General features: G+C 39.9%; 2 protein-coding genes across 3 annotated transcripts; one reads left to right on the forward strand and one right to left on the reverse strand.

The window, feature by feature from the left end:
• Positions 1 to 2,904: 2,904 nt before the first annotated feature.
• dnmt3bb.1 (DNA (cytosine-5-)-methyltransferase 3 beta, duplicate b.1) lies at positions 2,905 to 46,135 on the reverse strand. 2 transcript variants are annotated; one of them, XM_072696399.1, is made up of 22 exons: positions 45,849 to 46,135; positions 37,594 to 37,696; positions 25,083 to 25,233; positions 24,848 to 24,930; positions 23,047 to 23,190; positions 20,632 to 20,751; positions 19,781 to 19,939; positions 19,522 to 19,629; positions 16,444 to 16,585; positions 12,955 to 13,107; positions 12,483 to 12,527; positions 12,299 to 12,378; positions 11,811 to 11,923; positions 10,634 to 10,817; positions 10,364 to 10,448; positions 9,792 to 9,937; positions 8,265 to 8,355; positions 7,449 to 7,597; positions 6,563 to 6,648; positions 6,322 to 6,391; positions 6,032 to 6,150; positions 2,905 to 5,515 (listed from the first exon to the last, which is right to left on the reverse strand). In XM_072696399.1, the coding sequence occupies exons 2-22, from the start codon at positions 37,651 to 37,653 to the stop codon at positions 5,374 to 5,376; spliced, it is 2,430 nt and encodes an 809-aa protein (XP_072552500.1). In that variant the 5' UTR covers positions 37,654 to 37,696; positions 45,849 to 46,135; the 3' UTR covers positions 2,905 to 5,373. The 2 variants fall into 2 exon arrangements, with proteins under 2 accessions (XP_072552500.1, XP_072552499.1); XM_072696398.1 differs by lacking the exon at positions 45,849 to 46,135 and adding an exon at positions 45,523 to 45,652.
• Positions 46,136 to 48,195: 2,060 nt separating this feature from the next.
• On the forward strand, positions 48,196 to 56,769 carry commd7 (COMM domain containing 7). The gene is made up of 9 exons (XM_072696432.1): positions 48,196 to 48,331; positions 51,888 to 51,941; positions 52,099 to 52,201; positions 52,593 to 52,649; positions 53,489 to 53,526; positions 53,629 to 53,719; positions 54,532 to 54,581; positions 55,175 to 55,223; positions 55,528 to 56,769. Exons 1-9 carry the CDS (start codon positions 48,248 to 48,250, stop codon positions 55,602 to 55,604), a joined length of 603 nt encoding a protein of 200 aa, XP_072552533.1. The 5' UTR covers positions 48,196 to 48,247; the 3' UTR covers positions 55,605 to 56,769.
• Positions 56,770 to 72,089: the final 15,320 nt, after the last annotated feature.

Below are 72,089 nucleotides of genomic sequence, written 5' to 3' on the forward strand. Positions count from 1 at the left end.
GAACAATCAGCCAAAACTCCCTGGAGGACTGCACTGTGCGCGCACACGTGATTTTCCTCAACTCGGTAAAGTGTATGGGAAAAGTGTGTAGTCCACCTAACCTCGAGCACAGTAACGTATCTCCGTTTTTAAAGTGCATTTTGTAACCATACTTTTGTCCGTCGTGCAAAACTGTATTTAATTACGATAAATTCCGTAACTTACCACCGCACACCCGCACGAGCTGCCCGCTAATTGTGTTCAGTTTCAGCGCAGCGTAGCGTAGCCCCGCCCCCTCGCTCGGCCCGTACCTCGATATGATTGGTCAATGTTCGGATGAACGGAAACTATTGAAATTTGGCCGAACAATAAACAAACGAGGAATCGGGCTCCTATGTTTTTACCAGTGGTGTCGGACATTTTTACGAGTTGAGCGCATATAGACGCCGTATAAAGTCGTATAAGTTGTCAATAAAAGGAAGGAAGGATCATTGTGTTTTATTTAGCAGCAATAGTCTGAACTCATTGTGTTAGCTAGCTATGCTAGCTAACCAAATGACCTGCACACATCCACACGAAACCGGATACGTTAGCTAGTTAGTTAGCTAGCTAGCTACATGCTACTGGTTCTACTTATTTGTTATTTATTACTCTCGGTTCACATAGTGCTCTTTATTTTAATAATTCCAACTATAATTCCATCTCTTTTGACGACAGAAAACCAGAAGTTTTTTTTTTGTTTTTTTTTAAAGGCATTTCCGAAGGCGTTAATGGGGGCCGACCATAACATTAGCTATATACGGGAACTTCCAGTGAGGACTTGCTGCCAGCATTTGCGTGGCATCTCTCTTATGGATTAAAGTTTTAATATAATAATAATAAATTACGAGGTTACACTTATAAACTATAAAAAGTAGGTCTTAAATGTGTTCTCAACAACCTGTTAGCTAGTTATTCTATGCCAATTTATGTGCAGTCCTAAACATGTCTAACCAGCCTCAGACAACGACCTGACCGTGACACTTAACACGCTAAAATTCGTTTATTATTATTTTGTAAAGTTTTATTTGATGTTTATCAGCTAAAATATTCACCACAGTGTTCACAACATATAAAATAAAGCTCCTTCCTCTTCTCACTCATCGCGTTTTCAGTAGCCTGGCCTGCTACGTGAGCTCGTTCAAGCCAGTTATGGCTGACTAGCGATGCCCAGCTCAACCCAACCCACATTATTAACTATGAAAAAAAGAAGCCCCCCCAAACAGGTTCACACAGACCCCCTCGAAATAAAGCACGAATCAAAATATTAAATGATATTTACAATTTCTAGCTATGTTAGGTTAAATGTGTATTGTAATAAAATGTTCCAGTTAAAAATAAAATAAATAAAAATACCACCCAGCCCACGTGAGACGCCACCCTGTTCTGGGGGGCAGTTTACAGTTTAGCCAGTTTAGCCAGATAACTTAGCTCTTAGCTCAGAGTTTGGCCAGTCCAGTAAAAGAGCAGAGGGATACTGAACAGTCCGCCCCCTTGGACTTGACTTATCAGGCTAACCGAGGAATCCTGGCTCAATGTAAAAGCAGTCCCTGATGAAACACTCTTTATAACATCAGCATGACTGGGAAGGGCAAAACAGCTATAGGGAGAAGAGGTGATTATAAATCTGTTCGTTTCTGAAAGGGAACTTGGAGCAATGAACAGCTGGAAATCTGTGCGTTGTTTACCTATGGGATATGCTGGTTATTATCAGCTTGACCAAGCTAGACAACCAAGATAACCAAACTTCACCATGCTGGTCGACCAGCATGGCCAAGCATGACCATGATCAAATGCAACATACACTAGGCTGATTAAGGGCTGGTTACCCAGCTAGTTTACCACCATAGGATTTGTTTTTTGCCTGGATGACCAGCTTTTTAACCACCTTAACAATCAAAGACCAACCTTCCAGCAAAAGCTGGTAAACCATTAATATAAACGTCTGATATAAAAAATCTGTATACACCACAGGTTCCCAACCATGGTCCCGAAACTGTGTTTCTCTATCTCAAACACACTCGCGGGGTTGGGAACCACTGGTGTGCAATAATTTAGGAAGATAATATTCATACTATTATTATTATTCTGTTGTATATTGTTGTTTACATAATGGTGATAAACTATCCTGATTTAAATTCAGTTAAAAAGTAGCTTGTTTTTTCCCCTGATGATATTACAATTCCCATAAAATTATCAAATGGACTAGCTTCTAATATTACAAAATAATTTAACCCCAGCTTTCTTTACCAGACACATTAGGGAACCCCGGTATTAATTTCACAACCCCTGAGCCCCCACTGCCCCAGAAAGTAAGAACTCACAACTGGAGCAGTGGGCAGACACCTCAGCAACCAAAGAGCAAATAGGGATTTGCTCAAGGGCGCCTCAGCTATGAATATCGAAACAGGAGAAAGCCTTGTTCCTTTACTTCTGCTACCCCCACTGCTGGTTTTGGGGATCAAACAGGCACCCTTTTGATCCTAAGATCACTTTTCTCACCGTTCTGGATTAATTAAATAATCGTTTTGAATCAGGGCCATAGTACAGGGTCAACCATGCAACAGAGGTCTTGGAGCAAAGATGGCTAAGTGACACAAGTAGACAAAAAATGGGGTACATGGAAGAATGATAATTTACATAATATCAACAATTATTTCAGTTATAGATATTAGATAATATCCACTATTACCCCGTAGCCAGCATAAACCAAAACAAAAGTTACTATGGGTCTCCTTAGTGTTCCAGAACCTGATTTCTTCAAATTGCTTTGGGATAGTGTCTGCAAAATGGAATAAAACAGAACTAAAGTAGATGTTTGATTACAGAGAAAACACTCAACACAGTTCTACAGTTAGGTAATATCTTCTTTATTGGTGTTGTCAACGCCACTAACATCTTTTTGTTACAATGTTTTAATAGTGTACATGTCTGCAGAGAAAATAACGTATACAAAAAGAGTACAAAAGTATAAAAATAAAGTCAGTTTTTTTTCCAAAAACGTTCCCAAACATATAGGTTTTCAGCATTAATGTGTTTGTTATGAAATGACAAACATATTACAAATGTTCATGCATCATATAAAAAAAAACAGTAACAATGTAAAATGTTAGGATTATGAAAAATATTAAAAACACAGCACACTAAAATATAAAGTCTACAGATATGTTAAAAGTAGGCAGTACTTTGTGCTATTTTACATACATTTTCAGCTATAAGCAAGTACGTTCTTTAAGTAATGAAAAAATATATAAGTGACTAAAACTACTATCTTATATGACATACACTAAAACAAGGAAAAGTCAGCATACTGTCTTAAAGAGGTTAATATCATTTTCAAGCTTTAAATCTAGACAGTATTTTTTTTTTTCTGAAGTGTGGGTATGTATATAGGTGGATTTGCATGTAAGAATGCCTATTTTTGAGCAAGCAAGCTAAAGGCTGTAGTCTGGCTGCTGGTAAATCAGTTAGAAAAAAAATAATCTTCAGTTGTAAACAGTAAGTGTGCATCAAATCCAAACATTACTGGCTGATTATTAAAACAATAAGAGCAGTAAAAATGCAGCAAGCTAGGAGTCTTCAAAACTATAAAACACCAGAATAAAGAAGCTCAGGTCTTCTTTTGTTCAAAATTAGTCTTTTTTTTTGTTACAAAATACAGTTCCAGTACAGGTGCATAAGAAGACCCTGAAAGCCAGCTGAAATGTAAACATGTTGAATCATGTTGATAAAAACAGTACGCAGGTGATGGCTACTTTCAATTCACTTGGCAAAAATGATATTTGCCAAGTGAAGTCACCTTGAATGTAGTATAAATATCTAATATTATAGGATATATCTATAATATTGGTGAACTAATTCATACCAGATCAATATCTGATATTTTAAGATTATTGAACTTACTTCTAGACTTAATTTAAACTGTATTATTGAGAGAACGTTTCACTCCTTTGGCAAGTTTTGCCTCTTTTTTTTTTTAAGACATAATGCTTAAATAAAATGGAATAAAACACCAAGTCAAAACGTCTAGAAGTAAGTTAAATAATTACATAATATTCGTTTAACAATCTAACAATCTCAAGAGGAGTAAGATTAGATATTTATACCAGATTAAGATGATTCTGTGGTGTGTTCACTAAAAATCATTTGTCAAGGCAGAGTGTAAGTCAAGTATAAAAAATAGTGTAAAACGACTTTGCTGTCCTCATGATATTTAGTGATACTGCTATATAAACCAAGATAATGTGCTCATTGGAAAAGAATAGGCACCTTAACATCCAACAACAAGTGTCTTTGTCATGGGGCATCAAATGAAATGTTCTGAAATCAGACTGTTGCATTGTTGTCTATTCGTATCAGTTGAGTCAAGAACTCAAGAAATCTGCATTTTAAGTCGACTGTTTAGACTGAAATGTTCCGGAGTAAAAACATTCAGCATTCCTAAAGCTTGAATTCTTTTAAAAACAACATCTTTGCAGCTGTATTTTTTTGTGTGGGCTCACAGCTTAGCACAACTTAGCTTGTTGCATTGATTCATTCATTTCAAGTATTTCCTCAAGAACAGACCTACAGTACAAGGACATTACAAAAAAGCTTTGTGAAGGACACACAATCCACAATGCTTCCCTTTTCGTAACACACAGAACAACTTCCCAACAGTGTTCCACTGAAATTAAACTGAGAGCACTGGTGGTTGCTCAGCATGTTTTAAAAAGTTGACAAAACTACATCTAGACCTAAATGTAGAGTTTAAATTAAGGCTCAAAGTCAGCATGATCTGATCTTTGGCATGCCTACCTTGATTGCTCAAATTCACCTGTTTGTTTTTAATGGACACCACTGACATTTTGGCAAATGTGGCAAATGTTTCATTTGTTTTATTTGCAAAAAGAGAGGTTGAGGTCCCTTAAATGGGTCTTTTCATTTAAAACGTTAAGCAATGAAACATAATGTTATTTCCCAAAATGTCATGTCCATGAAGACGAGATCTTCAAGCAGAGGTTTTGACCATAAAGGCATAAAAGGCACCATTAAGAAGAAAAAGGTCCCTGAAGATGAAGTACTGAAGCATGTTACCAGCTTTAAGTTGTACACTCTATGGCCTGAAACCTTCAGCAGGGCTTTTGAAAAAAACAAACAAATAAAAACCAACACTTGAGACTCATGGGTTCAGAGCTACAGCACCACCTGTTGGACTAAAGCTTAAAAATCTGCTTTAAAATCAGGAGCTGAAACGGCGACTGAACCTCAAGTGCTCCTCAGTGTTTTCTGAGACCTGAGTGGTGCTCTGTTGCTGTGGGGGATGTTAAAGCAGTATGACTTCGGGCTGAGTGGAACTGGTGGATATTTGTGTGGTTATTCACAGGCAAAGTAGTCCTTCAGCGGAGCAAAGAGGTGCCGGATCACTGGCACACTCCAGGAGCGACCAAGAAGTTTCTGCCTGGCACCACGGCCCATGTTGGACACGTCCGTATAGTGGACAGGAAATCCAAAGATCCTAAAAGACAAAGAGAGACTGTTGAAAGTAATGTTCAATATTCCAGACACAGATGTTACATGGCCATACAAAAATGCATATACTGAAAAATACCAGCCTATATTCTACAAGGCTAGTTATTGCAGTTCTTATTCATAAAAATGGACAAAATGTACAAGCAATATTTAGACCTGAGGCTGCTACTACACCTGAGTTTTGCTGTGCGAGGTGCTTTTGTTCTTCTTTATATTTCAACACTTCTTTCCACACAAGCAACAATCCTTACAAGTGGGACCAATGCCTCATTATTTAGTGCATGTTGCAATGTTTAACCATTTCAAGATTTTCTAAATGCTTTTTAAAGGTTCAGGTTTGCTCAGTAGGCCTGATTTATTGCTTGCTTCATTTGTTAATGGTACAGTAGGTAGGCCTCCTGCACTGACGTATACATATGAAATCAGTGAGTTAATAGGTGATTTAACTTTTATAGCTGGTGTTAAAATAAAGAAAGCTGTGTTTCTCCAACTTTGCGCTCACCTTTCCAGCTCCGTGCACCACAGGATGTCCTCTTTGCCATTCATGATGACGGGGAAGTGCTGGTCTTTTCCCTGCTTGATGGAGTTGGAGCGGGTTGTGATGGTACGCACCTTGCCAAACTGTGAGACAAAACATGACGAGGCTTACTTCACATGGTGTGCAAGTCCAAATGAAATAAATAGCCAATCATGCAACGATGAGTATCAGGAACCAGTAAGCACACATTAGAGGGTAGGCTGCATATCTACAGTAAGATGGTGTGCTGAAAGATGTTGAAAGGAAAATGTTACCTTGGCGACACGGCCGTGCTCCAAACAGTCCTGTAGCTCAAGCTTATCCATCCCAGAGGCGCAGAGAGGCCTGCAACACAGGAGTACCTTCTTATCTGTCTAGCTTTACATAGATGCAAGTAGACATATATTTCAAGTAGACATCAGGTAGATTAGTCTGAGCCCTTTGTCCAAGCAAACTTTGAATGCTAAATTAAAACTGGCATAATGAAAAGTAACTAAGATGGCAAATATACAGTACCTTTTCATTCCTGGCAGGTTGCCCCAGAAATATCTTGCTCTGTGGGCAGCTGACACTTCAATGGCATCTATCATCACTGGGTTACACTGTAACACATATGCACACACACACAAACATTGAGATTTTATATAAAGAAATGCAACAGTGAAACCACACACCTGTAAAACATTTACCTTACAGTAAACAATTGGCAGCACAGTGCTGCTTATTTACAATATTTACACACATATTTACACTGCTTATTTCCAAATACTATTTATTCCCAATTACAGGGCATTGTTCTGATCATAATACACTTACAGAAGTGAACTGTTATAGTAGGATATGGTTTATATACGTGATGCTGCAGTAATTCTCATTTTATAATAAAAAAATACTATATTATATAATACACAAATTACTGTAGATACCTTACTGCTGACCAAAGTTTCAGGGAAATATTTAATTTAACCTCTTAAAAAGCCTTTGGCCTATGCCAGTGGGCTAAAAGTGTTATTACAAACCTTTATTACCAGAGAAAAGCCCCAACAGTTTGTACAGACGTGTGTAATAAGCCTTGGAGTGGTGGGGTTAATTATAGCTATCTATAAACCAATTTGAACAGCATTCAGCTGTTTAGGAAGACACTATAGCGGTTTCATGCACGTATGCTACTCTTTAAGATCACAAAACTGACTGTAACCCAACATCTATTTTAATATAACACTAGTTATAACACAAGTATGAACTGAAATGCAAAACTACATCAATGTATAATAAATCCTGTAAAATGCATTCAAATATATCTTTAAGTAAAAGTATCAAGCATAATTCTCCTATGCCAGGTGAAAGGGTCATTGTCACACTGTAGAAGCTGGTTATGGAAGCTTTGGAGAAAAACACAGACCTCGAGGAAGCGGGAGATGTCTCGTTTATCATTGACGCCCATTGCAACCACATTTTCAAACATCCAGAAGAAGGGTCGATCTTCTCCTTCCTTTGGCTTTGCTTCACTCAGCAGACGATAGAACTCAAAGAACAGACGCCCCGTCCCCTCTACACACAGGAGAAAACCGCCAGGGAAAAGAAGTAAGCTTCAGCTGGTAATGACAACTGTAATGAATGGTTTAGCTGGTACCTAGAACCGTCTCAAGTGCACAATAAAAGAGGTTCACAGGCAGCATTTGAGAACTGCAGTTTAACTAATGTATTCAATAAAACATTTACATTACCTTCAGTCCATATGTTGTCTAAACAGAAATCTAACGACTATATGGCTAATACGTTTCTATCATTTCAATTTTTGTGTTTTTGTATATATAATTGGGAATTATATATACAAAAGGAATACTTAAGTTAATCACTAGCATTGATGAAAGAAATGAAGTGAAAGTGAAATGAAGGAGCTGATTGAAACATACACTTGTAGCATGACAACAAGAGCCTCTTAAAAGTACCACACTAATCAATCAAAATTCAATGATCAATTCTGAGGAATTCTTTTTATACATCATATAGCTGTAAAAATACATTATACTGAGTGACCACAGCAGGCTTAAGTGTTGAATGTGATCAGTCACACATCATAATCTGTGGCAGGCACTCTTATTGGGTAGAGCAGGGTTGATTGGCACATTTACTCTGCCTCTTATATTTCCAAATACTTAAAATCCAAAAACCAAATCAAGAAAACAGTACAGAGATGAGAGTCATGTGGTCTCACCATAAAGGCCCTTCCTGGCTGGGTTGACTATTGAGAGATCATTACAGGGGCTTCCGCCAATCACTAAGTCGAACGGTCCCCACTCAGCAATCTGTGGAAAAACAACAGCACCACCTAGTGTTAATATGAGTATAGCACACGCTCACCATCTCCATCCTGCACTCAGCTCGAATTGGCTCTGCTGATGTGCACACTGTTGCACAGATCAAATCTTTTTCAATAAATTACCATAAATAATTGCAATACACAATATTTTTAAACTGGTATAATGATCATTTAACTGTTCAGTAATAATAGCTTGGGGCACCAACCTACAATGTCAGGCCTGTGTCACTTTTGCATGAAAACATATACAGTACACAAACACACACACAAACGGCACATGGCCTATGAGAACCGCCTGATATCAGAGTCACATCTGTCCATGTGGGTAAAAGAGAGTGTATGCAGCTGGACCCCATTCAGCCTCTTTTAAAGCTTTCTTTTCCTCAGCCTCCCACCCCCAGGCCCTGATCCAGCCCCCCTTCTCCTCTCTTCTGTCTCAGAGCCTTTTCATCCCTCCCATTCTGAACTCCCATCACAATCCAGCCTCCAGCATACAATCACAATGGGGTGAGTGGGTGACCGAGCAAATGAATCAATGAACATACGAAAGGGTGCATGGTTGAGTGAAAGAGTGAACGCGTAAAGGGGGGATTTGTGATCGCTTTGTGCTCCGGCATTTGGACTTCAGCAAGCAGTGGGCATATGTGTGTGTGTGTGTGCGCGCGCATGTTTGATGGTGGGTAAGAAAAAGGGGATACAGAAATTGGGAGCACAACAAGAGAAGCAGTGAGACGGTTTTAGAAAGGCTAAGATCTGCTCTGGTCGGCTAATTATGCTTATCAGGAGCTACAAAAATATGCAGCTCTAAATGCATTCTTTATTGTTCATAAAAAAATAATGTCATTCATTTCCATTTATATACTTTATCTATATACAGATGCTACATCAAACTCCATTATTTCACAAAAGCTAGAAAGTTTTTATCCCATTTATTTGTGGCCTAAAGAATGCATCATGTCACAAAATTAAATACTATTTTTTATATAAATATTACTATTATTACTATTACTAATATAACTATTTTTATCCAAGAAATGTATGCTTGTTGGATTATGTAAACATCTTGATTCATAAAAACACTTACAGAAGCTTATCTGGTCAAAAGGTTCAACACACAATTAATAAAAGGTAATTTTACAGAAGACTCAATAATGGAAAGGGCAAGATCCTAATTAACAAACAATATATATATTGAGTAGTCCTACCATCTGAAAAAACAAATAATGGCCCAGTTTGAAGTGTCTGTGTTTGTGTGTGCCTGTGTGAAAGAGCGAGACACTGCATAACTGCAGCTCTGATTGTTTGACAGTTAACAAGTTAGAAACCCTAAGAGGATTGGTGTAGAATTCCTTTTCAGAATGAGTCGGACTGTTCCCAGCTGACTGAGAATAGTGCCAGAGGGATCCCGGCTTCTCCACTTACATTTTTACGGGTGATGTTTCGAACGTCATGCACATATTTGATTCTTCCTTCATGTCGGACAACTCCCACGGAGATGGAGTCCTCACACACCTCTGAGGCAATGTACACATCCACCTTAAAGCCCAAATCCTTCAGCACCAGATAACCTGCAACACAGCAGCCAAGCAATAATGTACGAGTGTATTTATGAATAGGACATCGTTGGATGAGAATGTGTATGGACGAATGGATGGATAGAAACATACTGTATGGATAATGGATAGACATATAGATGGATAAATGAGACATGTATGTATGGATGGATTTGTAGGACATTTGGATGAATGTGGCTGAATGTGACGTGTATGTATGGACGGATGTATGGACATGCATATGGATAAAAATGAGACATGGACGGATGGATGAGACGTGTATGGACTGTTGATGGATAGGAAGGCACGTGGGAGTATAGATGGATGGATGGTACTTGTGTATGAAAGGAATACATGGATTTCTAGATAGATAGATATAAACATACATTTAACCCATACACGCATAAACATACACCCACACCCACACACACACACACACACCTGTGGCGATGCCATCAAATAGTGAGAGAACTCTAATCGGACGTCTTTGCTCTGCTGGGACTGCTGGGTAAATTTTTGGGCATTCCTGAAAAAACAAACAATCAAAAAATTATCAAAAACTGCAGTAGTAAAACATGGTGATGATGACCAGTCTCAGTCTCCTTTCAGAAACCGAGTCCAGCCACTACTCCTACCGTGCACATTTTAGTGTTTTCCCTCCTTTAACACCCAATTCAACTCAAGAGCAGGGAAAAGTTCTGTAGGACTCACAAACTCCTGTCCGTTGTCATTGACGAAGAACTCCTGAAGTTTGAGGCTCCAGTCATGCCGTCTCTTCAGCACTCCGTAAGGCTGCATTGGCTGGCACATGTAACACAACCAAGGGTCTAAATCCCGCGCACTGTTCGATGCTCCAGCACCCACCAGCAGGTCCAAACAGTCCACACAGAAACACCTGACGAGAGAGAGAAGGAGGGTGGCATTGAGAATACAGCAGTGAAAAGTATGATCAAATGTTTTGCAAATGTTTAGTGAATCTGTAATGTGAATTTAGTTTCCAGGGACTACTGCTGTGCGCAAATTCCTGAAGATGTCTTCACATGCTTGCTCCATAAGACACCACTGAGGAGTCTCATTTACTGTCTATGGCATATAACCTATATGGACAAAAGTACTGTATGCTCTTTCATTGTTTTTTCCGAAATTAAGTGTATTAAAAAAGACTGTCTCTACTGTCTATAGAAGTGTACAGCATTGCTGTGAGGATTTAATTGCATTCAGCAACAAATGCATTGGTGAGGTCAGGATGTTGGATGATCACCACCCACCTCATCCCCAATTCCCCAGGTCATCCTTATAGTATTGGATGGAGCACCATTATGCCAGAGAACACAGTTCCACTGCTCCACAGCTCAACGCTGGGGGGCTTTACATCCTTCTAGCCTACGCCTGACATTAGCCGTGGTGCTAATACATGTTTATCAGCTGTTTGTGCCCATTTGCACATCTGAGTCAGCAACAAGAGCAGCTGAAAGTAGCTGAATGCATTCATTATTTAATAACAGCAGCATCTGTGAGTGTGGGGTCATTTTCTGAGGTCACCTTTATATTTACATCTGTCATAATCAACTGTTCCATTGCTCCACAGCTCAATGCTGGGTGGTTTCTTACCCCTCTAGCCCACACCTGGCTCAAGAGAGTCCTATTCTATTGCCAATATTTCTCAATACTACGCTAGTCCAAAAACACTTCTCAAAGTGCATCTTCTAGTCAAGAAACTCAATAAAAATGCTGCACAATTTCTTGGAATAACATCTTTTTACATTTGACTTCCATTGAAAGTTTTTTTTTTTCTTTATGTAAAATTGCCATTTTGGAGATACGGTTTGTGTGTAACAGCAACAACATTTATACATGTATAAGTGCGCATGCATGTGTAGTGTTTAACCTGCAGCAGTTGACGTTCCCACACAGCAACACCTCTCTGCCTCCGCAGCACACTGTGCAATATGACTGGTAGCCATCGTCATCATACATGTAGGAGATCTCTAGATATATATCCTAAGACACACACACACACACCCCGAACAGTTAATGTCACAGTAAATGATTTACCACATGACAGCTCTTAAAATGACAGCCAGCGCATATAAATTAAAGCAGCCATAAATTGGATGGGAACTGGATGAGCTCTAGGCTACACATAATTTTTCCCTTCTCAGATCTTCAGTGACATGATCCAGTTTATTCATTTATTATCATACATAACAGGGTAATATAATCTAAAGCTTGATTTTGTCGCCGAGTTATTTCGGTCATCAGATCAGGTGTTCAGATCGGTTAGCGGCAGGACTGTTGTTAGCTCTTGTTTGTGCTTGTCTGGGAGTACAGACTGTCAGGGAATCGAATGCTGGCTTAGTTTGAGGAGGCTGTTACCTTGCATGCTTGGCAAAGGCCTCCTTCAAACAGCGGATGAAAGGTTGCTGCTCTCGTCTTCCCACAAGAGAGGCAGAACTCTGAAAGACAGGGAGTAAGCAAAAGTTAGAGAGAGATTACTACGCATTAGGTTTGTACTCTGTGATTAAACTGAAGACAAGTATCTCATTTGGCAATACCGTACCTTCTATACTTCTGTGATTCTTCAAAACTTCATGAACCATTTGTTCTGGAATAGAGGAAATGAACATCCTCAAGTCAAAAAACATTTAAAACTGAACAAAGAAAGCTTCCTCTGTATCGTATCAAACCTTAGAACCTTAGAAAAGGGGATCCTTTAACATGATCTGAATTGAATAAAAAGTTACTGTTAAATGTGTACCATACTGTGTGTTCCTCCTGTTCATATTGCCACTGTCACACAAAAAATGTCTTCAAAATAGCAATTTTCAGCATTTTTTTCATTAAAAAAAAATTCTCCTCAATTTACCCACTCACTCCACTCACCAGGAGTCCCACATCACTTGCAGATGTTTCCACAAAAAAAAAATGATAAAAGAGGTACGCTCTGAAGAGACAAAGGGGCGTAATATAATGATTGTTATTATGTAAATTGAATATACTGCCGCCTGTTCATGCTCTGTGTGAACTCTGACCTCTACTGTAGATGTCCTCAGTGGCAGTCTTGGCCTTGCAGAGACTGAGGCGGGCTCTCTTGGCGGACGGTGCAAGCTCTGGGGGGTTGGACTCCAGCAGCTGGGCCTGCAGCATCCCACTCTCTGGAGCAGCCGGAAACAAACAGCACTCAGCTACAAAAGACAAGCACACGCACACACACGTGCACACATACACACACACACACACACACACACAGACACACAATTTCATAACAAAGCATGAGAAATGCACACAAAGGAATGCACACACTCAATGGGCTGGATTTGGACACTGAATTACCTCCATGTCATTGTAGTCAATGAAGCTGAAACCTACTATCTGTGCACTGAAGCCGAACACCCTTTTAACTGGGCAGTGTGAGGTTTAGCACTGAAGCTGAACACCAGTTTAACTGGGCAGTGTGAGGTTTAGCACTGAAGCTGAACACCCTTTTAACTGGGCAGTGTGAGGTTTAGCACTGAAGCTGAACACCAGTTTAACTGGGCAGTGTGAGGTTTAGCACTCAAGCTGAACACCAGTTTAACTGGGCAGTGTGAGGTTTAGCACTGAAGCTGAACACCAGTTTAACTGGGCAGTGTGAGGTTTAGCACTGAAGCTGAACACCCTTTTAACTGGGCAGTGTGAGGTTTAGCACTGAAGCTGAACACCAGTTTAACTGGGCAGTGTGAGGTTTAGCACTCAAGCTGAACACCAGTTTAACTGGGCAGTGTGAGGTTTAGCACTGAAGCTGAACACCCTTTTAACTGGGCAGTGTGAGGTTTAGCACTGAAGCTGAACACCAGTTTAACTGGGCAGTGTGAGGTTTAGCACTCAAGCTGAACACCAGTTTAACTGGGCAGTGTGAAGTTTAGCACTGAAGTTGAACACCAGTTTAACTGGGCAGTGTGAGGTTTAGCACTCAAGCTGAACACCAGTTTAACTGGGCAGTGTGAGGTTTAGCACTGAAGCTGAACACCGGTTTAAAGGGCTTATTTCTTTAAAGAGCTAAAACTGGCTCTTCTACATGATTGATAAAGGAATCATTTGCATTCTAAACTTTCTTGAATAAATTCCATCACCATTTGCTTTCACACACTCTCAGAAAAGGTCCCAAACTATCACTGAGGCGGTACCTTGCTTGTCACTAAAGTGGTACTGTTAAGGGTACCATCTTCTGTGCAATTATTCTTGTCTTAACTAGACATTTTATTCAATGTTTCTGTTCAAAACCAATAACATCACAAAAAACAATGTAACAAAAGGTACCAGAATGCACCTTCCTCCAGGGAAAGTAAGTGTACCTTTTAACAAGCCCCACCTTAAAAAACGGACCACCCTCAAGACCACATTGTACTTTGTGTATATGTACCTTAGTGAACAAAAAACAGACTTGCACAGTACATGTACTTGTCAGGTGTGTGACAAGCCCCACCCAAACTCGACCCCTCAAGGCACTCCTCATGAAGACAGCATCCAAACATCTACAGGCAATCTCAACACTATCTAATCTCACATAATCAGGCCACATCTTGAAAGGAGCCACAGTGTTACAGCAGTAACACTAAAGTAAAGTGTATGAATTTAGGCATTGGGGTCAGACGTACAGATGTCCCATATTTAAGTAGAGAAAAAAGTACTGTAGTTAGATAACCTGGTAATAGTAAGAGTTTAAAAATACACACTCCTAAATTAAAAAAAAATTACATTTCAGACGCAGTTATTATTTTTATTATTATTATTATTATGATTGAGCTATAAATGAACAAAGCCATGGCACTGAGTGCAAATATACATACAATGTCTAATACAAAGTCTATACTTTTAATATTTCCATTTCTAAAAATAAAGATTATTGCAATGAAGCTCAGCTCAGTTTGCCTTTCACACAAGCCAAAGGTTTACAGAATTCCAATTTGCCAATAATAGTGCATTTGCGCAATGGGTCTGTTTAGACGATGTGGTGAGTAAAAAGTACAGTTTTAGGTAAAAAAGTTAAGGGAGTAGAAGTAAACCTAAAATAAACCCTTTAAACAGCCTATGGCCCGCTGGTGGGCTGAAACTGTTATTACAAACTTCTGTTACCAAAGAATAGCTCGACCAGTTTCAACAGAAGTCCTTGTAGCTACTAAATAATACACCTTAGTGTTTCCTAAGCCTTTCTGCATTAAGGGGTAAAGTTACAGACATACTTAAATAAAGTACAGCCACTTAAAAAGATACTTAACAAAGTACTGCTACTTCTCTTTACATTATTTCCCACCCCTGATTTTAGAGTGGGGCACAGCTGCATCACCACCTAACTTGTCTTCACTAGTTTGCAGATCTAGCTGTCTGTTCAAGGTCAGAGTGAGAGTTTAATGGCTTTTTTCCCCACAGTGATAGCACCCCAGCTCAAAAAGCAGACCGAGCGAGTGTGTGTGAAGTACGATCGGAACAAATTACTTCCTGGTAACAATACAATTACTTTTAATTACTAAGAACTTCAAAGGAATGTGAATTGAGCCATTGAGGGAGCCAGCAGTTTTTTTTTCAGTGAGTGTAATCTCATACTTCAGAGGTGAATCATGAGTGGCAAGCACTAAATAAACAGGGTTTTTTCTCTCTTGTTTGCGTTTCCTCATCTGCTCAATTTGTGCAGCTGTTACTGCAAAAGAACACCTCCTGTGGTTTCTTAGGAAAAGTGGATAGATTTCTTGGACAGAAGTTTACACTCAAATTTACTGTAAAGGGTCCAGAGAAATTCTGTCAAAGGTGTGAATTCTAAACGTTCAGTTTATACCCCATCTGTGTATGAAAGAAGAGATTATTCTCTGTTACAGTTGCTTATACAAACTTGTTTTGCAGACACAAAAAACATCTATATTTGTTTGGTGTCGACAAAACTGAACGAACTGTAATTATGTAATTACTACAGCTGTGAAATGCATACAGTACTTCATGCAGTATACATTATTTCATTAGGTTAACCACAACTCACTGCATTTGTCACATTGAAAAAAGCAGTGCATTTTGTTACCTAAGCTTTATGTGAGTGTTTTTTTTTTTTTTTTTTTTTACTTTCAAATAATTTAATAACATTATTGGTATTATGAGAATGCGCTGAGAGAATTCGCATGAACTTGAAAATGAAACTGAATGATGTAAAAAGACACCCCATGTTCTTCACATTTAATGATTAAGATTGGCACTGCTAACCCTTTTATTTTAGTATCTAATGTACGCATTTACAAAGCAGATGCTTGATGCTCGCCAAATTTGCATTCACAACAGGCCTCTGAGCACTGCAGTTAGTAGTTCATGTGTAAGTATCCTAATTTTCTTATAGAAGTGAGTAACACAAGAGGCTTATTTAAAAAAAAAAATTGTTCAGTTAGTGGCGCCAGGACAGGAATGAGTCTGTACAGCAAAATGACAATAAAACTTGACATGTAAGGAAAAACTGTAGCTGGGCTTCACCGAGATTGATGATTTGACACAGTAACTCTTACCGGAGTTCTCTTTGGGTTTTAAGCCCTCCTTGCCCTTGGGCTGGAAGCCTCCATGGGCCCAGTCCAGCATGGGCTTAACCTGATCCTCCACATGGTCTGTTTCACACGGTGGAAACGTCTTCTCTGCACGTATACTGGCCATCTGCAAAAATAACTAATATGAAAACAAGGAAACAACAAAACAAGGAGGCATCTTATCTTATGTTTAGCAAAAAGCTAAGTTTTACGAAGTTGTACGAAGACACCTGAACACAGAAAGTTTGGCAGCATTTCTTAAAGTAATTACATTCAACAAGTCTGTTCCTTAAAGCATGACTGCTCTTTGGAGAGGCCTCAGGTGTTATAAAATGGATCTAAAAAAAATACTACAACATGTGAGAGAGCCTGCTCATGCGACCTGCTCATTTAAAGCAACATTATGGAAAATTGGCTTTTCTTGCTCCTGGGCTCCCCCTAGAGTCGTGGAATTCATGCTTTGAACATCCATTTAAGGACATGTTTTTCTGGACAGGCAGGGGATGAAGAATCGTCACTGAAAGCATGAGCAAAATGCTACACAGTGTTGATTTAATATTCAGCCTTGTACATACAAGTTGTAAAGAAATATCTACATGCTTTAAAGGAACCCAGCTGATGTTTTTACAGGTGGTGTTGTATATCTCTGCCACTCTAGACCACTTCTTGGTGATGCTTTCTTACATAAGAACACTTTGTCTTCCTACAAAAATCAAATAAAACTTTAATGTTCAGTTTGGTTTTCCCATGTCAATAACGCAAGTTATGATGTCTGTTGTCAAAAACTAAAAGGAAAGCGGTGACTTAATATACGATATGACTTAACCACATATTGACAGGACAAGATCAGGCAACTCCAGTTTAGCAGGACTACAAGGCACACACGTCATGACTCCATAATTGGTTCCACAGATCTTTTCAAGAATTGGTGACACATACAAGATGCATAATATTCAGAAAATGCTATCAAACATCTATCTTCTGTGGTGTAAGGTAGATAACAGTCTAACATTAGACAATACAGCCCTGCAACATGTACGTTTTCATTCAACTTGCTATTTCATTGTGTTACATGAATGGGTGTGTTTTCCCCAACCTTAAAAGCTACGTTATGCAGCACCTTTTTTTTTTTTTTTTTTTTTTTTTACCTTAGAATGATTTTGAGCAGCTTCAAAATCATTTTAGATGACAGGACAATAGCATCTTTATTGTTGCCAGTCTTGGCTTAGCAGGAAATTTCTTTGGACAGTTCTCAAAAACTGTGTAATTCTGGCCAACTTCTGGCCATACACCTGGCCGTGTAATTTTCCTCCTACTCCCCTAGTCATATAATAGCTCCCACTCTTCTGGTAACTGAAGTACACTGACGGTGTGCTTCTGTGCTGATGTTAATTCCAGATGAGGGGTTTGGAACTTTGCAGTTTCTGAATCAGCACGGTGTTAGAGACAGTTATGCACTATGAGTCTCAGCACGCAGTGACCTCACTCTGTAACTGTATGTGGAGTTTCTGTGGTTCCTGCATGCTTCCACTTTTCAATCAAATCACTCACAGTTGATGGTGGAATATCTAGAAGGAAAGAAATGTCACCAACTGACTTGCTGTAACGGTGGCATCCTGACAGTTCCACGCTGGAATTCAGCCTAGATGCCTATAACCACCCATTCTTTCACTAATGTTTATAAAGGCAGACTGCATGATTGGATGCTTAATTTGATACACCTCTGCCAATTACTATATTAGTAATGTCTGAATTCACTGTTTAAGACGTGTGCCCCAATACTTTGTAACTTTGCTCAGCAAAGATTTTTTTAATACTTAAATGTACCATATAAACTACAAGCTACAAGCACAAAGTAGTGCATACATACTGACAGTAACTAAAGACAGAGTGAGATTTTCAGCGATTATTACTGTTTTGCTTGTCAGTGATATGACTGATGTGAGCTAGTGGATCATTGCCATTACAATGGCTGTTCACAAAACACAGTTCTTCTTTGGTATTCAGCATACTCCGTCTAGTGGATCTCAGTTTCTGCTGTTATTAATGCAGTTTTGGCTGAATTCAAATGCTACTTACTAATATTTAAACTTTTTAACCATACAGGACCTATTTGGAAGTTACTGTTTTTCTCACTCTAATCAATAGACAAAATAAATATTGCTTCATTACTGATTACAATGGACCACTACGGCAGTATGGGTGTAACAATTTAATAACCTATTAAACCTAAAAGGTGTTTGGATATTTAAAACTATACTGAGTGAACAATCAAGACTTGGTATGTATTCCAGGAAAGTTAAGATGGCAGGGAGGGGTAGGGCTCATGAACACCCATGGTCTAGTGTTTGGGCTTTTCACAAATCACTTATCAATCAAACATTCTTGTAGGTTATGATTATAGAGATTTGTGGTGTCAGAGGGCGGTGTGGCAAGTGTTGAAAAGGTTTTACAGGAAAGCTATTATTTTTCTAAGCCAAACCAGTCTGTGAAATGTACAAGTGAATCTCTAGATTTATTCTGACATAGAACATATGGAACAAGAAGAAGGACTAAACTGACATGAAATACAGATGACAGGCTTGTGTCTGAACACATAAAATCAGTCCTGCTGCCGGTGTCACTAAATGGAGACAAATTGTACACCATACATCTCAGTGAAAAGCGAGATTGAGAAAGAAAGATAAGAGGCTGCAAGTTTCGCCGAAAGAACAAGGGGCAGAGCAGAAAGGGCTCTCGAGCGTGTCTGGACTTGAGTATTTCTATGCCGTTCGGTAGAATTTCTGATTCTCAACAGAGAGATAATTAGGGGAACTGTCTGGGAATTCCGCACAGCTTTGAGATAAGTGTTTACACGGGCATTTATCTTCCCGTCTATAAAACTCATACACACACATGGCAGAAGCTATGCTATGATCCCTGGATTTAACAGAGCAGGTGCATTACTGCATTAGAGTCTTCCATTAAGGTCACATTACAGACATCTTTACTCATCCCATCCTCCATCAATTTAAAACGCAACAATTCTCCATTCATTTTCTCCCACAACAAATCCAACCTTACCTCCAGGGCCTGGAATATGGCTCTGCGGTACGAGGCCAGCTTAGTGTAGGAAGACTGGTTAAAGAACTTGGAGAAGGCGGTGATGGAGTCCAGCTTGTCTGCAGAAACCTACCAGAGATACACATGCCATTAATTATTGACACTGTAGAAAAGCCCTTTAGCAGTAATTGAATGTCAGCAGTTAGCAGTAACAGTTAGAAGTAACTTTAGCAGTAATAGAAAAGGCCCTCGTAGCAACAATCCCTATAATCTGACTCACCTCTGAGAACTTGCCGTCTCCAAACCACTGAAGCCAGCGCATGCCATGGGATGCCTGTCTTTTCCCTGTGGCTCTCCAGGTCACCACCATCCCAGGCCACCAGGAGAAGCCTTTAATTTTTCCCCACACCAGCTCCCCTATTCCAAAACCCTTATTGTCCTATACAGAAGGTACATAAGTATGTAAGAACAAATGGAATTAGAAAAGAAAATATTTTAGGCTTGTTTTGCTTATTTAACCTGATAAATAGTTTCTTCCTATATGTTCCTTTCTCTTGTATTAAACAATGCCTAGTGTATTGCTCTAGTTCTGTGTACAATATAAGAACCCTAGAAAATAAAGCAAAGCATTTCTATGGGGATCTGCATGTAGACTGACCCGTCTGGTTAGCACAGATCATGAGATGGAAGTCTGTATCTACATCACTTGTCTGAGCATGACTTTCACGATCAACTGGTTACTATGTCAACGGCACTCTTGTTTCTTGGTTCGCGTGCGTGTGGTTGTGCTTGTGTGTGTGCGTATATGTACGGTCAATAGAGACTCCGTTAAACACTCTAGTTCACAATAGCATCATTCAATAGCTAACGGTCTCTTTGTGCAAGACGTCAATGCTCTCTCCAAACATATAGCTGACAGGCTTTGTAACATTTAGCTCTGAGGACAGACCGCGGGCACAAAGCGCATTAAGGAGAGAGCCATGGAGGAACAGAGTTCTCCTGCTACTGTTCAACAGCAGGTGGACAAACATGGATTATGCTGATTGTACACAAGAAGAAAGGGAGAGACAAGACCAGGCAAGAGGGGTGGATAAGCAGAAAGATGTGCAGTGCTTAAGAGTGTGTACGTACATTGTACTCAGGCTGACTGGCCATGTCTGTGGTGGAGGTGGATGTAGTACTGCTTTGAGCTGAGTCTTTAGAGTCCTGCTCCATCAGCTCCAGCCTGGGGCCTTCATGTAAAGTAGTCACCTACTCACACACACACACACACACATACACACACACACACAAAAAGAGACATGGTTACTATACTGTACTACTACTTTTACCAGTTTAAAGCATGAGGGTGTCACTGACTCATCACTCTGTACCAACCACTAGTCAAGCCCTTGTATTGGCAATAGCTTTGTAGGGATGTAGGATGTTGTAAGATGTAGGGATCGGACATGAGACAAAAAAAAAAAAAAAAAAAAAAAAAAAGACATTAAAAAAAGACATTTACTAATTTCTCAGTCAAAAGTTTGGACATGGTTAAATGTGTACTGATCATCATATGAAAAAAACATTCTTCCAAATGCTAATGTGATTTTTGCTTTCAAAAAAGAGGACACTGGGGACACAAGCATCCACTGTAGTAAGATTGTCGTGGCTGGGGGTTTCAATCAGGCCTAAGTCAGTACATTGAACTGGAAGATTATTTGGTCATGTGTATGTAATAATGTACATTTACATACTGTAGTTGCTGGTTGTGGTTTGAGAGGTATGTCCACCCTCACACATACACATTGCCAGGATCCTACAACTTAGGCTTACTTGAAATCTCCCAGCCATGGCATCCTAACTACGGTGTCCCCAATGTGTCCCCAGTGTCCTCTGTTTTGAAAACAAAAATATGCTCATCCCTTGCATTTGGAGTAGATGTTTTGAGCCTGATAATCAGCACACACTAATAGCAACAAAACTGTAATATATAAAGACCCCACACACATTCACAAAGGGAATCAAAGGGAGTTCAGAAACCTGTATTACTACTGGTTCCTTTCAGCTAAAGGTATCTACAGTCATCGTAGAGCATAGGGGTCATTGCTAATATATCCGCTTTCAAGACAGTGAGCCCTGAGACCCCTATGCAAACTGAGAGCAGGAATACAATGTCACTGAAGGAAGACACATCTATGAAAAGTACACACAGTAATGCACAGGGCACATATTATACTCAACAGGTGGGAAAGTGGAGGGAGGCTGAGTGGGCGAGAGAGTAATACATAGAAGCAGAAAAGGAAGCATTCCAAGAAAAGTGAAGGCCATGTAAGGGGGAACCTGTTTAGCACCTTTTCTCGCAATCCTCAGCACATGCAATCAGGAAAATACAGTCAGAGAGGGAGTGAGTTGTTCAGATGTGTTTAACAGCAGAGATACAGACAGTTTCAGATGACAGCGGACAGACCTAGCCAGCCTCCAATTTTCAGACTTGAGTCAGAGTGGTGTAAATTTTTCTTTTCTTTTTTGGTTTAGTGTGATCCAGTTCTGGTGTTCTCAGAACAGTGTGAACACACAAATCTGACCTTTTTTAAACCAGATCATAGCCAATTGTATGGGTGGCCCTAGATTAGCCCTTAACAGTAAGCTCTGAGTGATTCCACATGATGCACATACACCTTATTTCAATATTAGTATTGCTCGAATAATGAACAGTTATGAGCTGCTGATCGGACCACATTATCTTCCCAATGGCTTTTGAAGTTACTTTGACAGACTGATTTGCAACATATGGTTCTGACTCAGCTTCCAATGCTGTGATGCTGTTTACTTCCTTAATAGTGTAAAAAAAGAAGCTAACATTTATTATCACAAGAAGGTGATGAAAAAGGAGCGTTTTTGTAGGGTATGTAACAAAGGATTGGAGGAGCTTGGAGATGGTCCTTGGCCCAAAGTGTAGTTATTTCAAAACTCCATTAAATAATTTCCATTGATTTAGATTTGACCTATATTTTAAGATGGTATTAGATAATACCTTCATTGTCTTCTGAGAGCAGAACTCTCTATGTGTAATAAGGGCGGTGTTCATAAGTCTACACAACACCTACGTAAGCTTTTCATGACAGAGAAATGAACCTATATAAACATTTAGAAAGGCTCAGCTGTCATAACACCTGCTGTGTTTAGATAATATGACATCAACATTAACAACAGCAGCCTTTACGTCTGACGCTTGTTGCAATAAGCCTTAACTGATGTTAACAAAGGCTTAGGTAGGCGTTATTTAGCCTTACTAAAGTGTTTCAGTAGTGTTTTCTACACCTAACCCTAAAAATAATCCTACAATTAATTTCATTAACTAAAATGCATCATAGCAGACACACATGACTAGCACAGCTGCTTTGCAGTGTTTGTATTTGTACGCTTCAAGGTGAGCTCTGATGGGTTTCGTCTCGTCTGCTTTTGTTTTCTTTACAGAGTTTATCTTTTGCACGAGTGCAGCACAGTGAAATTTGATATGAAGGGCAATTAAAAAAAAAAAAAAAGTATGTGTATATAGATTACCGGGGTAATGGGCTCCTGTTTGCTGCGACCCCTCTCTCTGTTGCGCGGTTTAGAGTGAGCCGTTAACCCTGCCTGGAAGATGGTCCTGGGGCGGGGTCTCTGTCTGAGTCCAGAGCCACCATCTGAACCCAGATCAGCCTTCTCCTGCAACACAACACATCACCATTACTGATCTGGTCTGAACACGTGCGCACACACACACACACACACACACACACATAATTTAATTTCTTATTGCTGACTTATCTGATTAAAGGATTCTATACCCATGACTGTGTCATCGGGGGGAACCAGTTCAGCCAGTCTAGCTGTCTCTTTTTCTCCCTCGATCTCTCTCTCTCTCTCTCTCGCTTACACACACACACATACAGCAACCTCTGTCTTGGCCTGTCATGACTTATTGTACAATATATGCACATGATTCAATCATTTTTGCTGACCTCAATATTGGCCTTTGTCTTTGCTTGCATGCTTTTGCTCTCTGTCAGACGTGGGCCGCAAGTCCGTAAGCAGGTAGCAACATCGATGGTGTAGGAAAGGAGTGCAGTGCAAACCCAAAGACTGAAGAAGTGTTACTCGCCATATAGCCAAATAGATGCTGCCATTAAAAACGGTCCAAAATAAACAGCATTTAAAATTATGCTGCAAACCTTTTAACCGGCAGTATGAACTACCACGAAACAAAGGTGTAAAAATGGTCCATATAATTACTGGGAATATATCATCCAAAAAAATAGCTATCATGACAGGCTTATATATGCTTATAAGTTTAGAGAGGACAAAAGGAAATCCTCACAAAACAATTTGCTAAGTAATAACATTCCCATGGTAGATAACATCTGATCTGTCGGATGTTATTATTAAGCCATGGGGGTTCATAAGGGTAAAATGAATTTCCCATTACACGTAGGAATGTACACATACACCATACTACATATTGTCACTGTCACGCAATTTTTTATTTTTTTACATAATTTAAAATATTTTTACATTGACTTCCATTGAAAGTTAATGAGGTTTTTTTTTCCCTTTTCTGATGCAGCTTTGCACTGCTCCCTGCGATATCCAAACTTCATATCAAAACTTGGTGCTTCCGAAGAATACTTATGAATACTTATGCAAACACAATTTTTCAGTTGTTTTTGTCAAAACAGTATGGTCTTACATAAAACAACTTAATAAATATGAATGGATCAGCAGTATGTCAGGAGGAGCACCCTGCCTACAGTAAAGCATGGTGGTCATTTGGACCTTCCATCAGGACACTGATCCCAAGTCCTTGAAGATTCTGGAAGGGTTTTTTTACAGTAGCGTGACTCAAACCCCACAGAAAATCTTTGGTGGAATTTGAAGAAGGTGGCTGCAGCACACAAACCCAAAAATATTAGCGAACTGAAGGCCACTGCCCATGAGGAATGGGATTAGGTTCCCTGGGAACGCTGCCAAAAGCTGGTGTCTGGCTATGCATCATGTTTGCCGCAGGTCATAACAGCTAAGTACGTTAAGTACTAACGGCGCTTGTCATGAAGGGGTCGAATAATCAGTACAGAGGGATTAACAGTCATCGGTCAATAACAGTAGCATTTTGTATTGAATTTGGAGAAACCACTTGTTCTGTTAGTTGTGTTGAGCTGTTTAAAGTGTTCTTGTTAGATTGGTTCATTGCAAACAGCTGACAGTTTGTATATTCTGCTAATAAACCTAGTTTGCCATGGAGGTTGAATAATTTTGATTGTGAGTGAGACTCAGTGAGACTCTATGTGTTTGAGATTTAAATACACGTCCGATTTTAAGTTCAGACCTCACTGCAGGAGTCCCACACGCTGTCGTACTCTGATTCAGAGCGCTTCCGAGACCTTTTCCTCAGGCTGTTCACACTCTCATCTGAGAGAGAATGAGAAAGAGAAAGAGAGAGAACATATTAGTGACCTGACACGAAGAGATATTATGTGTGTCTGATTCAATCTGTACATTCTGGGATTTAATATGTAATGTGTATGTCTGTGTGTGAGAATGTGGAGAGTGTGTGTATTTACCTGCAGGCGATGCTGCACCTCCGCTCTGTTTGGGGCTGAAAGGTGAGGGTGGCTCCGCTCCGGTCAGAGGGCTATTCTCATTGGTCATTTCCAGGCCACTGTTATTCTCTGACAAACTCTCTACTGTGGACATGTCACCATTCACTGCAGCCTGAGGAAGAACGAACAAAACACAACGGGAGACAAAGATCAGACAAGCATAGTGCAACATGTGGCTGGTTAAAAGAGACCCATAAAACATAGAGAAACTTTAACTTAGTGAAGTAACACACCAAATGCAGCAGTAACACTGCCAGAGTTCTAAGACTACACTTCTTAAGAGTCTGCAATCCTGCCTCAGTCTCTGTGCTGCTCTTGATTAGAGCAGTGCATCAGTTTCTGAACAAGTGCAGCGTACATTCAGACATCAATAACATGAGAGGTAATTGAGGGGATTATAATCTGAAGCATTCAGAATTTTGAAATCAATGCTTTACAGTCTCTAATCCATATTTTTCTGTCAAATAAATCCCATTTACCTGCAGTTCAATGTTTAAAGTGATTTTAATATGCTAGGCCACTTTATGGGTTTTAAATAAATCGTAATAAATGAAAAATGAGAAAAATAGGAAACAATAAACTAGAAATAAGTTGTAAAACATCAAGCAGGTATAATAATAAAATATTTACAATGTCCAATGCTTAATTAAACCTTGTGGCAGAAAAAAAAGGAGAAAATGATTCTAAATAGACTGTGATCTAAATCAGAGGTGACTGGACAGCCTTGCAAAGCTCAGAGACATACACACACAGGCAGTGATGGGAGTGAACCCTAATGTGTTTTTAAGGCGTTTCCACTCCTATATTTTTTTTCTCTGGTACAAATCAGTTAAAATAGTTTGTTGGAGCATTTGCCCCTTGGTTTGTTTGGTTTGTGCACTGGGAAAAATTCCCACACACCAAAATACGCCACAACAAACAATGTAAGAACGTTCTCTCCGCATATTGGTCAGAGATGGCACTTGTAACACCTGGCTATGAGAGTCCTTTACCTCAAAGTTGCGTTGTACATTTGATAGTTGGGCCATATTGACGTCAGCTCATGTTCCCACAGACAACACGCTCAAGAGTTTATTTGGGACTGGACCAAGACCACCTCCTCTCAAGAGCCTCGATATGATTGTTTTGAGTCGCATCCAAGTGTGATTACTGTATTCACACCTGCCCAAAACTGATTGCACCAAAAGTGAAGATAAACCAGGGTTGGAATTTAACTGGCTTGAAAAGTGTAGCACACCCAAAACCTTATTTACCCAAAAATGTACATTATTATTTATATAAAATTCCAAAAGGCAGTAAAATCAGTAAAATGTATTATTCTGCACTATTTAATTTATTACCTGTCTGTCTGAACATGAACTACTGTTAAGGCAAGTTGCAAATAAGTGATATTTTACCTAGCCAATAAAAACACATTCAGATTCCGTATGACTGTGAAGATAAAGTAAACAAAGTGACTTGTTGAAAGCCCGGCCCAAGGGCACGTACAGCATGTATACATACACACATGTAGGCACACATGAACTTTCTTATCTGTGTCAAATCTGGCAAAAAAACGTGATTTACCTAAACGCGGTGTTATAAAACATATACGACACGGGTGGCTCTGTTCCAAGCCTTTCGCTATCCGCTTCTATTCCCCTCCCTCACTCTCTCTCTATCTGAAACTAAAGCTGCCAAGACCACAAGCTTAATGAAGCTGCCAGCGCTGACTCTGTTACGACTTGAAGGCGAGGTCGTACGAACTTGTGTTAATGCGTGTGTGGATCAGGCTCTATTCTGCTTCCTGAGTTCACACTGTAGACACACATACTCGCTCATATACCCACATGGACACACAAACAGCTGTGGAGGTGTGAGGAAATTAAAGATTGTATCCTGTGCTTAAGGGCCAATAGACACTTTGTGTTCAGGCAGGACTTACACTGCTGTCAAAAGTCTGAGCACAAAGATTGTACTGGATAATGTGCCAATATATACAGTATAAGCCAACCAATAAGCCAAGGCCAACTGACATTAGGCCGCATTTTAAAAACTATTAGATCATTAGATCAGGTCCATTCAGGGCATATTTAGATGGTTCTGGTATTATAATGGATGGATCCTGTTCTAACAATTTGAACTTAACAACATAATCCCAGCATTCCCAGTATTTTGACTGCGCCTTTCCTCCAGAGATGAGCGTAAAATGTAAGTAAGATGATACATGGATGTTCGTCTATTTTCTGCAGTCTAGGTTTGATGGCCGAAATGTTACAGAGATCATGTGATGACATGGTTAATCTACTAGAAGCACAGCTTTCACTATACAACATTTTTGCTGCTGTTTTTGGTGAGTAACAAGGGAAAGACAACAAAGGAGTGACCAGATTGGAATTTAGATTGGAATTTAGCTAAGCATGTTACAGTTGAATAATGAGAGTGAACCTCAAACACTGTTGTCTCTTCATTAAAAAGAAAATCCTGCATCACTGATAACAGTGCTGTAAAAAGGACCATTTCTTAAACCTTAAGACTGTTATGCAATATTAACCCCCCCCCAGAACTGAAAACAAAGCTATGCTAGTGCTATGTAGCTTCTGTGTGAACTTTTATTTTAGCCCCAACCATAAACACATGGTTTACTATTTACTATTTATACATCAAAGAACAACTTAAAATCTAGGGCAGGGATATTGGGCAGCCAAGTGGCCAGTATGACAGGCTAACACGCAATGGGAAGATGAACCAGCAGGTGCATATAATGAAGGAAGTTGATATAGTGGTAATGAAGGTAATAGTTGCCTGATAGTAACTGTTTGAATCCCACTAGTGGTACTGCAGTATCCAGGGACCAGCCTAGGTCATTATGTTTACATCGCAAGGAGAACTCAATAACATGTATGAACCGGTGTGTTGACTTTATTTAACAGTGCTTTTATTTTAGGATATTAAAACTTCACAGCTTTTTATAAGGATGTAATTGCACTATTATGCTATTATATCATTATTATATTAGTAGAATAAAATGGTCTTAAAATGGTAATAATATTGTTTATTATAATCATTCCTAGGACAATATGTCATCCAATAAAAAAGGTTTCAAATCATGACAGGCCTAGACCGGTAACTGCACATCCCACCGGTGGTTCTGTACTTGCTAAAGGTTGAGGCCTAATAATCTCTTTTTGCACTAAACATGCAGTAGTGATATCCATGACACATTCAGAAAAGTGCAATGTGATGTAATTTATCTCAATGAACGATGATGAATGTTGCCATGTTGTCCACCATACAGTGATATTTCTGACAGTGCCATCTTGAAAATAATGCAAAACACCACGCATTGTATCTCCTTGTTCTGCTGTCAGCACTCTTCAGTAATCAAGCCTTTCAGCTGTTTACACCACCTGCAAAGTTCCTACATAGGCTCGGAACAAAGTTAAGAAAACGGTGAAATTATTATTTAGGCAAGTCCTGCCTAAATAAAACCAAGGAACGCACACTGAAATTGCATGAACATTAAGCTGATTGTTAATGAATATAATCATTAAAGAATCATTAAATAAAATCAAACCTTTTTTGAATGAGATGTGTATGGGTGACTGTACTGAATACGAGGATGTGTGTGTGTGTGTGTAACGAAACTAATTAAAATCAATAATGCAATACACATAAGTGGCTATAATTAGGCTGTTGCATGCATAATGCCTACAGGGCTGTACAATAAATTGTCTATTTTTTTTTTTTGGTTATCACGATAATGACAGAACAGATCCCTCGCAGCGAACAAGGCTTGGATAGGCTTGAACCTGTGCAGAGCAAGTAACTTGAACATTCAGCCAAACAGCTGGTTGCATAACACAAGCGCAGAACAAGACCTACTTTACCTTTAACAACTAGGCTGTAAAAATGCTTTAAAAAGCTGTTCGGGAATGCTGATGTTACACTTTTAGCGCCTCAGTCTTGGCAGCGCACAAGCGCTCCCCTGATGACCGAGATCTGTGGTTTGTTTTACCCTCATCAAGAACTTTGACATACTCAACCTTTTTCTGTTATTCTCTGCACAGTTACTACACTGCATACATGCTCTTCCTCTGCCGGTAATCGGTTTCTTTAGGGTTACTCGCTCTCCTCTTCAGAGAAATTTACAGTCCAAATTACCTGCTGTTTTTCACTGAACTCAGCGGTGGTCTGATCATTTTAGCCCTGTCTGGATAATCGCCTCTGTGTTTTCTCAGGCAGATGTCGCCGCACTTTGGAGGGGGGGAAATTGTCTTGGCTGCACTGTATTTAGTTTCAGAGCGTGCGTATCCATCAAAGCTCCTGTGCTGATATTAAATACTTTCCGAAATTGCTAAATTAGAAAAGGTGATGCTTCGGGGCACCACTGCAGGGTAGCTCAGTGGTTGGAGTGCTGTGCTTTATTTAACCACTGATCATGTAATCAGGAGAAACAGGCAAACATTCAGGGACTAGGAAATATTTTTTTGTAGTCTGGAGGTGTGAGTTTTATCACACAAGGAGACTCTGTGAGAAGAATTTCTATTACAGATGAAATTTTTGCTGTATTTACCTATTTTATTGAAAAGCTCTTATATGTTAATACAACTCTAACAGGACTCGTAAGTTTGCCCTTTGTTTACATTTAGCTTTGCTAACTCCTTAGGCCTACCTTAGCTTAGCCCTAACCTAGCCATAGCTTAGTTTATCATGAGCTTTATCGGTTGTTGTTTTCCTTTAGCTTCCTTTAGTTTTCCCTATAAACCTCCTTATAAATGAATCCAACCTGAAAAAGACTCCTGTAACAGTGCAGTGAACAAATATGTGCTTCCGGTTGTAATGTACAATAACTAACAAGCAGCATTTCAGTATTTGCTTTTGTACTTTGTGTGTTTTTGTTTATTTGTGTTAGTTAGGCCTCTATTCCACTGCAGGACTAAAGGGTTACTGAGGCCTGCCGCACCGTTCTGCGCCACTGCAGACCCATTAGGCCGATTACGTTTTTTGTTTTTTTTTCTCATTTGCTGTGTTAAATCAGGACCAGGAAGTGCACGGCATCTTGTAATACTTATGCGACATTTGGAGACCATGGAGAACTGTGAGTTTTCTGGATTGTATTTGCTAATCCTTTTTTTTGTGTGCAATGGACCACAGACTACACTCTGCAAAAGCCTAACAAGTGTTTCCACAGACCAAGACACGGTCTCCGCTATTTTCTGTACTAGAAATATAAAGACCCTTGTATCGTGCAGCAAATGTGAAGGCAGATGTGGAGCGGATCCCTACAGCAAGCGATCCAATCAATGGATCCCTACATAAGCACTCCCACCCAACGATTCTATGGCCATAAGTACGCTTAGCTAACCATGCTAAGAAAACCAGGCTTAGCCCGGTTTTTAAATCACTCCGTGCCAAACTGTGTGGAAAGGTCACTGGAACGGTTACCCTCCGTGCTCAGAACCGTTTGGCCCTGCAGTGAAAACGAGGCCTTAGATTACTTGATGCACTTGGTACTTTTTATCGTAAGGTATATTTTCCCATCGTGTCGACGCCATATGCAGCAGCTTGATCGGACACTGTATTACACGTCAGTCTAATGTGTATACAAGTCTCTTGAAAGAGGTTTAGAGGTCAAAGGACCTGTATGCTGAAACCGAGATAGCAAAAAGTTTGTCACTAGCTCGATCAGATGACATGCTGCTAGAGCCAGACAGGCAGATTAGGCAGAGGTTCTAATGTGGTCTTTGCTTTCCTCTGCTTTGATGAGCATCCTTTCATCACAGGGATTACACACCAGAGGACTGTCACTAAAAGACATGGGTCTGGTCACTACACTGCTTGTGTGTGTTTGTAGTAACAATGCAGGCTGCTGTCGTGTTTTTGGATTCTTCTGCTGGAATGCCAGAAATCTTTCACGCCACAGCTGTGCTGCAGAGGGCCGCAGAATCTGCCAACTTGCATAAATACACACACACAATTAGAGACTCATAGCGTGAGCATTCTCGTGTTTAACTGTGCCAGTGGAGACCGTTATTGTTCATCCAAGTAGGGAGCTATTAGAAACTCCTCCACACACTGGGCTGTCTGATCAGAATTGTGAAGTTTCTGCCTGTTCCACCAAATACATTCATTTTACTTCATTTAAACATGTCCATCCTTTCCATGTGAATAAACCATAGTAAAACAACCAGGCCTGGCGCTACGAGGGGGCACATGGGGGCAATGCCCGCATCACGTGAAACAGTTCAAAATGTTTCTGCCAATTTGTGGTTTAGTCAGTAGTATTTTATACATATGGTCAGACTTGTATAAGCTAGCTGAGGCCCCATCTGTGTGGGGTCAACTACACTAAAATTATTAGGCGGTATTTGAGACCCCTGGTCACGTCATGTAACTAGTAGAGGGATTAGATTCTAAGATTTTAGCCACTTGCATTTACACTCGGTAGTCAAATGCATCTCAGACAGAAACCTGATCGCTGTTTTGGATGGAATATGCAAGTTATGCTGGAGTATAAGCTTGCTTATTGCTGCATGGATGTGGCGAAATTCCTATTTTGACTTTTGACAGGGAAAAAGAAAGAAGTCTTCGCTCATTTACAATCAGAACAATTTACCTCTCAAATTCTTTCACTAGACACAAATTGAATTGCAAAAGTGCAATTACTAAAAAAATAGACTTTTAAGTGGAATTCCATTGACCTATGCTTTGTTTACAAATGTACCATTTCAAGGTAAAACAAACAATATCAATGCTGGTAAAAAAAATCCCATGCAAGCTAATGGTAAACTGTAGTTTGCTACAGAGATGCTACACAATGTTCTGTTTCCATTTTCAAATGCAGCTCTTCTGAGCGGGACTAGCTTTTCAAAGCTAGACAGGTATGAGTTACAACAAATTTGCCACCAGGCTGGTGATAACATGGCACAAAATGAAGAAACACTGGGCTGTTTTACAAACCAAATAATAATCATAAAATTAAATATCAAAACTGAAATAACACTCTAAATGACAAATAATTATTTTCTGTGCCCTAGGAATTTCACATTAAGCTGAAGGGGATTTGTAAAACGTTCTGTGAAGCTTGAAAAATAGGAAACAGTAAATTTAATATAGATTTAATATCAAAATCAGGACGGTTCGTTTTTTTCTTAGATTATGGAATACAGTATCTGAACGTTCAAATAGCAACTAATTCCTGTAAAATTGAAGATGGAAGTAATATTAAATATACTTTAATATACTTTATACTTTTATTTCCCACCGTTATTTAAAACATGCTAGAATTTCACAACCTGGCAAACTAGTGAAGCCAACCAATAGACTTTAAACACAAGCACTTAGGCCATGATGTTCCGGCACACATTCTGTGCTACAGAAACACACTCCAGACAGATGGACAGACAGCAAGAGAAAGCAACAGATGGAGAGTGTGTTGGGGAGTGTGTGTGAGAGGAAGAGAGAGAAGGAGAGAGATACAGTGGGTACAGTTGAATATTTCCCATTAGAGCAATTAAGAGGGAAAAAAAAAGAGACTGTAAAAAGAAAGCTCCTCCTTCTGCTACACAATCCCCCTCACCCCCACCCCCTTTGCTCTAGATGAGTGCTCTGCTATGGGGGCAATGCCCCCCTTTTTCAGAATGCACCCGTTAACCCTGTAACCACACACAAACACACACACACATTCACTGCAACCAGCCACACTCCCAAAATCTGAGGCCACTGGAGCCAGAACGGTGCACCACTCACACACACAGACACGCACACAAACAAGTCAGATGCATGACTGCTGTGCAGTGTGAGTCAGATAGATTAGGTTAACAAGGCTAAATATTGAGAGAAGAGACCAATAAAGTAGGGAGTTTTCTAGGAAAGCACTCTATGAATCAATCTGTGTTTCGTTTGATTAGTATTTATCTTCATTTCTTTTATGTAATGATGATGAAATTCAGTTACCAAATAAGCCAATGACAGCTTCATTTACAGGGGAGTACATTAAATCAACAGGGTTGAATGGAATGGCTATATATAAATAAATAAACAAATATATATATATATATATATATATATATATATATATATATATATACATGGTCACTGCAGCACAAAACCTTGTATCTCCATTTTTACTGTTTTTCACTTTTTGACGTAGTTTGAATCTGGCAGTTGTTTTTTTTCTTTGTGTCCACATTTCATGATGACCGATATAAATGCTCCAAATGACTTAAATGATGCGTTAACTCATTTTACAATGACTTTTATTCAAAAGTTAAGAAGGATTTTTGCTCCTCCTGTGAAGTTGCCATTTTGGAGATACAATGTTTTTGCTACAGCGGCTACTTATATATGAATATTTTTATTTCAAACTGTAGCATAAAAAAATCAAACGCCATCAGTGACAGGTCTGTCTGTTTTTGAGTTACACTGCACTGCTTCAAACCAGGGACTGAACGCTATTCACTACTGTTGCTCTGCAGATATGGCCTGTACTGGCCAATTCCATTTTAATGTGTTTTGAACAAAGTCAATAAAATGAATTGGCGTCTGGCCTGTTCACTTCAAGTAAAATCATTTGTGATTAATGTGAGCAATGCTTTTATTCAGTACACAGAGTGAAAGAACAGTATATGGGAAAACCATGAACTTCTTTTTTTACGAGTTTCTGTAACACTGGTAATCAGATTCACTTCATATACCAGCAAATTCCATCCAAAACAATCTGAACAAAGAGTTGTAAAAACTGCACAAGTCCAAACACTCAGTAAGTGAGAGTGCAGGAGCTGGAGCACTGAAGGTCGCTTGACCGGAACATGAAGTCTAGGAAGAAACTAACAGATAAGTAAACTATACAAAAACAATCCACCATGAGTGTGTGTCGGTCATGGCTAATGATTAAGGATGCACTTTCCAAAAGCGACCTGACTGCATGAGTTCTGTGGGAGGGGAAGAGGCGGAGGTGGGGTTATAGGGTTTAGGGGGTCCTCGCTTCCTTCGTTTGTTTTTCCTCTGGGACTGGAAGGGCCCCATGGACTCAAAAAAAAAAAAAAGAGAGAGAGAGAAAGAAAGAGAGCGAGAGAGCTACAAGGAATGAACTGGAGACCCAATGACACCTCCTTAGAGCTCCCAGCATTCCTTGCATGTCTGTGGCAGTGTCTTTCAACTACAAGAGCACCCCCTCTACAAAGATACACACGCACACACACACACACACAATAATATGGCAGAGCCAGAGGGACTCTGCAGAAGTAAACCACACAGGGGTCATTTGTACAGGACACAGAAGCCACAAACAAGAAGCAGCACAAGCTAGAAGAGGAAGGAAATCCTGTAGTTATCTGACCTCTTCTGCTGGGCAACAGTACTGATAACACACAGCTACTCTACTGTATATTCACACAGCGCATTAAAGTACACACTGGACTTTCAACTTCCTGCCTGTACGTACTAGTGTTACAGTAGTTTCTAAATAACTATCCAAACAGTAGCGTATGAAATTTGGGCACCCCGGTCAAAGTGACATTCAGGCTATTCAATTCAGCTAAATGACTATTTTACTTCCATCCTAAACAATAGTTGCAAAATAGCAACAAAGGCAAAGGGCCCGAAGCTATAGTTTGTGCACCCTGCATGGTAATACACCCCCCTGAAAAGAACAACCCTCCAACTGTTAAGTAAGAGTGGATCAATCATGTTTTGAGCTGCAGTGATGTAGGATAGAAAGTATTTAATTAAATACTGGAATACTCTGGCAGCAAACATCACACTGTCTGTAAGAAAGCTAAAGAAGAAACAAATGGCTTCTACAAGTAAATGATCTATAATGGAGACCTTAAGAGATGCAAGCTGACAGTTTTGCCATGGCCCTCATAGTCCTCTAACCTAAACCTCATTCAAAACCTGTGGATAGACCTTAACAGAGCTGTGCTGCAAGTAATCTCAAGAATCTCTCAGAACTAGAAGCCCTTTGCGAGGAAGAATGTGTGAATATCTATCAAACACGAACTGAAAGACTCTTAATTGGCTACAAAAGGTTTTTACAAACTGCGATACTTGTGATACAAAGGGGGTGTAACTAAGTACTGACCATTCAGGATGCCGAAACATTTGCTTTGAGCCCCTTTCCTTTTTTGTAATTTTGACTTCACATATTTTGGAAATCAGGTCATTTCATTTAATTTTATTTCATTTTATTTTATTTTATTTTATTTAATCGCTTAGATATTTACAGTACCATATATTGTGAGCAGAGGTGCCCAAACTTTTGCAAGCCAGTCTTATGCAACGGTTTAGGTACTCCGGTCAAATTACATGTGTTGTTAATTTTCTAAGGGAAAATACAAGTACAGATCCTCTACAAAGAACACATAGCATACTGTATAGCATGGTGCATATGGTGTGTGCCACCAGATATTTATATATATGAGCCTCAGGTTCAAGGGAAAAAGGGATAGAAATCTTAAATCTATTAAAATATCAATAACAATTTGCAGTTAAAATAACCCTTTTAAACTTCCCTTTTACAGTCATAGTTGCACATGTATGCAAGACACAGTTTTATTAATTAACTGCAATTGTGTCTATGACTCATAAGCAGTTACACTCTCAAGTTACTGTCAACTGAGTGTACATGTAGTGGTCATTCATCAATGTCAGCGCAAACTAAAGAGAATGTGACCCTTCAAAGGCACAGCGGGAAGACGCAGAACAGCATCTACATTCTGATGAAAAGGTAAGAACGAAGCCACAGAGGCCACCCGTCAACTTCTGTTGAAAGCCACAAGTGTGAAAGGCCCTGACGTATTAACGCCTCTTGTTCACAATAGCACAGAGCTGTACCATGCTGAGTAAGTCCAGGCTCGGGCTTAACGACAGCAGTCAGAATGAAGTCTGAAGTGGGGCAGCCTGAATGAATGTGGGCAGATAAACATCATTACAAATGAGAACTGCTACTGGTCAGAGAACGATAAGAGGAAGAGGCCTATTTTGTGAGATGGGGACTTGAGGCATGCTTAGAGATAAGGACTCGAGGCATGCTTAGAGATGGGGACTCGAGTCAAGCTCAGAGATGGGGACTTGATTCATGCCCAGAGATGGGGACTTGATTCATGCTCAGAGATGGGGACTTGATTCATGCTCAGCGATAGGGACTCGAGGCATGCTCAGAGATGGGGACTTGAGTCAAGCTCAGGGATGAGGACTCGAGGCATGCTCAAAGATAGGAACTTGAGCATGACTTGAGTCCCCATCTCTATACATTACTAAAGACAGGGACTCAAGTTATGCTCAGAAACAGGGACTGAAAGCACCTTCAGCAACTCAGCGACTGTGTTTCACACAGTAAACATGATGTAGTCATACAGTTTGAGAGGGTAGACATGTGTACTGTCTGCGTACAATCAACTGACTGATATGAGTTCAGCATTTCAATTAGCTACCAACAGCTGAGCAGGGCGTGTTCAGCATGAGCTGGTGGTTTACAGAAAGTGGAGGAGCCTTACACATGTCAGGAGGTTCAGTGTGAAAATCAAAGAGAGGTCAATGACGAGCCCTGTTCTGCAAGACCATCTGAACTGCAGACTAAATCTCCCACACACACACACACAGTACGTCCACTCATTTTCTCTTGGACCGAGAAAGCGGAAGCCAAAACACACATACACACTCTCTGTTTATCTATTGGTCTTTCCTAGCAGCTGGGCTATGAGCTGCCAAGCTTCACTGGGCCAGGTGCTACGCTCTCGCTCCACAAGCTGGCGAGAATGAGATGGCAAAAAGGGAGGCTAGGCTTCTTTCCTTTACTAGTCTCTGCAAATGACATATCAGTATTGGCTGGTGTCAGGATCTGGCTGATTTAAGCAAAAAATAAGGATATGAAGGAAAATTAATAAGAGGGAAAAAATGTATTTGATTGAATCGTGTAACAAATCTAGCCTAAAATAGCACACACTCACACTGTGTGACATCAGTGTGTTTAAGTAGTGTGACCATGCCTTCTCTGATCTATAACATAGAGTATATTGAGTTGAGTAAGAGTTTTGATATTGTTTTCAATTTACAGAATCGATATGTATCAATATCAATACATCATAACTTTCAACTACACTAGTACACTGGGGTGAGTGCAAGCGTGTCAGAGAACACTGTTCTGAGCTGATACCACAAACCTGATTACCCACCTCCTCCTACGGTATGGTGGAACACCCACATTTATTGGGAGGTATCTCTATCTGCCTCTCTGTCTCTCTCCCTGTCCCTATCTGGTGTTTGTATGAAGAATTCCACTGCACCATTACCCTTTCACTGAACCCTACATTCTCAGGGCTGCAGAGACATGCAAGTGAAACTGGAATCCGCTGCATCCATCTGCAAAGGTGTTTGAGAGTGTGTGTGTGTTGGTGTGTGAAATTGACTGTAACATGAAGATGCTAAGGAGTGCGTAAAAAGGCTGATGCGTGGGCTAACGTTCTGCACCCTTGTGACGTTCTCTTACCGTGGCTGTCATCTTGTCGCTTTCCGCCATGATAGCGGACGAGTACTTGTTGGATGGCATTGCACTTTCAGCTGGATTCTCTTCTCTTTTCTTCTTTTCTAGCCTGTTAGAAAGAAGCATGCATTAATAATAATAATAATAATAATAATAACAGAATATTTTAAGTTAACCAAAGTAAACAATGAGAGCTAAAAGACTTACTAGTAACACATACACCACTTGTATAATTTGATGATATGATATAATTATGATCAAAGACAAAACATCTATTAGCGGTTCATTCATAAATGATTAATTATGGACTAATGAAGTGTGTAGAGTAACTCATCATTGATCTATTAACCCTCTTGAGGGCATTTACTCAGTTACTCAGCATATTACATTTGCCTTTAGAGAATTCCCTCTCTCTACAATGTGACCCCATGTGACTTAGAACACTGTGTGAACAGATACTCTGACTCTAAACCTAAAAAAATAAAATTTATACTTATATAATAAATATATATTTCTTTACTTATGTAGAAACATTACATTGGTGCTCGATATGGGTTTACTGAAATCTTAGCTTCACAAAAGCAGTGGAATGTATGAATAACATAATCAACATATATATCAACGACAAGAGGCAGAAGATAAGTTCCCTAGTGTCCATTAGACAGTTTCACACAAATCATTAACAGACGCTCTAATCCAGCAATTATAGATGACAGGCAGTTTATAGACACACAAATCCACCAGTTAGACACGACGAGAGGCAGAGACAAATATCTCGACACGTCTACATTGCCTCAAAACTTTGATTTGAGTCACACACAATCTCAGAATCACACAGTCTCACTCTACAGATTCAGGAAATGTTTAGACTGTATTTCTGCACTGTATTATTGCAAAGATATTCATAGAAACATCGGGAAACATCACAACAATTGCCACAACAACAGCACAACAAACAATTTGGCAGCAAACAATTTGGCACACAGACTTACTTGATTTACTCGACATTACTTCTTTACATTTTCCAAATGATTTACATGTTAGAAATAGTTTTTAATGTAAAGCAAACTCCGCCTTCTCCTGTATCCTCCTATAGCTAGGTTGGGCGGGTCCCAGGTAGGACTGTCCTATATAGACTCCTTCTTATTAGCCTACTGGTCAAACAGAATAGTCTAACCAGTTGCATTACGCCTCTAGCTTTTTAATTTCTTCACAGAAATAAATAATAACTATTAAAAGAGTTCCATGACCTACTTCCCTTCGCATTTTAAGTGCACAGAGAACTGTGGGTAACTGAGAGCTGTTACGGATTCATCAGTTGCATCATCCAGATCTATGAGAACATGGGCTGCATTTCTAGGCTGTATATGATGGGGCCTTCACTTTGGAACAGCAGCCAAGAAATGCATCTGTGTTTAGTTTGTTACTCATTATTTCCCAGGAGGTTTCTAGTCTTTTTATTTTTGGTATAGGTAGCTCTTATCTCTCAGTTTGCCACTGTCTGTCTTGGTTTCCCTGCAAAGAAGTTGTAGATAACTTAACATAGGACTTACTGATAAAGCACAACCAAGAACAACCAAGAGTTATTTTATAGGCCTAATGCTTTTGCTTTACTGTATTACCAGCTAATATTACTTAAATTCCTCCTTTTTAGCCATCTTTTGTAAATGCTAACAATATATTCCCTAATAGTGGATTCATTTGTATTGAATAATAAATACAGTAATAGCACACATGTGTGTATACATGTCTTAAGACATGTCATGAATAAAAAGTGTAGATAGTTACCATATAAATGAATACTGATTAAAAGCCTGGTTAGTACATGACATGTTCATTTTGAGTTGTAAAGTGTTTTAGTGAACATATTAATTAATAAATAATAACTACAGAACTATTCATTAATTCATTAACAGACGCCTGTGCTGACCAACATCGCTTTAAACTGATGAGAGACAGAGAGCGCCATCTACCCACACAAAGAGAACGCGGCCAATTGTGCTCTCTCGGACTCCGGCCACTGATGACAAAGCGGCATGGCTCGGGATTCAAACTTGCGACCCCCGAGCCATAGTGGCAGTGTATTAGACCACTAGGAGGCCCTATAGTACATTTCTGTGGAGCTGTGGATAAAAAGTCCCAAACAATGCATATTTGACATAGACTATTCGTCTTGTTTGTATGGAAAGGCTGAGTCGTACCCCAGTGTTACGGCTAACCCTGTCGTGTGGAGGCCGTACTTTAGCCTAGCTAGCGCTCCTCTTTTAGCTCTCTCTTTTATTTTTTTTTGTGAATCTGGAATTTCTGAAATTTCTGCTCCGCAGTTAGAAAGCCTTGGACTTAAATTGGACTTTCTGCTTAAACTCCATTTTTAATTCAGAACATGCCTAGATCATCATAGTGCATCATTGGTTAACAGGCCTCTGAAGAACACAAAGTCTATCAAAAATGACTAAAATGACAAAAATCACACAAACAAGGGAAAAGCATATAATTAAATCTGTAACCTGCTCTTTTACGCATACAGCTACAGCAAGGTCACCAGTGAGTGTAGGAGCAGCACCTGTGCCATAACTCAGCAACTCCCTCAGATTCACAGGCATGTGGAGGTCACCAAACCTACTGACCTGAGAAGACGTGTTTCTTCTCCAGGAATGTTAATGGTAATGATTTGCCTAGACGAGTTTGTCTCTAGATCAACCCATGTGTGACCTCTACCTGGAGACCATGTTATTTCAACTAAGTAAACACTGCACATAAAGACGCCTATTTAAAATGTACATTATTCATGTCTTCTGTTGGCAGACGGGCCATGCCTGGGCCATCAACTGGCTCCAGACATGAATAACAATCGACAAAGTGAATGACTGAAGTCTCTAGGTAAGCTAGGGTGGAGCTGCTTTGCCGACGCGTAACAACCAGAATAACAATTGCGTGCTTTGTCAATGCAAAAGATCCACCTAATGATATGGAGAGACGGCAAATGATGGCTGAGATGAGATAAGGAAGAGTAAGTGAGAAATGTATCAATTACTACATTACAGTTAATGAATTTTTAACCGATTTCTAATTCCTGCCATTTACATTTTAAAGTTAATAGTATTGGAATACCCCAAAAGCAATACTTCCAGTTAACCGGCAGAACAACAGTTTGGGGTTTCACAGATTTATACTGTACTGTCATTGAAGCTGTCTTTTCACTTGTGCAATATCAGTTATGTGCATCTCAACATTCTGGAAATATGCTGCACATTCTTCTTAAAACTTAATGTTGAACTAAAACTAAAACCAAAAAATTATACAAAATCAGATGCAATTTATTTTCAATTCAAACTACTAATATCTGATTAATGAAGTTACACATACATTGTATGATTTTGTTCAGTATTGTATCATTATGTTTTGTATGTTAGCTTGTAGCTAGTGTGTTAGGTCACACGGCTTTTGTTGTAAATACTGTAAATTTAAATGTTGAATTTTATAATAAACTTAAATTGAAAGCACACCTTATCTCTGCTGTATCAGAAAACTATATAATGTATCATACTGCTGCTTTCAAGTGTATGGGAATACAATAAAATAATATATTAGCTTCATGACACTGTAAAGCACAGCTTCCAAGTATTGTACTTGTGTAATGCTGAATGCTCCAATAAAATAAAAATTAAACCATAATAACAGAATGAACCTTATAGGAGATTCTGCCAACTCAAGGGGAACACGACTGTCCACTCGAGCAGACAAGGTGCTGAAAGTTTTGAGAAGTGGAAGCTGGTGCGTTACTGGGGCTTGTCAAGATGAAGAGGTGCCAGAGTTACAGAACAGCACTAAAAGGAGCAGCGTTTCTCTTTGTATGGCTGCTTGGCGGGCTGGGCCTGGGTCCTGGTGGGCCGACAGCACGCATGATTGGCGCCTGTGTGAGATTTCAGAGCTTCTCGCTCCTTTGCCTCTGATATACTCTAAATAATAAATGGCTGTAGTTAAACAGAATCATTTAATTAAGCCTCACTTTTTCATTCAGCCCAACAGAGTAGCAGCATATTTAGACCACAACATTAAACCCTCAGAGCCTGTATGTAAGCCCACACACCAGCTCTTTACTTTTATAACTACATGGTTGCCATAATTACCAGTTTTATGGGCCATAAATTAGAACCCTGTGGGACTCCACAAGATATGCTATATCAAATGGTTGCCAAATAATTCACAATAGTTTCTGCATTAGGATACACTAGGGCTCAACTGGTTAAACTACAACTGCAAATAGTGTCAACCCTGATATAAGAATTCTTTACACAGTTGCATTAACACACGTGCACTGCAGGGCCCGCACACACCCACCCACACACTCAGCCCACAGTGAGAGAGCATCTGTGAAGGTGAATGAGTGAATGAGAGTGAATGAGAGTGAATGTGAGAACACAAAGAGAGGCCACATCAAAGGTGAAAGCCTGAGTGACAGAGATTAGAGACTCAACCTAATGGGAGGGGGGGGTTTGTAAATGCCGTGTGTGTGTGTGTGTGTGTGTGTGTGTGTGTGTGTGTGTGTGTGCACACGGGCAGGCATGTGTAGGTGCATAATGTGTGTGGGAGTAAGACAAAAGGTATGAAAGAGAGGCCGACATTTAGAACACAGAGGCTTCTGGAACCACCAGAACTACCTTAAGAAACACTGAAATGTGCATTCGAAGAAGTTCAAGATTCATCTCCCATAACTGGGAGTCCTGCTCGTAAAAAAAGAAACCAGCTTGTTATTTTACACTCCACAATAACAGATCACATCTTAAACTTATTTAAACATAAATCTCTAAAGCAGTTCGTTTGAGGAGAAGACAATGTTAGGGTGCCAAAGTGCAGTAGGAATAGGCCCCAGTTTGTCTTATGTTCTTATGTCTTAAATACCAGCCTAATAGAGCATACATGCCCTCATGCCACAAACACAGCTACGACCCATCAAGACATGGACCCCACAAGACCACTGAATGCGTGAGCCAAGACGTAAGCAGTGACTGCAGCTGTAAGTTACAAGGTAAGGTAAAGGTGCACGTATTTGTCACTGTACAGTGTACAGCAAAATGTGTCCTCCGCATTTAACCCATCTGGTAGTGAACACACACTCACACACACACATGTGTGTTAGGGGCAGTGAGTACACACCCACCCACCCAGAGCGGTGGGCAGCCAACTCCAGCGCCCGGGGAGCAGAGAGGGTAAAGGGCCTTGCTCAAGGGCCCAACAGTGGCAGCTTGCTGAGCCCAGGAATCGAACCCACAACCCTGTTATCGATATCCCGGCGCTCTAACCGCTGAGCCAAGCCAAGCTGGGGCCTCCAAGAATCACATCAATGAGCCTTGGGTGGCCATGACCCTGTCGCTGGTTCACTGTTTGTCCTTGCTTGGAACTTTTTTTGGTAGGTGCCGACCACTGACTGTTCACTAGCTGCCTAGTATGTCAATCCCACCCCCGTCAGTGGTTTCTTTGTTATGGCTGATTGTGTGCATTTTTGTTATTGTGATACATTAGGTCACAATGTGCATTTCGGAGCATGTCGTCAGAGAAAAATGGGATGATTCTAAAATGTGTGCTTTAACCTCTTAACACTCCAAGGCTGATTACACATGAAGGTGTATTATTCAGTAATTACAGGGACTTCTGTAGAAACTGCTGGGGCTATTCTTTGGAAACAGAACCGGCGGTTCATGGGCTTTTTAAGGGGATAAGGAAAAGCCCTTAAGGGATGTGCTCTTTGCACCTAGCCCAGGGTTACCACTGAGAGGATGGAAAATTCACAGTCCTTTGGATATACACAGTTCCCAATACACTGTAACACCAAAAAAAACAAAAACAAAAAAAAACTATATGATATTATTTAAAATATTGCAGTTGTCAAGTTGGTATGATGAATGGACCAATAGAAATGCTCCAAATTAATTTTTTACATTGACTTCCACTGTAGGCCAAGTAGGTTACTTTCTACTCCAGTACAGTTGCCAGTTTGGAGATGCAGGGTTCTTGTGTGACAGCAAAATATGCAATAATCTATTATGTGTATCATTATAATATTATGATATATATGTGACTGCATGTATATAAGTCAGATTGTATATCTGTAGATCTACTACTGCCTAAAACAGCCAAAATATTAGTTTTGTTTATTAAATGAGAATTTTATCAGTTCATCAGAATTCCTGATTCATTCGGCTGCTGAGACGGAAAGTCACTCGGAGCAGTTATGTGTAAAACATGGGTGTATTGTAGGGACACTTGCCGACTGATTTCTTTACAATGTCGGTGATGGCAACCAGTGATCGCAACGTCTACAACACAAATATAGCCATTTTGTTTACTTGATTTACTATCCAACACCTACACATGCCCTCCATGCTTCTAATGTGTAGTGTGGATAATGTTCACAATGTATTCTTCAGTATATTGCAATACAACTCCCTGCCATCTGTGTGTATTCTGAGAACCTAAAGCTGATGATCTCAAAAGTCTCATAAAACAAATTCTTGGGCATCAGGCAGCATAACAGCTGTCTTATCTCCACCACTGTGAACTGCTCTGAGTGAACAAGTAGGCTTGTGTTTCTCTAAGACAGAGGTTTTCACCCCAGACCACTCTACATGACTATTTTAAGGACAGACGGAATTCCCCTATTAACGGTAAAGGCTGGAGTCAGTGAGCTGTGTGTGAGTCACTACATCGGTTGCCATAATTACCAGTTTTATGGGCCATAAACTAGAACCCTGTGGGACAAGATATGCTATATCAAATGGTTGTCAAATAATTCACAATAGTTTCTGCATTAGGATACACTAGGGCTCAACTGGTTAAACTACAACTGCAAATAATGTCAACCCTGAACACACTAAACACACGCAATTAACACACTGATCATTTGTGCACACATGCATCTATGTTGTGTGTGTGTGCGCGCGCGCGCGATCTCGCTACAGCGCGCGCAAAACCCCGCATTGGTCAGCTGCGTTCCTACGCGAGGCTGCGCAGAGATTCAGGAGCATCGAACCGATTCTTCAGCCCTGCCAGATGTAAAGAATCGAGCGTTCGAGTCAGTGATTCACAGGTTCATTTCAACTTCATCTTCTTCGAATACGATTCGGATCAGCGAGCGACAGGGTGAAAGAGTGAGACTCGGAGTGCACAAAGCACAAACATAAAGCAAAGAGCAAAGATATGTGCGCAGTGTGGAACGAGTTAAGTTTGACTGATTTGTTCTGAAGAATCGGTTCAGATAAGCGATTTGTTCAGCACTCGTTATACCGCGAGTAGCGCGCGAGCAGCCCAGCAGATAACACTGTTTCACAGATTTAACGTCCAACTTTCTTCAGCTCGGGTTTCATTTGTTAACTTTGGGTGAAAAGTGAAATTATTTGTCGATTAATTTGCTTATCTAAACAAACAAACAGATAAATACTGAATAAATAAAGCGAGGACGATTTCTGCAGTGATAAATGAATTAGCCTACCTTCTGCCTTGCTGTAACTCCACGTCACTGCGAGCTCCTGCCCTGAACCGCAGCGTAAACACTCATACCTGCTCACCGCGTCTCGGACTCTAAGTTCAACAGGGTGATAACGGCAGGCTACAGCACGCGAGTGTCCATTAGAAAAACACCTCTGACACGCGCTCGCGTCGTAACAGGGAGTTACGTGCTCGCGCTCAAAAATCGAAGAAGTCGTCGTCCAAAGTTACAGAGCTCACTCACACATTGCCCTCGCGAGCACCAGCACCCCAACATGCTCGTGTGTGGGGAGGTCTGGGGGTCCGCACATGGAGTCGCAGTGCCACTGTATAACACTCTCAGACTCCTGCGTGTAACAACGGAGCTAAAGCTTCAAGCTGAGGGTGGCACAGCTGGCCTGCACTTTGGTTGCACTTTGCACGCGCGCGCGACCAAGAAACAGAACTTACCTGAAGTGAAAGTTGGAAAAAGTCGCTCGCTCCTTTCCTCGCGCGTCTCTTACATAATCGCTCTCGAGGCTGTCGCGTGCACCACGCACCGTTAGTAACGAACAGGTCCTTGTGGGCTGTGCGTGCTCCGACTTCAGCCTTTTTGCACGAGGAAAGAACGAGCGAGCGAGCGAGCGAGCAAGCGGGACTCCGGCCAGGTATTAGAGCTCGTGCTTATCGAAAACGCGCGGTCTCGATGCCCTCAAGCTCGCGCCGGTAGCGCGCGCGCCGTGCAGCTGCAGCGGTAGAGCAGTGGAGGAGAAGGAGAAGTTGGGAGAGAAACTTACCTGTTTGTATGGAGAGTTTAGCTTAAAGGAACCGTGCCGGGCTCGGTAGTAGTTTTTCGGCTAGTCCGAAGGTGGCCAAAGGTGTCACACACCGCTCCGCTCTCCGCCGCGCACCTAAAGCCCCGGGGGGAGATCTGGAAATGGGCTTGTCGCTGTCGCGCTCCGGCGCCTCTGTAGTCGGGCGTGACTTTTCCCGGGTCTCGAATCGCGCCCTCTATGAACGAACACTACATTTACCTTCTCACGTTTAACCCCTTCTGCGTGCTGGCTGCTGCTCTCGCCTCTCTAGGAAACACCTGGGAGGAGGAGCTGTCTGTGCTCGGCACAGCCAACCCGAGAGCCACAGTAACCACAGCCGGTCTGTGTTTTAATGGCCTGTAAATGATGAGCAGTTACAGCTCTTACACACTGCAAACATGGTGCCTTCCCTTAGGGTGGGAAACAGACTGACTCGCTTTGTATACGTCAATAAAATTCATCAATAAAAAAAATAATTTACCTCAGGAAAACTGCTCATTCATCAAATCTGAGTAAAACTAGTCTTATAAAATAGTTTTATAAAATATCAGATAAGCAAGATTCCTCACTACCGCAGAAGCAGTCCGTCATCTAAGACAGTACTGATGTCTGGCTCGCGCCTCTTCAGTTCACGTCTGAAGATGCCGTTAGCACCCATGCTATCGTTGCTAACAGACACTGGACTCGTTCATCCCTCTAAATACGTACCGAAATCCTACATTATTTGCTTATAAAATATATCAAAAAGCAACGAAAACAAGCAAACAGTGATTTAATAAAACTTATCAGCTACATTTTAAACTATAGTCTCATCTGCGTGTCTCGCTTTGTAGTAATGCTAGCTACACCTTCCTGTGCTGAGGTCAAATTTAGGCTGCTCAAAATGGCTGTCCCACCTTTCAGCTACACGCTAAGCAATAAAGGCTATTACTGTACTGAAAAGGGGTTATTTGACTCAGTTTTTGGTGCTATGTACAACTATTGTTTTTAAGATTCTGTAAAGAACCAAATACAAAGGTTTTCCGTCAGTCCGAAGACCCCCTTAAAGCCTGCAAGAATCCGTATTTCAGAATTCACCTTCACACATGCAGTGTTTGGCCTCATGAACAGTGATAAATGTGCATTCGTTGACTCGGGGAAGTGAAAGAAGCATGTCGACTATCGTGGTAGAGGAATATTACAGGATATATACATAAAAATGACTTCACGCACCAAAGCTACATAAAGCAGTAGCTGGCATTCAGGGCCCTGAGTGTCAGTGACCCAGACATCCTTCTCTCTGTTTAGAGTCAAATCAAAATGATCTCAAAGCTGTTGTTTTAGGATGATACTGCTACATAGTGTGGTTTTAATCAGACATCAGACCACTGACCTCACTAAAGGACACTTGAACTCTGTGTTTAAGAGTATAGGTTATTTTTTTTTTAGGGGATGCCCTACTGTTCATGTAATTTCATAATGTACAGATTTACAGGTACAACATGGTCCAATCCTAAAGTCCAATGCAGTACTGCAAACGCGTGCAACACTTACGTTTCCTCAAGAAAGATGCACATTTGTGTCTTTTCATAGCCAAACTATTTTTTAAAGATAATAGTTAAATAAAAGGCCTGGCCAACACAGAGTGTCTACAGGCAACACACCTCCAACAAGTGCAAGGAGTAAAGCACAGTTGTCACACCCGTGTCCAGCCCAGAGGCAGTGTGCTATCAAACAGTGCAAAATATCACTAAAAAAAAAGATTTGAGATTTAATATTTTTTTAACCAGTAGCTGATAATTATATTTATAAGATAAATATAGCAGCAGAGCATAGTGATTAAGTGACTCTGCTTTTTGATCATTTTACTGCACTCGTAACCCTTTAAACCCAGTCATCTCAATATTCTCACTTATGAACCTTTTCCCTGATGCCAGCATTGGGACACATTTCCATATCAGGGCGCCCCTAAAACACACGTGATTATCTAGCTACCGTTTCAAGGCATCACATGCAATCCACATGTATTTTTTACACACTTCATACAGGATCGCCTCTAAACTCACTCTAAACATGTTTAATTCACACGTATGAAGCTAATAGAGAGAGTTGAGCTATCCTAGACCATCACTTTAGGAAGCGCTTATTTAGTCGATTTGGGCTATTTCTGAGAAGTGTGTTCTTTCTAAACGAGCGAAAGGAAATCGTTAAATTATTTTTTTTGTGGTAATTTCATGAGCTATTCTATTATATAACTGATGAAGTGACCCTTCATTTCTAAAAACCACACCGCGCCTTGAGGAAAGTTCAGAAGTGAATCCGAAGACTCGTGATTTACGCGGAAGTCCTGCAGTAGCTGTGAGTTCGCCGAGAGCCGCTCGCTGAGGAGAGAAACCGAGGTCATGTTACAGCTACATTTTACTAAGGACACTCTGCCTGACAGTGTCAGCAATGACTTTCAAACCCTGAATAAATTCACAGAGCAGGTAAGAGTTCAGTGTCCATAACCGGCCATGAATTATATCTCTGCATATTAGGTTTAGCTTGATGCTAAGCTAGCTACCAGGCTGGCCGGCTGAATGGGGTAGCTAGCTAGCTAGCACTAGCTCAGCTTCACACACTTGTTTCCCTGAGTTTCTCTCTGAGCTTAATCTAAAGACTGTCATAGTGTTTGTAGTGTGCTTTAATAACCTTTAATAAACCGGAGAGTTTGCTTGGATAAAAGCTAAATGGTATTTTTTTTAAGCAAAATGCAGCTTGAAGGAGTTAGCTAAGCTAGACGTTGTGTATTTCTACAGTAAGCTAGGGTCCTTTCAGATTGTTTTTTTTTTTTTTAGATTCTTTCTAAACTAAGGGAACGCATTGTTAAAGTGTTTAATCCAGGGGATATATTGTGTTTCTAAATAATACTTTACTACCTTGATACTCTAGGGGCTCCAATACTACCTAGAATTTGTTCATATTTATATTGAGCTATTCAGCAAATGAGCAAACCTACCAGGTCAGGGATGATTTGCCTTTACCAGCACTGGTTTCTCTATGAGTAGCACCTCAGTTGAGCTCTACATACAGTATTAGAAGTGTCTCGTTATATCAGCTCGTTCTCTTCTCTGGCTTTCTGTAGCAGATTGAAAACCCTGGCGCTGGCCTACAAAGCCAAGTATGAACCAGCCCCTCCATACTTTATGTGAGTGGTCAAAAGCCGATCTGTACCAGGAGCCCTTTGGTCTTCAAGTGTGGCTCGGCTTGACCCGCCATCCCTTAAGATCCATGGAAGACAACGATCCAGGCTTCTTTCTGTCCTGGCACCAAAGTGGTGGAATGACCTTCCCTTGGGAGTCCGAGCGGCAGAGTCGTTCGCTGTCTTCAAACGTAGACTAAAGACTCCTCTTTTCAAAGATAACTTGGGTAAAGTGTAATGTCGAGTATTGTGGTCTCAGTACTGACTTTTTTGTATTTAGTAGTAGCTAAGCTTAGAAGTATGTTTTGGATCCCAGTCTACACAAACTAGCTAAGGATACTTTTCTGAGTAAACAGTGAAGCACTTTCGCTGTCGCTCTGGAGTCGAGCGTCTGCTAAATGCCTTAAATGTAAGTGGAAATGTCTTGTTAGGCCATATGAACTCCTTGTATGAACAGGTGTTTATAAACCATAAAGGAGCACTTTATAGTCCTACAATTACAGTCTGCAGTCCATCTGTTTCTCTGTATACTCTTTTTACCTTGTTCTTCAATGATCAGGACCCCACAGGACAGACCACCACAGAGCAGATAGTGTTTGGATGGTGGGTCATTCTCAGCACTATAGTGACACTGACATTGTGGCAGCATGTTGGTGTGTGTTGTGCCGGTACAAGTGGACACAGCACAGCAGTGCTGCTGGAGCATCACTACTGGAATAGTCCACCAACAAAAAATTTCCAGCCGGCGGCATCCTGTGGACAGCGTCCTGTGGTCAGCATCCTGTGACCTCTGATGAAGGACCCATCACCCAAATACTACCTGTTCTGTGAGGTTCTGACCATTAAAGAACAGGGTGAAAAGAGACTAACAAGGTATGCAGAGAAACAAATGGACTACAGTCTGTAATTGTATAACTACAAAATGCTCCTATATGGGAAGTGGAGTAGATATAATGGACAGTGAGTGTAGAAACAATGTAATCATTTCAGTGTTTAGACTGATCTTCCTGGTCCCTGCTTTAGCCAGCTTCCCATATGTTTCATCTAGTTATTTGTTCACTAAAACCGTCCAAAGTCCAAAGTCCAGCAGAAAAAAGTTAATAGGCACCCAGACAGCTTAAAGCTGGCATTTCCTCAATGCTATTATAATGTCAGACTCGCTAAACTGAGAAAAGACTGCATTTACTCTAATATTATTATCTGCATTTTAAAAGAAAGTTGTTTGGAGTGTTAGCGTAATTCAACATTAATGTGATATTCATGTTCACCCGTAAACCTTTTCTGATATGTTTGTTTCTTATCACTACATTTACATTTACGGCATTTAGCTGACTCTCTTCTCCAGAGCGACTTACAAGGGAACTCGTATTACAGAGGTGGGCCAATGTAGTGTTAGGAGTCTTGCCCAAGGACTCTTATTGATGTAGCACAGCACAGTCACCCAGACCTTGAATCGAACCCCAGCCTCCCACATGGTGCAGGTAGTGGTGTTATCTGTTGCGCCACACTAAGCACACTAAAGAATATGTCTCAATTACTGGAGTAACATATATCACTTCATAGATTATTAATAGAATAGTTAGTTTTCACGGATTAAAATGCAACTTCTCATTAAATTGGCTTGGGGATTAGTTTCAGTAGCACTTTGAATGATGGGCGGTAGATGATTTTAAAGTGTTGGACTTTCTCCACAAGGGGAGCTGTTGGCATGCAATTCACTGTTGTGTTAATCTTTGAAGAAATTTGGTTCTTTAATAAAAATGAGTTTCAAATTGTATGAAAATTAAACAAAATGAACGGTTTGCTTGTACAAATTTGAGTATAATTGAAGTAAAAGGTGTGTTTAACCAGGTCTAGGCTGAACAGCTCAGCAGTCAGTTAGCAGGCTAACAGGCTAGCCCATTATTATTTAGTCTTAAAAGTCTTGATTAAAGGATCAGCTGTAACGTACAGAATAAGGAATGTGCCACTTGAACATGTCAGAGCCTTCAAATGTTTGTTTAATGCTGCTTCCTGTTGGAACAGGGATGTCAGATTTTCTGAGGGGCTTTCTAGGAACTTTTAACTGGAAAGCCCCCACAGATCGAATTCCCTACTCGGAAGGTGAAACATGCTTTGATTAGCTAACTGTTTTTGGAAATGTGGTTAAGTATCAAACAGGTATTGGAGTGTTTAACTGGAACACTGTCAACTTGGGTGTGACGTCATTCCCAGCACGGACAACCAACTTCCGTGTTATCATAGCAGCGATACTCAAGTTACTTACAAGGTTGACATTCTGCAGCAAATTGTTGTGAATTAGCATTTTGCTATAAACACTAAACACACTGCATCTGGTTCTTGTACATAACTGTATGTTGCAGTTCCAGTGATGCTGTATTGACCATGTCAAATAAATAAATGTCAAATAGTTCTGTATATGGACATGTGTAGGCATTAATGACGGGCTGAAAGCTATGAGCAGCATTAAAGATTTCTCCAAATGTCTCAAATGCAGCATTTAATTGACTTAACACTGAATTTTAGAATATTTATATTTTTATAATTTTATATATATTTTTTTTAACTAATAAATAGTTTTTTATTAAAACATTTGTATTTATAGTTTAATGAAATAAAGCTAAATAATATCTTTGAGTTTAGCTTTTAAGTCATGTTTTACAGTAACAGTACAGTAACTATTGACGTCACTTTAATAAGCACCCTCAGGGTTTACAATTACATTTCCGTTGTGGCATTTGGCTGATGCTTTTATCCAGTGTGGCTTATATTTGAGTCATGTTACACAGCTAGGTGACTTGTTAATTGTGCTAATAATGTATCATGCCATTAATACTCTTTTTACTCTCTGCTCTCTACAGCAATTCGTGAGCTTAACTGAGCTACTGTACCAGTTCCTGCTGGAGCCCAAAGAGGTGCGTGAACCCTCTCCTGATTAGACTGCTTGTACTGTCCCCTGCTACATAGCAACAGGAATGGCTGCTGATTGGCATGGGATGGCAACAGATTTTTGCACATTTGGCCTTATGGGTATGTGTAAAATCGAGGATGGTTGTTTGTGTGTCTTTTTAGTCTGAGCGGTTCCTGGCACAGCTGAGCGAGTTTGCAGGAGAGAATGGCATGGGTGCAGGTCCACTTAGAGGCCTAATGAAGAGCATTCTCCTGCTTCCACATGGTAATCACAAAGCCTACTCTCAGTTCCTTAGCTGACCCCTAAATGTCAGCTTAATTCTATATCTAGACTTGGATTAATGTAGACATTTTGGACGGAAGCATTGAGGGTGAGGAAATAGCAGGAAATGGGAAAACCCAGCGTGGCTTGAGAGCAAAGTAATTACAGATCGCTTTTAAATAACTGCCACTCAGTGTGTGATTTTGTACTCTTGCACTACATTGACATCATCATGGAAGCACTCTTGAAATTTACTTTGCGCTTAAGCTATAAAAGGAAACGTTTGAGAATTGGAATCTTATATAATCAGTTTTTTTTAACCTCTGATAAGGCTTTTAGTTTTGGCTTATTGTGTTAAAATCTTAAAAGATATAGTCCTGTTTTTCTCTTTTAGGTGCTCTAAAGAAGAATCTCACACCTGAGCAAGTGAAAGAGGACCTGCTGTCCCTGGGTATGACCTTCTCTTTTTTTGCAGTGTAAAACACTGAAGCGAATGACTGTAGGTGTTTTATCTCCTGCAAATTCATAGGACATATATAAAGATCAATTATGAGAAACCTAAGGCAATATAGTCATATGCAAAAGTTTGGAAACCTTTGTTTAAATGGCATGTTTATTTTCAATGTGGAAATAAGTAAACATGCTATACAGAGGCATTTTAGTTGCTAAATTAATTGGAAAAACAATACAAGTCTACAATACAATGTAGTGCATATGACTGGGTAACTTTTACATAACTGTACATCCTAGCTTCGACAGCCAAATAATGAACTATATGTTGAATACAATCATATGTGGGCATACTGCAGCCGTGTATATTCAGCCATATGTTGTGCAAATCTTCATTTAACATTTAGTGCACTTTTTGGGCCTAAAACCAATAGTTGACCAATAATGACATACGTAGTGGGGGGCAGCCATTTGAGATTTAGCCCTATATGGAAGCCCTCTCATTCAAACTCTGCTTTTTAGCAGCTTTTAAACAGTATGTAACATAGATGGCTTTTTACAATGCCACTGGACATTTGAGTAGTTGTGTGGGAGCGAGAGACTACGATCGCAGTAGAGTGAATGATGTGAAATGTACAGTGTCTGCATATGACCTGCGCAGTTATTGAATGGAACATGCAGGCACTGTTGCTCTCACTAGATAATTGCATGGCTGGAAACTGTATTCACTCTTAAGGAAATTGCATAATTTTAGAGTTTGGGCTGGTGTGAACCCTGCATTATCAACTGGTGTAGACAGGATGATAAACGATGTCATTCTCTGAACCTTTCATTTAATAGGCTTAAATGAAGACAAGGCCACTCACTTTTCTGATCAGGTACATCATAATCTTCCTTTGCATGCTTTTATATATAGATTGAGTGAGTATTTAGTAGCAAATGTAATGCCTGTATGTTTAATAAGTGTTTTCACATTTTAGTGGAGGGTCCACTACCCACTGTTGTCCAGATTGGCAGTTGGACAGACACTGATGGTAAACCAGCTGGTGGATATGGAGTGGAAATTTGGTGGTAAGTAATTATGCTCTTACATTTAACACTTTCTACTGTAGTTTTTACACCTTTCACGCTACACAACTAGCCACAGACAGTAAAACCCAGTTTTATGTTTATAAATCCCAGTGAAAATGCTGGTAATCCTCATTTATAAATGTTACTGCAAGACTTGCTCTACTTGCTCTAAAGTGCCATGATAAATCTGATGGTTATCTTGAAGAATCTAGCCCATAGTTGGAACCATCACACCCGGTCAAAACACGCTCAAAATAGAAGCCAATGGCCAGTTGCATCAGTTTCCTAGGTACAGGAAAATACTTAAAAGTATTGGGACACCTGCTCATTCATTGTTTCTTCTGAAATCAAGGGTATTAAAGTGTTTATTTCACTTTTGTTGGAGTAACTCTTTAGTCTCTACTGTCCAGGGAAGGCTTTCTACTAGATTTTGTTTCATAGCTGTGAGGATTTGATTGCATTCAGCGACAAGAGCATTAGAATGATCAGGATGTTGGATGATAAGTAAAGTTTGGATGGAGCACCACCATCATTCCATAGAACTCACGTTCCACTGCTCCACAGCTCTATCCTACGGGGCTTTATACCCATCTAGCCCATGCCTGGCATTAGGCATGGTGTCTATAGGTTCATGTTTATCTGCTCCAGAGAGTCCTATTCTATTGGCAGTTCTTCTCTACAGGGACTAGACAAGCTGTGTAGTGTATGAAAGATGGAGATGGAGATTAGTTTAAGCAGGCAGGAGTATATATTTAAAGAAAGAAGCTGTTGCTCCTGAGTGGTGAATAAAAATTGTTTGTCTTCATTTGTAGTTACTGTCGGAACGAGTGAGCTGCAGAAGGCTGGAAACATCTTCCTGCAGGTAAATCCTACATCACACCCATCACACAGTAAAGATGAAACTATAATTCATCTGAATTGAGTTGGACATTTGTAACCAATGAAATTTGAGCATAATATATCAACCATCTAAATAATAAAAGTTGATTCCATCCGAGTCAAAGGGGGAAAAAGCAAAAATCCAGAGCTTATGAGATTTATGTGTTTTTAAAGGACAGACCTGAATGGCCTTCTGTCCCTGTAGTCCTGAAGACACAGAGCACAAATGCTTTTTGTCCATTTCATCACATTGGACTTGTATAGATGGCAATGGCTCTGCATTGGTTTCTCTCCTATGCTCAGAACAGTCTTTCACCCGTCAGTCACTCATCACCCTGCTCACATAAACAGGCTCCACACACACACAGGAACACACATGCAAGCACACACGTGAACAATAGCCAGAAGGCTGGCTTTTTAACACTTTCCATTTTGATGTAGCATGAGGCTGAACAGAAGGCCAACTCCTGCTGTAACAGCTCTAATGGCTAATGCATTTAATCTCCAGCTAATTGACACCACAAAGCGTAGATCTCTAGTAATTATTTGTTGATTTTTTTTTTATATTCCCTGCAGCTTAAGCTGGTGGTCAGAAAGGGGAACACCACAGAAAACGTGTTTATGGGTAAGATCAAAATTTCCCAATGACTTTAACTGAAAGTTACTTTTTTGTTTGTGTTGGATGACTCATGTTGGGAGTGGTGTAATTTGTAGAGTTTAATGGATGGTAGAGAATTGTTTATTTTTGTAAATATAAGCATGAATCATTAAATTTATTCTTAATTAATCCTTATTTGTAATTACGCTTCACTGTTAGAATGGGCAGATCTAGACCATGAAGGCCAAGAATGACTTTCTGTCTTTTTAGATGTTTTTTCCAGATGTTGATCTCTGACAGATGTTTTCCTTTTCTCCCTGTGCACTTTCAGAATTGACTCTGCCACAGTTCTATAACTTCCTTCACGAGATGGAGAGGGCCAAAGCCAGTATGGACTGCTTCAGCTGAGGAGCTGTATCACTTTATAGGAAACTTCCCTCATTCACTGCAATCGACTATTTGAAGGAGTATGTGTGTTCATATTAACCAAGCAGCCATAACATTAAAACACATGAAACGACAATGACACCACGTGTCAAGGGATGGAATATATTGGGCAGCAAGTCAGTTCTTGAAGTTGATGTTGAAAGTTGGAAGCAGGAAAAACAGACAAGTGTAAAGATCTGAGCCACTTTGACAAGAGACTATGAGATTATGATGGGTAGACTGGATCGGAACATCTGGCGTGTTCCTGGTATGCAGTGGTTAGTACCTACCATAAGTGCTCAAAGTATGGACAAGCGGTAGACTGGTTACAAGGTAATGGCCGCCCAAAACTCATCAGTGTACCTGGGAAGCGATACGAACCCACAGAAGAACTACTGTAGCACAAATAGCTGAAAACGTTCATGCTGGCTATGTCCTCGCTGTTCTAGTGGCACGAAGAGGTCTTGCACAGTACTAGGAAGGTGATTTTATTGTTATGGCTGATTGATGTACAGTACTGTGCAAATGTTTTAAGCATTTGAGAAAAACTATTCATCTTGGAAGTAAGCAGGTATTGGCTTTATAAGAAAACACCAATATTAGAATAAAGTCAGAATATATTAATACAAACAGTAGTGATTTTATATATGTCAGTGTGTGTGCTTGACCATTTCCAAACCTGTCCTTAGGGTAAGCCCAGTATTATTTGCAGTTATCATCCAGTACGCGGTTTGGTTAATATGTGCTTTATGTAGTTAAATCAGGTGAGCTGCTGCTTGTGAATCTGAGGAAATTCATGAGATGGCTAAAGGCATTGGAGGAGAAACCTGGAACCAAGCCAGTTTTCTTCTAATCAGCTCTCAGCTTCTCCACTACCTTTTGGAAAAACAAGAAATTCTTGTCATAATGTCGTATAGTGTTTTTACAAGCACACACTTAAGGCCCAAACAATTTTTTTTAAGACTATTGCACAGTATTGCATGTTTATGTATGCACACAGTTGGTTGTGTGACTCTAATGACTCCATTCAACTTTAATGAGCCTGTTGTCTTTTGTAAGATAAAATCTATCAATTTGTATTTTGCACTTTCCAAAAAAAAATAAAACTAACAAATCACATTCAGCCATTCGCTACATTGGTAATTTACCTTTGTCCATCGTTTATTTTCTCATCAGGGATCACAGAGGCATTTGATGGTGTTATGGAACGGTAGCAGCCGCCAGGTCAAATTATGAACAGCGCGCATGCAATCATGCCCTTTGCTGTACCTAAATGCAGCCATTATCCATTTAGCCAAGCACCCGAATACATCGACACCCATCAATTAGCAGTTTTAGTCCTGAGGCCATGGTAGAAGTCAACCGAGAGCTTTGCTGTGTTATTTGTAGTTTTCTTTTGTCCAGAGCTTTTGACAGTTCTTTGTTGCTTTTTTTAAATGCTTCGTTCAGTGTCTTCTTTAGCCTGAGGTTCTCTCGTCTCTCTGACTCAATCTCTCCTGCATGCCAGGACTTGTTCCATTGACCCCCCCCCACGCTGCAGAATCAGGTGTGAGAGACTGAGGATTTCATCAAGCCTGTGACAGTGAGAAAACAAGGAAGAAAGACAGGCTGGAACATAAATTGAGAGATGGTCATGCCTACTGTGCTTTGTTTGTCTATGTCTCGTGTTTCTTTCTCTGTCTCTCACCAAGCTAGCCTTTTTTTCTAGCTTTAACAGCTGGCGGACTACTGGGTGTTCAGGATTCAGGACTGTTTTGTTGGCCACTGACAGGATTTGTTTACTGCTGCTCCAGGGCCAGAGTGGAAGCGTACCCTAGGGTGGCTTGAGTATCGGTCACTCCAGCTATTTGAAGAGACGGTCAGGAGTCAGAGAAGGTGATGTGCTCATAGTTAAAAAAAAAAAAAAAGTTACAAGGGTCAGCTTTGTTCACCCCCCCCACCCTCACAGCAGGTAGCATATAAATGCACATGTAGATTTACTTTCTGCATTATGTATTAGACCCCCTACACCCCACCCTACACCATTTAACAATGAACAGGGACCATCATGGGCATTAGCATGATAGTAACATGATGGTCATGGTGTTCTAATGGTACACTGGAAAGTGTAAGAGAGAGAAAAGAAAAGAGAGAGAGAGGAACAAGTTATTGCAGCTGACTGTGCAGCAAACCTATACAAAAAGCACCACAAAGGTGTGTGTGTGTGTGTGCGCCTGATATCCTGATATCCACCCTCACTCCAGTGTAACACACACACTAACCTGACCCTGCTATGTCTGTGTTACTGCTGTACTGAGAAAAGTCCAACAGCCTAAATTACAGGCTTATGCAAAGGTATGGCACCCCTCTTCAAATTCTTTCTCATGTACAAAATTTAAAGATGACATAGAATGAATTTATTGAGGTTTATAAGTTTGATAATGTATGCATATTAAATAAGGTAGGGTAGGGTTAGCTTGTAGCCCAGCACCCGCTCACTTTAGCGGCTTCCCCAAAACGTGTGACTCTCCCACACTAATACCTGCAGTGGCGCTTCCACCTTAAGGTTCACTGTATATCCCTTCCATGTACCAAACTCTAATTATTCATCTATACCAAGGTAAATATGGTTTTATGTTCTATTGGGCTCCTTTAACATATTGTAAAAATACATTTTTAAAACATTTTTATGTTTACTTTTTTCTTTTAAATTTAGCACAGTAAACAGTATAGGTGTATTAAAATGTGCAGTAGTATGTTTTCCTTGTGTGCCTTATTTGCATTACAAAAATCAACAAAGTGGCAGGCTAGGTGTTAGGGCCAGCCTGTAGAAGACACACAAAAGGGAAAAACAAACAGAATAGATTTAGGTACAATTGACCTTATTTAGAGCTACTAAAGAATTTAGAAGTTAGATGTCAAGGGGGTATAAGGATCATCTGAGGTTGCATTGGGTGCTGGGAAGGACTGCTATTCAATGTGATAAACCGTGATTATCTGTCATACTGCTGGGAATGATGTTAAAGCGGTAACTCTTGGTGTTTTTTTTTATGATTTAATCCATTTTTATTTGTGTTTTCTCTGTTTATGTAAAGCATAAATTGGATGGATTGCCACTGTGTTATATAAAAAAAACTTGCATTGCTTTGCCTTTATATCTTATCAGTAATGCTCCGGCAGTGGCTTCTAATTGGGAAAGGTAGAAGATGAATGATAAATTGTGTAGCAGCAGATAGACTACAGTAGCCTTGGGCCAATGATTGCCATTATTGAAAGTCACAATAATTAAATTAAGCGCTGATGTTGTACGATTATTTTTTGTTCTTTCACTTGCCTTTTTTATGGCTGGGCTTCCATTTGCCCTTTCCCTTTGTACAGTCATTCTAATGTGTGGTTAGTTCACATCTGTAATAGAAAAGACTGCACTAAATAATAAGTTATACAAACAGAGTATGGACTAATTAACTACACACATGCATACTTAAAGGCCCGTAGAAAGATTCTAATGTAGATGTCTTCTTGTACAGAATGCCGAGGTTCATGCAGAAGAAACAAAGACATTCTGGTACATGAAATCTGCTCTTCAGTAGAGAGTAATACAGACAAGCTCGTCCAGTCAATGCCAATGCACCAGTCAGATAACCAAACACAAGAACACAAGCATTTGCTGTTAAGAGTGTTATAGTGTTATTCAGTAACTTATTAATTTATTAACATGTGAGACCAGAAGGTAATTAAAAGGTGATTATGCTAACATCAGGGGAAATGCAGTGCTCTGTCACGCTAACATGTGGTACTTCAGAACTAAATTTGGATCATATGATGATAATATTGCTCGTTGTGATAATTCTGCAGATGATAATGTTTGTCTAAATTTACAATATAATGTATTTATCTTACAGTTGCCTACAAAGTGCAGCTGTACGGTCAGCATATCTGAAGATAGTAAGTCTCGTAAATGTCTGACAATGCCCCCGTTCCCCAATAAACAACAAAGAACTGGAGTAATTCCCTCTCGTTAAGAGCATCTGCCAAACAACGTAAATCTTAAATTCATAAATCTCTGCTCCTCCTCACAGGATGTCTTACATTTGTTTTTTTCTGGGCTGTTGGATCTTGTTCTCACCTTCTGCCCAGGAAACCTGCACTTGTCCTTGTCCTTTTTTTTTTTACCCTCTCACATGTGTGTGCTTATTTGTGTGTGTTAGAGGTGGTACTGTTATCAGTTAAATCATGTACCATGTTACAAAACTGTTTTTGTAAATTTATATACATATACATTTATACATATAATTGTAATAAATTGTAATAATACATATAATATATATAAAAAAAAACTGAGAGGAACCAAAGGCTCTCTGGCTAATGTGACTGATATATGTAGGACGCGTGGACATCCATGCTGGCAAAACAGGCATATTTGTAGGCATGTAGTGTCTAAAGGGGTGTAAATGCATCAATGCAAGGTTCCAAAGCAGGGCTGCACAAAGTGGGAGAGCCTGGACCAGGGGGTAGGCAGGCAGCAGCACCCAACAATGAGTGCACTCGCACAGGCATCAAGAAAACAGCAGTGGGCAGCTCAGAACATGCGGAAGAGAGAAAGAAGATTATAGTTGTTTTAGTAGTTTTAATGTAAACAGAAAACAGTGAAACTGAGCTGGTGATCATTTTGATCAGCTTGATGTAGCTGTGTTTTTTGTGGGCAATATGGCAAAAATATTAATGCAGGATACTTACATTTTCACAATGTCTGATATGTATTAGATTTTTACATGAACAAAATGCACTACTAATGACCCATTTTTAAAACTGCTGTAAATATACATTTAAATTATTAATATTAAAAATGTTTGCACTACATCTAGTTTAAGCTAAAAGTTAAGCACTATTATGCTATTTGTAAAGAAACAGAAGTACTGACAGTAAATCTAGAAAAAGTGTTGTTTTCATGATGGCACAATTTATCCCAATAATATAACCTGTTGCTAATTAAAATGCTTAATTTTTATGGAACAAAAAATGGGTGTTGTGGGGAAGAGGTCTTCGAATTTGGACCTTGGCCACACAGTGTCAGATCTGCCAGGGATGACAGTCAGTCACACTAACTAATCTGGAAACTGAATTCACAGTCTGGATTTGAAGGCCTGGGTCCTGCGGCATCAAACCCTCGGTAGTGCTTTTATTTTTGAGAGTGTTGTGTAATAAAATAGTTAATAGGATCAGTGTATTAGTGCTTTTTAAACGTTAAATATTTATAGCAATTAATAATAAGATTTATCCATAAATAGAACATTTGCATACCAACCCTTTACTAGTGTGCATAATATATATACATACACACACACAGGGTAGAGTGTGATTAAGTGAGAATGGAGGAAAAAAGAGAAATGAGACGTTGCATTAGAGTAAAAAGAGGAAGTTTGATTCTTAAGCAACTTTGCCAGAGACCCTCCACCAGTTACTCAAGCATGCGTCACAAGCTCTCGGCCAGTTCTGTGACATGTGATTAACATGGCAACAGGGAACCCAGCCTATGTGTGTGTGGGGTACTTAGTGACTGCAGTAAATAAACGAGGTGCCGCAGCAATAGTGTGCAAATCTGCTGTCAACAAACATGTCTTTTGACATGGTCTCTAGATCCTATCTGGCCTATCCATGTAATAAATAGTGGCATGTTACCTGGAGTGCAAATGCTGAGTATCGCCTGGAGCTCTGTCTGTCTGTCTGTGTGTGTGGGTGTGGGTGTGGGTGGGTATTGTGTCAGACTGTTCTTAAAGACTAAACTCATCTGTTTTGATCCGTTGAAAACTCAAGTGACCACAAATCAGTGAATGCTGAGTTGAAGATTCATTTGGCAATGTGAACTACATGCTAGGGGTGGGTGATACTGTGTAAGTAAATCACATGGCTTTGAGACATTTACAGGATACAAAATACAGTGGTCACACACACACAGACACACAGTGATTACTCTGATCTATCTAGATCATTCACTATATCCTCACTGAGCTGCACTAGCTCAGGGACTGGATGCTCTCTGCACCTTAATTAAACTCCGTCATTTTTTTTCCATTTACTGTTAGTGTAGTAACTTAGCTTGCACCTTAATCCCCCAGCCTTCATGTTCACATTTGCACATGTACGTAGATTCACTTTTACTCCGTGTACTGTTATTTTACTCCACAATAAATTATACTAAAACAATAATGATGCCTATTTGTTCTGTATGTTTACACCTGGTCACTTCATCCGTCTTGACTATTAGAATTATAGATATGGCCAAGCCACATAAAAATGCAAAAAGTCCAATCACTTAAACCAGCCAGTGTAAATGCACGTGCCTAAATTCTTATCAGGATACAATCCGGATATTAGCTACATGAAGTACCAGGTGTAAACGGAGTCAAAGAGGTTTATTTTAGCCTTTTGAACATTTTACCTGAAGTACATAATCTTTTAAAGGACAAACACGGGTGCCAAAGGGTTCTTTGGAGCAAGGTTGTAGAAGAACCTGATGTGTGAAGAACCTTTAAGAAAAAAAAGGTTTCTTTTTGTAGAACCATATTACCAAGCTTAGATGGAGCTTAGAGTGGTATATACCACCTTTAGTTCCATTAAGACCCATGTATGTAACAGAGATCTGTGGGTGTGAAGAATTTTTAAATAGGTAAAGAACCTCAGGTGAAGTACATCAAGTGAAGGTTCTTCACACCCACACATTACACACCAGCATTACTCTTATGGACCCAAAAGTGATTCTTCTATGAAATTGCTTACAAAATCATTTAAAGCACTTTTATTTTATATAATTTAAATAATTAGTAAATTCTAGAAATGTCTGGCTAGATCCAGTTTGTGTAACTGGTTTTCATTCTTCTCCTGTCTCGTAGGCGCTTAGTGGAGTGTGAAGAGACATGGTTACAGAGTGTTTTTGGCCTAGTGTTGTGACTGGGCTGAAGTGCAGCAGGTTTGGGCCTGCTTCTTGTCAACAGAGGCATCTTTGATCAGGCATTTCCTCGCTTAATGCTGCCAATCGAGAGAGACCCAGTAAGAGGTACCACTTACATGCCCGACACCCCAGCACAAGATTTGACATGATAATGTGTGACATCCACGTGGTGTGGAACCAGTGTGATTTACACTGTTAAGAGGTGGTGCTATCTAATGATTTCTCAGCTTTCACTACTGTGCATAAAATATCATTTTATCAACTGCACTCTGACTTGTAATGGAGAGAATGGCATCTCTGTCACTGCCACTCGTAGTCAGGAATGCTGCTGGGAAAGATCTGCAGGAATGGCTATCATGCACATATAACATACACACAAACATTTATGGGTGTTTGGCTAACTAAGGGAAGAAGCAAGCTCAGTATTCCCAATGAAAATGATCATCGTGGCAGACACAGCAAAGAGACTGAAGGAGAATGTTGTCAAAGGACGTGAGGAAGAGAAAAAGAGAGACAGGACAAGAGGAAACCTCGGACTGGCTTTTAACTGGCTGTCAGAGATAAAAGGATGCAAGACAGATGCAGAGCTTCCCGTTAGAGCTGTGAGTAATAGCTTAAATACTCGGCCCTGCAAATAATCTGTAAGTTCAATCAGTTATTAAAACAATATACATAGAATTGTAGCCAGTCGGACACACCAGGAGGACTGAAAAATGCACAGTTTTGTTATGGCAACCAACATCAATTTTATATATATATATATATATTATTTTTGTAAATAGGAAAATAGAAAATGGGTATAAGGTGCTAAAAGTAAAACTGTTAGAAAGATTCTTTGTTCATATAGACTTTTAAAGCAGGTTTATGGAGCATTTCAAAATCATTGTGATACTCCACTGACCTGTAATAAGGGGAATAGCGTCTCTATCTTTGCTCCTCTGGGCTCGGCACACTGTTCACTGCACTATGTAACTTTGGAGAAGCAGGCAGGAAAACATTTGCAAGAACTGCTTAACGTTGAGTACGTTTACATTTATGGCATTTACCTGACGCTCTTATACAGAGTGACTTACAAGGTTACTCATATTACAGAGGTGGGCCAAGGTAGCATTAGGAGTTTTGCCCAAGGACTCTTATTGGTGTAGCACAGCATAGTCACCCAGACCGGGAATCAAACCCCAGTCTCCCACATGGTGTGTGACAGGTAGTGGTGTTATCTGTTTTGCCACACCAACCATAGTAACTTGACTCATATCTGCATAAACCTGGTCACATATCTCTACCTCGACAGCTCACACTCTTCTTTCTCTTTCAGTGACCATTCTCAATCTCTCAACTTCCTGTTGACTTCCACTTCCTGACAGTAGGAGGAGCTCAGGAGCAAGCACTGCCCATCTGTATGTGATGCCTAAGTCAAGACTATTTATAAGTCTTTATAAATAAGTGTTAAGTATGTATTAATGGTCATTAACATAGTTGCATGGTTTGCGATTTAAAGCCCTTGGGTCGTTGCTCGCTGTGTTGCGTCCTAAAAGGTCCTTTTGTAAGATGGGTTTCTACTGCGAGGGCGTGTCGCAGCAGTTCTGAGAGAACTCAATTCAATTAAGTGTATGCATTCAATTTATTTGTAGCAGGCTGCAGCTCCATCACTCATGACTAAGATTTAGGCACTCATTGGATATATATATATATATATCTTTTTTGCCTATAACATAAATGCAGGGAGTGAAGATTTGTGCAGTGGGAGATGAAATGTTCAGTACAGCGCTCAAAGTTATTCAAGGGTTCTTAAGAAAAGGCAGCTGGCATGCAATGTGGTTCTATATATCACAGAAAAGAACCTTTTTCAGTTCTGTATAGACCTCAATGTGTTTAGCATGTGCCATTCCAATGTTAGTAGTGGTTTATTTTAAGTAGGGGAGAGTTGGGGTCTAAGTGGAACCTGCCTTGTATGGGTATGGATCATCTTCCCATATTTACATAACAACAGCATCTCTGCCATTTTTCCTCAGATCCATCCGAAGGCTGCTTTTATGCTGTAAGAAAAAATAGTTTCATCTGAAGTGTTTTTGGAATATATGGCCTTGATAAATGCTTGTTGTGCTGCCTCTTTCCCACCCTCATTCATACGCATTTCTACAGTCTCTTTCTACACCTTAGGCCTACCTAAAGCCCCCAGGCCTTCAATTATCTCCCAGTACTCGACAAGTAAGTACATTTAAGAGCAAGTATTTTTCAAGTGTCACTCGAACTAACGGGTAAAGTAGAACATGATGTGCATTACTAGCTTTGACTTGGAATATTTGATCAAGGGTGTCTTCACTTTTATTCTTGTACAGGATTTGTGTACTTGTCCACCACAAGTATTTCAGTTCACGCAATTAAATGCACCCAAATACAGTGTTTTTGTAAACATGTTGGAAATTTGTAAAAAACAAAAGGTTTCAAAAGAGATTCAAACCACTACATTTACTTTCTGCTCCACTGTTGCTCATGTCTCGCAATTTTGAACTTTAACTTTGAAGTTAAAACCAAAAAGAATAAATAAATCAACTTTTTGTCTGAAAGATAGTGACTTTATTAGGACGTTCCACAGCAGCTCTATTTTACCTGTAACTTTTCTTCAATCCCACTCAAGCCTTTTTTTTTTAACAGGTACATTTTACTTCTAATAGGCTGTTTATTTCAGTGAAGGAACAGAAGTATGAGACTGCTGGACGCACTCCCGATTGCAGTGTTATAGGCTCTATGTCTTCTACAGATCATTGCCATTTTACAGAAGCTCCTTGTCAGACAGTCCGTTACAGAATACTCACAGCCGGTCTTACCAAAGCTTATTAAGCTTGCAAGTGCTGATCCAGGATCAGATTTAGTGACAAAACTCACCATTGATGAGCTGTCTGGCTATAGGCCATCAATATTCAGGGCTTCTGTCTTTCTGCTGCCCCGGGCCATAGAAAATTCACTTGGTTTGGAGGAGAGGGCTCATCAGTCAAGTGCTCAATGCCCTCAGTCTCACAGCATCACTGACGTCAGAAGGATTAGTCTCTTCACGGGGTAAGACTTGTGGCATGGTGCTGGAGACACACCTAGGAAAGCTCTCTGGCTGAACTCCCGTGTTCTTTCCTCATAAAGGGTAAAATAGGGACATACACAGGGAGTCATGGCAACAGTGTGCATGCCACATTGCCAGTTAGTCTTATTGCAATTAATGCTATAAGCAGCTGAAACTGGGATTTTATGGCTAGAACATAAATGCAGGGAGTAAAGATTTGTGTCATAGGGGAGTAAAAATACAGTACAACTCTAAAAGTTATTCAAGGGTTTGTAAGTAAAGGCAACTGGCATGCATTTGGTTTACCGTGTGTCATTTAATGTTGCTAGTCATTTATTTTACGTAGGAGAGAGTGGGGAACAAGCTAATGGACGGTCAAATGTAGTTTAGATGTAGTGATACCGTCATATGTGGTTTCATATGTGGGTTACTGAGATGTCCCAGCTAACATGCCCATGTGGGGCCTGTATGGTTAGCCCATCAAGGTTAGTGATGGGGCCAGAGGGGTTTAACATGTCTTTTGTCCTCTCAGTTTCTTTCTTTTTTTCAGTTTTTTTCTTTTTCTGTCCTTTTTTCTTTTTTTAAATCCATTTTATTATATTTTCTTTTTCTTTTGTCTTTCTTTTATTGTATTCATTTGTTTGCTTTTTTCACTCTGTTGTATCATGTCTTTGCAGTACAGTATTAACAGTATTCAGCTGTGATTTCAGTGGTTATAGTAGTGGAGCAGTAGGACAGTGTGATGTGAGGGGCTGGTAGAGTGATGAGCAAGAGGCTGAAACACAGTTCACTAGGTTTTCTAAGAGGTGTAGCCAGTGGGGCCATACTAGCAGTGGAGGAGCTATTCCCTCTCTCTCTCTCTCTCTCTCTCTCTCCCTTTCTCACCTTCTCTGTCTCTCATGTTTTCTCTCTCTCTCTCTCTCTCTCTCTCTCTCTCTCTCTCTCTCTCTCTCTCTCTCTCTCACACACACACACACACATACACACACACACACACACACATACATTATTTCTGCACTCCCATGTCTTAAGTGTGTGGTTTAGAACAGGAAGTAAGCCCAGTCTGAGCCCTGACGTTTTCCTCCTTCGCTTATGGCTTTGTGCTGATAGTTTATAGCTGCATGTGTCCTCCGCCGCTTCCGTCTATTCTCCGCTCCGCTCTTCTCACTCGCATATCACCGCTGTCCAAAAGCTTTCAAATCTTGATTCATTAACTTCTATATAAAAGCACTGTAAAGTTACTATTTCTGCGATGTGAACTTTTGTTCCAACAGCAACTGTGTTTTCTTACCCGAGCCACTACACACACACACAACCACACACACACACACACACACACACAGAATGCCTTTCAATCCACAGGAGAATAATTAATGGCTTTTCTTTTTCTCTCTCCCTGCAGGGCCAGACCACAGTCCTGACGTTGGTGTGTGCAGGCCAGGCCCTGCGGTGGACAAGGGGACTTCCTGCAGTATTTCAGTGTGAGCAGAGCAGCCCTAATCTGAGCTGGGCAGGTGCTAAGAGGGGCCCTGTCTGGAGGAAAAGAGGGGGCCCCGTTCAGAAAGCTTCCGGAACCCATAGACGCAAACTCTTTACTACAGTGCAGGTGCATTCATGAGCATGTGTAATTCTCTGATGTTAAATAAAAGAAAAAAAAGTTGTACTGGCTACACACACACACACACACACATACACATACACACACAGCTACTTTCCTGCAAGGGAAGTCCAGGATATTGTCGCTGTCACACAAAAACGTTGTATCTCCAGAACAGTGGCGGTTTAATAAGAGGCGATGGCTGGTTGCAAATCGGAGAAGGAGGCATATGTCAGTCCTCAACCTCCCAGTGTTGCGAGCAATACATGTGGTAAGGGGAGAGTACTAACGAGTGGGTTGAGGAATTGGGGATGAATATTGGGTAAAAACTATTAAAGTGAAAAACAACAGAACCTGAGATACTGAGACATTGTTTTTGCAGGACAGCGACAATATGATGGCTCAGTATTTGACTCTGTCTCTACCTCTCTCTGCCTTTCTCTCTTTGCTTCAATCATGTTCTGTGTGAGTCTTCTTTCAGGTGTGTATTTTTATTGTATCCTTTTATATCATATCCTGATATCTGGTAGCGCACTAATACTCATCTGTTGTTTGCTCCTGTTACTTAGTTACCACACACCTAAGCAGCTCTAGCCTCTCACGTTGTCCTGGCAACCATGCCCGTCCCATTGTGCACCAGGCCTATCCCAAGGCTGACCCCTCCCCCAGCCTTCTCTCTCTCTCTTTCTTCTCTCTTCTCTCTCTCTTTACTCCATCCATCCCATCTCTTTCCCTTGAGCCTGCTGTTGCAGTAAAGGGGGTTGAGGGAACAAGCATAGTACCACACACCTACACCTACACTCACCCCCCCACACACACACACTTCTTTCTCAGTTACTTTAAAGTGCAACCATCACTGACACAGTTCCCACATGGTATAACCGCCATGGAAAAGTACTGGCAATATAATGGGATACTCTAAAGCATCCATTCCCAATGCCAAGTTTTGGCTGGAGGGGGGTAAAAAGCCCCAGCCATTGGGCTGTAGTGTAGTGGAACTGACACAGCTTCATCCAGTACCTCTAGAATGAGTTAGAGTGGCATTTGTAATGCAGAACTAATCAACCAACATCAGTACCAGACCTCACTAATGCTTTTTAATGGCTGAATACAGTGAAGTCCCTACTGTAACTTTCCAACAGAGTAGCGGCTGTTACTGCAGCAAAGTGGGGACAAACTCCCCATTAACGGAAAGCCTCCCCATCAGGGCATGTAAGCCACGTTACCATGAAATTTTACATTGGTAGGTGGAGTAATGTAGGCCTACTGATTTGTACAGGTTTTAAAATATCAGTGCAAATAACAGATGATACTAGCTACTCGGCTTACACCACCAAAAAAGGTTCCTTAAGGTGCTCACAAGCTGAAAAGATGTCCACATGTTTAATTACATTTTAGTTGCATTACTGAAATCATCTATGCATCTATTTTAAGTGCACACATTGTGTCACTATTATAAATTAGAGCATCATTTAGACAATACATACTGGATTATAGACTAACATCTGGAAACCCAACCTACAGTGTATCACAGGGGTTTTCAGTCCTGGTGAGCGTTCAGCACCAACCCTATCAGTGAAGGCTTTCATGGGCATCAGAATGGTAGATTTCCAGTACCAAGACTGGCCTCCTCCAGTGTATCACATCAGACAACAAATGTCCATCTCCCTGTTTCTCAGGTCATGCAATCATGTATTGCACTCGCTAGGGGGCAGCATTGACCACACCGTGAACTCTTAGAATTAGAGGCCGTGCTCTAATTCTGCAGGCCAAGGATACCTTATAAAGTAAGAGTGATAATGTGCCAGAAAGGTTCAGGTTGGGTGAGAAATAGAGAGGTAATGAAAATGAAGTGAGGAAGGTCAGAGATGGAGCGGAAGAGAAGTGTCTGACCGTGGGGAGAGAGTGGAGGAGTGTGAAAGAGGAAGAGAGAGAGAGAGCAGAGTTTAATTTAAGTTGTGAGACAGAGGTTGCTAAGGTGAGGCTGAGGGCACAGCTGTAGTGCGCTAGCTGCTCAGATGGGAAAGAAAAAAGCAGCTCTTATCGTGTTGAATACCTTAAATAACCCCAGGGTGGGAGCAGAGAGGGAAAGATGGGAAGCAATTTGAGTGATACTGATGTAGCAGCCAAACAAAATGGCTGTAACCTTCAGTCACCATTAGAATTTCATTCTAACTCGAGCATAGCGGAGGGACAGAGCTTTCAAAGTTTGCCATGTCTTGATTGTGCTTTTGTCTGGTAATATTTCTAGGCTGCACTGAAAAGACAGACTTTGCTCCATTACTAGTTTGTGGTTGAACCGATGGAGAACCCTCAGCACTCATGAAGAATGACTAATGATTCCTGGGAACTTGTGGTTGTTGTATTTAAACTCTGCAGTTATTGTACTAATACTCTTATCTCAAAAGTGTTGTTGTTTGGAAATGGTTTAAAACAGATTGAAATGCTTGAATTGAAACGATTAATAGAAAATGATTGAATCAGGATTGTTTTCCTGTGGTACATAGGTAGATGCAGGCAAGCAAGCCTTCTCAGTGACTAGAGCTTGAGGAGCTGTGTTGATGGCATAAAGCAACAGATTAACCCAGCATAATTAGGAAGTGACAGTGGAATCAACCAATCACATTTTGAGTTTCAGTGGGTAGGACATTTCAGTTTGTCAGACAGCATTCTGGTTCTGGCTCCAAACAAAGCATCATCATTGTAATGCAGAAATCCTTGTATTTCTGTCATTTTCATTTTTCCAGGTTTGGCATAACCTGTAACCTGCAGATGTCCTTTACTCTCTTTCAACATTTAATGAAAATTGGAGTAATAGAAATGTTCCAAAATTGTTTTACATTGACTTCCATTAAAAGTTAGCAATGTTTCTACTGTAAAGTGGACATTTTGAAGATACAATGTTTATCTGTGACAGTGATCATATGTTAACATGTCTGTTGCAAGCTTAAAAATTACACATTTGTTACACAGTCTGTCAATCGGCACTATAAACAAATTACTGAGTTGTGATAATACAATGATCAGCAATAAGCTGTGATACTACAAAGATGAAGAATAAGCTGTGATACTGTAATGATACACTATAAGGTGATGATCCTCCAATGATAAACAATAAGCTGTGATACTTCAGTAATAAACAATAAGCTGTGATACTCTAATGATAAACAATAAGCTGTGGTACTCCAATAATAAACAATAAACTGTGATACTCTAATGATAAACAATAAGCTGTGATACTCTAATGATAAACAATAAGCTGTGATTCTCTAATGATAAACAATAAGCTGTGGTACTCCAATAATAAACAATAAACTGTGATACTCTAATGATAAACAATAAGCTGTGATTCTCTAATGATAAACAATAAACTGTAGTACTCTAATGATAAACAATAAACTGTGATACTCCAATAATAAACAATAAACTGTGATACTCTAATGATAAACAATAAAATGTGATACTCTAATGATAAACAATAAGCTGTGATTCTCTAATGATAAACAATAAACTGTGATACTCTAATGATAAACAATAAGCTGTGATTCTCTAATGATAAACAATAAGCTGTGGTACTCCAATAATAAACAATAAACTGTGATACTCTAATGATAAACAATAAGCTGTGATTCTCTAATGATAAACAATAAGCTGTGGTACTCTAATGATAAACAATAAGCTGTAGTACTCTAATGATAAACAATAAGCTGTGGTACTCCAATAATAAACAATAAGCTGTAGTACTCTAATGATAAACAATAAACTGTGATACTCCAATAATAAACAATAAACTGTGATACTCTAATGATAAACAATAAACTGTGATACTCTAATAATAAACAATAAGCTGTGGTACTCTAATGATAAACAATAAGCTGTAGTACTCTAATGATAAACAATAAGCTGTGGTACTCTAATGATAAACAATAAGCTGTAGTACTCTAATGATAAACAATAAGCTGTAGTACTCTAATGATAAACAATAAGCTGTGATACTCCACTGATAAACAATAAGCTGTGATACTACAATAATAAACAATAAACTGTAATCCTCCAATGATAAACAATAAGCTGTGATTCTCTAATGATAAACAATAAGCTGTGATACTCTAATGATAAACAATAAGCTGTGATACTACAATAATAAACAATAAACTGTGATACTCTAATGATAGACAATAAGCTGTGGTACTCTAATGATAAACAATAAGCTGTGGTACTCTAATGATAAACAATAAGCTGTGATACTCTAATGATAAACAATAAGCTGTGATACTACAATGATAAACAATAAGCTGTGGTACTACAATGATAAACAATAAGCTGTGGTACTCTAATGATAAACAATAAGCTGTGATACTATAATGATGAACAATAAGCTGTAGTACTCTAATGATAAACAATAAGCTGTAGTACTCTAATGATAACAATAAACTGTGATACTTTAATGATAAACAATAAGCTGTGATACTCTAATGATAAACAATAAACTGTGATACTCTAATGATAAACAATAAACTGTAGTACTCTAATGATAAATAATAAGCTGTGGTACTCTAATGATAAACAATAAACTGTGATACTCTAATGATAAACAATAAGCTGTGATACTCTAATGATAAACAATAAACTGTGATACTCTAATGATAAACAATAAACTGTAGTACTCTAATGATAAACAATAAACTGTGATACTCTAATGATAAACAATAAACTGTGATACTCTAATGATAAACAATAAACTGTGGTACTCTAATGATAAACAATAAGCTGTGGTACTCTAATGATAAACAATAAGCTGTGATACTCTAATGATAAACAATAAGCTGTGATACTCTAATGATAAACAATAAACTGTGATACTCTAATGATAAACAATAAACTGTA

The sequence above is a fragment of the Salminus brasiliensis genome, chromosome 14 (assembly GCF_030463535.1).
Source record: "Salminus brasiliensis chromosome 14, fSalBra1.hap2, whole genome shotgun sequence".
NCBI lineage: Eukaryota > Metazoa > Chordata > Actinopteri > Characiformes > Bryconidae > Salminus > Salminus brasiliensis.

Excerpts from the sequence above, each read along its gene's own strand:
- dnmt3bb.1 (XM_072696399.1), bottom strand. The coding sequence starts at position 37,653 with ATGCCATCCAACAAGTACTCGTCCGCTATCATGGCGGAAAGCGACAAG. Across the intron at positions 19,940-20,631 it reads CCAGTCAGCCTGAGTACAAT|GACAATAAGGGTTTTGGAAT; the intron begins GTACGTACACAC and ends CCTTCTGTATAG. Across the intron at positions 19,630-19,780 it reads GAGACGGCAAGTTCTCAGAG|GTTTCTGCAGACAAGCTGGA; the intron begins GTGAGTCAGATT and ends TATCTCTGGTAG.
- commd7 (XM_072696432.1), top strand. The coding sequence starts at position 48,248 with ATGTTACAGCTACATTTTACTAAGGACACTCTGCCTGACAGTGTCAGC. Across the intron at positions 51,942-52,098 it reads TCCTGCTGGAGCCCAAAGAG|TCTGAGCGGTTCCTGGCACA; the intron begins GTGCGTGAACCC and ends GTGTCTTTTTAG. Across the intron at positions 52,650-53,488 it reads AGAGGACCTGCTGTCCCTGG|GCTTAAATGAAGACAAGGCC; the intron begins GTATGACCTTCT and ends TTCATTTAATAG.